General features: G+C 38.4%; 1 protein-coding gene across 13 annotated transcripts; it reads left to right on the top strand.

Annotated features, from left to right (window-relative positions):
- The first annotated feature begins 17,015 nt into the window (after positions 1-17,015).
- Positions 17,016-71,054, top strand: KYAT3 (kynurenine aminotransferase 3). Of its 13 annotated transcripts, none has more exons than XM_067726801.1 (17): positions 17,017-17,193; positions 23,030-23,109; positions 23,256-23,437; positions 24,369-24,468; positions 37,448-37,510; positions 40,530-40,588; positions 41,179-41,323; positions 41,965-42,114; positions 45,235-45,321; positions 46,106-46,231; positions 46,328-46,448; positions 52,566-52,642; positions 53,872-53,961; positions 57,937-58,123; positions 62,691-62,767; positions 63,182-63,268; positions 70,682-71,054. In XM_067726801.1, exons 4-17 carry the CDS (start codon positions 24,370-24,372, stop codon positions 70,742-70,744), a joined length of 1,431 nt encoding a protein of 476 aa, XP_067582902.1. In that variant the 5' UTR covers positions 17,017-17,193; positions 23,030-23,109; positions 23,256-23,437; position 24,369; the 3' UTR covers positions 70,745-71,054. The 13 variants fall into 13 exon arrangements, with proteins under 13 accessions (XP_067582904.1, XP_067582905.1, XP_067582902.1 ...); XM_067726802.1 differs by having other exon boundaries at positions 23,214-23,437; XM_067726798.1 differs by lacking the exon at positions 23,030-23,109 and adding an exon at positions 17,649-17,706.
- Positions 71,055-72,089: the final 1,035 nt, after the last annotated feature.

The raw sequence follows: 72,089 nt of genomic DNA, 5'->3' as shown, positions 1-72,089 counted from the left end.
AGGATCTTCTCTAGGCAAGAAACACAAGAGAAGGAAAAGACCTACAATAACAAACTCAAAACAATTAAGAAAATGGGAAAAGGAATATACATATCGATAATTACCTTAAATGCAAATGGACTAAATGCTCCCACCAAAAGACACAGACTGGCTGAATGGATACAAAAACAAGACCCATATATCTGCTGTCTACAAGAGACCCACTTCAGACCTAGAGACACATACAGACTGAAAGTGAGGAGATGGAAAAATATATTCCATGCAAGTGGAAATCAGAAGAAAGCTGGAGTAGCAATTCTCATACCAGACAAAATAGACTTTAAAATAAAGACTATTAGAAGAGACAAAGAAGAACACTACATAATGATCAAGGGATCAATCCAAGAAGAAGATATAACAATGGTAAATATTTATGCACCCAACATAGGACACCTCAATACATAAGGCAAATACTAACAGCCATAAAAGGGGAATCGACAGTAACACATTCATAATAGGGGACTTTAACACCCCACTTTCACCAATGGACAGATCATCCAAAATGAAAATAAATAAGGAAACACAAGCTTTAAATGATACATTAAACAAGATGGACTTAATTGATATTTATAGGACATTCCATCCAAAAACAACAGAATACACATTTTTCTCAAGTGCTCATGGAACATTCTCCAGGATAGATCATATCGTGGGTCACAAATCAAGCCTAGGTAAATTTAAGAAAATTGAAATTGTACCAAGTATCTTTTCCAACCACCATGCTATGAGACTAGATATCAATTACAGGAAAAGATCTATAAAAAATAAAAACACATGGAGGCTAAACAATACACTACTTAATAACGAAGTGATCACTGAAGAAATCAAAGAGGAAATCAAAAAATACCTAGAAACAAATGACAATGGAGACCCAAACCGATGACCCAAAACCTATGGGATGCAGCAAAAGCAGTTCTAAGGGGGAAGTTTATAGCAATACAATCCTACCTTAAGAAATAGGAAACATCTCGAATAAACAACCTAACTTTGCTCCTAAAGCAATTAGAGAAAGAAGAACAAAAAACCCCCCAAAGTTAGCAGAAGGAAAGAAATCATAAAGATCAGATCAGAAATAAATGAAAAAGAAATGAAGGAAACAATAGCAAAGATCAATAAAACTAAAAGCTGGTTCTTTGAGAAGATACATAAAATTGATAAACCATTAGCTAGACTCACCAAGAAAAAAAGGGAGAAGACTCAAATCAATAGAATTAGAAATGAAAAAGCAGAAGTAAAACCTGACACTGCAGAGATACAAAAGATCATGAGAGATTACTACAAGCAACTCTATGCCAATAAAATGGACAACCTGGAGAAAATGGACAAATCCTTAAAAATGCACAACCTGCCAAGACTGGAACAGGAAGAAATAGAAAATATGAACGGACCAATCACAAGCACTGAAATTGAAGCAGTGTTTAAAAATCTTCCAACAAAGAAAAGCCCAGGACCAGATGGCTTCACAGGCGTATTCTATCAAACATTTAGAGAAGAGCTAATACCTATCCTTCTCAAACTCTTCCAAAATATAGTAAAGGCAGGAACACTCCCAAACTCATTCTACGAGGCCACCATCACCTTGATACCAAAACCAGACAAGGATGTCACAAAGAAAGAAAGCTACAGGCCAATATCACTGATAAACATAGATGCAAAAATCCTCAACAAAATACTAGCAAACAGAATCCAACAGCACATTAAGAGGATCATACACCATGATCAAGTGGGGTTTATTCCAGGAATGCAAGGATCTTCAATATATGCAAATCAGTCAATGTGATACACCATATTAACAAATTGAAGGAGAAAAACCATATGGTCATCTCAATAGATGCAGAGAAAGCTATCAACAAAATTCAACACCCATCTATGATAAAAACCCTGCAGAAAGTAGGCATAGAGGGAACTTTCCTCAACATAATAAAGGCCATATATGATAAACCCACAGCCAACATCGTCCTCAATGGTGAAAAACTGAAAGCATTTCCACTAAGATCAGGAATGAGACAAGGTTGCCCACTCTCACCACTCTTATTCAACATAGTTTTGGAAGTTTTAGCCACAGCAATCAGAGAAGAAAAGGAAATAAAAGGAATCCAAATTGGAAAAGAAGAAGTAAAGCTGTCACTGTTTGCAGATGACATGATACTATACATAGAGAATCCTAAAGATGCTACCAGAAAACTACTAGAGCTAATCAATGAATTTGGTAAAGTAGCAGGATACAAAATTAATGCACAGAAATCTCTGGCATTCCTATACACTAATGATTAAAAATCTGAAAGTGGAATCAAGAAAACACTCCCATTTACCATTGCAACAAAAAGAATAAAATATCTAGGAATAAACCTACCTAAGGAGACAAAGGATCTGTATGCAGAAAATTATAAGACACTGATGAAAGAAATTAAAGATGATACAAAGAGATGGAGAGATATACCATGTTCTTGGATTGGAAGAATCAACATTGTGAAAATGACTCCACTACCCAAAGCAATCTACAGATTCAATGCAATCCCTATCAAACTACCACTGGCATTTTTCACAGAACTAGAACAAAAAATTTCACAGTTTGTATGGAAACACCAAAGACCCTGAATAGAAAAAGCAATCTTGATAACCTAAAACAGAGCTGGAGGAATCAGGCTCCCTGACCTCAGAATATACTACAAAGCTACAGTAATCAAGACAGTATGGTACTGGCACAAAAACAGAAATATAGATCAATGGAACAGGATAGAAAGCCCAGAGGTAAACCCACGCACATATGGTCACCTTATCTTTTATAAAGGAGGCAGGAATGTACAGCGGAGAAAGGACAGCCTCTTCAATAAGTGGTGCTGGGAAAACTGGACAGGTACAAGTAAAAGCATTAGATTAGAACACTCCCTAACACCATACACAAAAATAGGCTCAAAATGAATTAAAGACCTAAATGTAAGGCCAGAAACTATCAAACTCTTAGAGGAAAACATAGGCAGAACACTCTATGACATAAATCACAGCAAGATCCTTTTTGACACGCCTCCTGGAGAAATGGAAATAAAAACAAAAATAAACAAATGGGACCTAATGAAACTTCAAAGATTTTGCACAGCAAAGGAAACCATAAACAAGACCAAAAGACAACCCTCAGAATGGGAGAAAATATTTGCAAATGAAGCAACTGACAAAGGATGAATCTCCAATATTTACAAGCAGCTCATGCAGCTGAATAATAAAAAAACAAACAGCCCAATCCAAAAATGGGCAGAAGTCCTAAATAGACATTTCTCCAAAGAAGATATACAGACTGCCAACAAACACATGAAAGATTGCTCAACATCATTAATCATTAGAGAAATGCAAATCAAAACTACAATGAGATATCATCTCACACCGGTCGGAATGGCCATCATCAAAAAATCTAGAAACAATAAATGCTGGAGAGGGTGTGGAGAAAAGGGAACACTCTTGCACTGCTGGTGGGAATGTGAATTGGTACAGCCACTATGGAGAACAGTATGGAGGTTCCTTAAAAATCTACAAATAGAACTACCATATGACCCAGCAATCCCACTACTGGGCATATATCCTGAGAAAACCATAATTCAAAAAGAGTCATGTACCAAAATGTTCATTACAGCTCTATTTACAATAGCCAGGAGATGGAAACTACCTAAGTGTCCATCATCGGATGAATGGATAAAGAAGATGTGGCACATATATACAATGGAATATTACTCAGCCATGAAAAGAAACGAAATTGAGTTATTTGTAGTGAGGTGGATGGACCTAGAGTCTGTCATACAGAGTGAAGTAAGTCAGAAAGAGAAAGACAAATACCGTATGCTAACACATATATATGGAATGTAAGAAAGAAAAAAATGTCATGAAGAACCTAGGGGTAAGACAGGAATAAGGACACAGACCTACTAGAGAATGGACTTGAGGATATGGGGAGGGGGAAGGGTAAGCTGTGACAGAGTGAGAGAGTGGCATGGACATATATATATACACTACCAAACGTAAAATAGATAGCTAGTGGGAAGTAGTCGCATAGCACAGGGAGATCTGCTAGGTGGTTTGTGACCACCTAGAGGGGTGGGATAGGAAGGGTGGGAGGGAGGGAGACGCAAGAGGGAAGAGATATGGGAACATAGGTATATGTATAACTGATTCACTTTGTTATAAAGCAGAAACTAACATAACATTGTAAATTATACTCCAATAAAGATGTAAGAAAAAAAAAAGAAAAGAAAACTAAAGACTATTATCCTTATGAAAATATATGCAAAAATCCTCAACAAAATATTAGCAAGTCAAATCCAGAAATACATAAACATAATGCACCTCGACCAAGCGGGGTTCCTTCTGTGAATGCAAGAGTAGTTAAAAAATCAATTAATGCAATTCACCCTACTAAAAGTCTGAAGAAAGAAAACCACTTAGTTATATAAATAGGTGCAGAAAAACCTTGACAAAACACCTATCATGATAAAACTCCCAGCAAACTAGAGTAAAAATGAACTTCTACAAGCTGATAAAAGGCATCTACAGAAAACCTATAGGTGACATCATATTTAATGATCAAAAACTGAGTGCTTGGCCCCTACTAAAGGAAAAAGCAAGGATGTCTGCATTCACCAGTCCAGTTCAACGTTATACTGAAAGTCTTAGCATAATATAGGAAGAAAAAGAAACAAAAGGCACATAGATCAGAAAGGATAAAATAGAATGTCCTTATTCTCCAACAACAAGATCATCCATATAGAAGGTCCCAGGAAATCTACCTCTTAGAACTAATAAGTGAGTTTAACAAGGTTGTAACCCACAAGATCAACACACAAAAATCTACCTTCAATTATATTTCTATATACAAGCAATGAACCACAGTAGACCAAAACTGAAAAATGAATACCATTTACAATAGCTACCAAAAATGAATACTTACGGTGTAAATCTAACAAAACATGTATAGGTGTTGAAAACCAATCTAAGACCAAGAGATTATAGGATAGATTCCATCTCCCTAGTAGTTTTCACAATGACCCTTCCACTCTCTGAAGAGTAGAAGTTTTAAGACCCTTTTTCTAGAGTTAACCCTGACAAAAGCATGTGCCTAACATTGGTTAAGTTCAAATGAGCTTAACCAATGGACTAGAAATACATCCATTGTTGCATTGGGCTTTTATCCAAATAGAAAGAGGAAAAAATATGGGCAGGAACTCAGAATGCCAAATAATTTGCCTATCATATACAAACACACATATCCCACCCTTCCCATCTACTGGGAGGTCCTTGACAGAGGGTCAGTCATAGAACACAAGACAGGCAAACTCACCCAGTTTTTATTGTGGAGATTTTTTTCCAACCTAACTCCAAAACGATCCCCCTATAAAGTTAAATGAGACTACCTGGAAATCAGGAATTGTTCAGACTAAAGGAATTTATCCATTCAAAAGATTTGTACTCTGCCAAGGACTGAGAAACACAGTTGAAGTCCCTCTCTTAAGGAGCTAACAGTCTAATGGTGAATACAGATATTAAACAAATAAATGCAGGAAGTTAAATACCCAGGAAACTGAGGGGAGAGGATTTCTATGATTTAGGAAGGAGTTGATCTAATCCACCTATACCAAGATATCTGAGATGATGCCTTAATATGTCTTAAACATGTTTCCCCTTATCAATCAATTAGTAGAAAAAAAAAATCCAAATTGGGAGGGAGAAATAGGAAGAGAGACAAACTGAGGAAACAAAAGGTCTATCACCTGGCCCCAAAATATAACATGATAATAGTGTATCATGCACTCAGCTTCTTTTTCAGGCGATTGGTGAAAGAAATGAAGAGAGCAATGAGCTCCATCTAGTGGCCAATACAAGTATTTTAATTTTTCTTCATAGTATTTTATCACTACCTGATATCACCTAAATTTGTTTGTTCATATTTATTGCCTGTCTCCCTCAATAGAACATAAGCTCCATGTGGGCAGAAACTTTCTCTATTTTGTTCATCATGGAATCAGCAGGATCTAGAAGGCCGTCAGGCACATAGTAAGCCCTCCATTTTAAACACACGAATGACTATCTTATATACAACATTTATCATCCCAACCGCATTCCTGATGCTTTTCCCTGAAAGTTTACCATTTATCTAAAGTCATATTGAATGTTTCTAGAATTTGATAGTTATTTGTATTCTTGTACTATGTAGAAAGGAATCTTCTCCTTCTTTCTCCCCCCAAAGGATTTCGTCATTATCCCTTCTTTAGAGACCTAGAGAACCTGGTGTCAATTTATGTTCCTGCCACTGCTTTGGGGATCTACCTGGCATAAAGCATGCAGTACTGACTTTGGACCAGCAGCAGTGCCAAAAGGACACTGCACAGCACAACAAATTGAGGGAGCAAAGGTCAGTAGCCATAAACATCCTCCAGGAGCTGAGAACGTGCCTAGAGGGCTCTGAAAGCTGAAAAGCTCCAGTGTGAGCCACGAATTCCAGAGGCAAAGTCAGATTGAGAAAGGAACACAACACTTCCCCAAGAAGAGCAATTTCTACCAGGTTCTAAGGCAGTGATACTTACTTGTGTAGCAGCATTTTTAAACACACATTAGCCAGAAGCCACAACCTAATCCATGTTTTGGAGGGCACAGTACTTGACAGTGTTTCCACAGCACAATTTTTATTGTTATATGTTACATATGGAACCCATGTTTTGAATGAATTTTTTTTAACCAACTGAAATGTAAAGTCAAAATTCATTTTCTCTTTTAAAAAATTGTTCAAAGATTGTGAAGCCTTTCTCGTATTGAGTACCCAGTACTAACAATTGAATTGCTATAAATCCAGCCAAATGTGTATGTGAAAATATACACAGGCAGGCGAACAGATAGATAAATAGATACACAGTTATGCTGCGCAACATTTCTGTGGGCAAATGAACAATTTCTACTACAGTTTTTGAAATATTTAAGCTAATGTTTGTACAGCTATTATTACCTGGCTGAAAAGCATTAATTTACAGTAATAATACATATCCGTACTCAAAATATTCCATTTTAAATAGCTACATGAGGCTGAAAACTAAACATAACTTTTTCTTTTATACAGCAGGTTCTTATTAGTTACCTATTTTATACATATTAGTGCATATATGTCAATCCCAACCTCCCAATTCATCCCACCACAACCAACCCCAGCCCCACTTTCCCCCTTGGTGTCCACATATTTGTTCTCTACATCTATGTCTCTATTTCCACCTTGCAAACCGGTTCATCTGTACCATTTTTCTACATTCCACATATATGTGTTACTATATGATATTTGTTTTTCTCTTTCTGACCTACTTCACTCTGTATGACAGTCTCTAGGCCCATCCACGTCTCTACAAAAGACTCAGTTTTGTTCCCTTTTATGGCTGAGTAATATGCCATTGTATATGTATACCACATCTTCTTTATCCATTCTTCTGTTGATGGGGATTTAGGTTGATTCCATGACCTGGCTATTGTAAACAGTGCTGCAATGAACATTGGGGTGCATGTGTCTTTTTGAATTATGGTTTGCTCAGGGTATATGCCCAGTAGTGGGATTGCTGGGTCGTATGGTAGTTCTATTTTTAGTTTTTTAAGGAAGCTCCATATTGTTCTCCATAGTGGCTGTATCAATTTACATTCCCACCAGCAGTGCAAGGGGGTTCCCCTTCCTCCACACCCTCTCCAGCATTTGTTGTTTGTAGATTTTCTGATGATGACCATTCTAACTGGTGTGAGGCAATACCTCATTGTAGTTATTTTTTTCTTCTTTTTTTCTTTTTTTTTAATTTGCGGAACGCGGGCCTCTCACTGTTGTGGCCTCTCCCGTTGCGGAGCACAGGCTCCGGACGCACAGGCTCAGAGGCCATGGCTCACGGGCCCAGCTGCTCCGTGGCATGTGGGATCTCCCCGGACTGGGGCACGAACCCGTGTCCCCTGCATTGGCAGGCGGACTCTCAACCACTGTTCCACCAGGGAAGCCCCTCACTGTAGTTTTGATTTGCATTTCTCTAATAATTAGTGATGTTGAGCAGCTTTTCATGTGCTTCTTGGCCATCTGTACATCTTCTTTGGAGAAATGTCTATTTAGGTCTTCTGCTCATTTCTTGATTGGGTTGTTTGTTTTTTTAATATTGAGCTGCATGAGCTGTTTATATATTTGGGAGATTAATCCTTTGTCCATTGATTCATTTGCAAATATTTTCTCCCATTCTGAGGGTTGTCTTTTCATTTGTTTATAGTTTCCTTTGCTGTGCAAAAGCTTTGAAGTTTCATTAGGTCTCATTTGTTTATTTTTGTTTTTATTTCCATTACTCTAGGAGGTGGGTCAAAAAAAGATCTTGCTGTGATTTATGCCAAAGAGTGTTCTTCCTAAGTTTTCCTCTAAGAGTTTTATAGTGACCGGTCTTATAATTAGGTCTTTAATCCATTTTGAGTTTATTTTTGTGTAGGGTGCTAGGGAGTGTTCTAATTTCATTCTTTTACATGTAGCTGTCCAGTTTTCCCAGCACCACTTATTGAAGAGACTGTCTTTTCTCCATCGTATATCCTTGCCTCTTTGTCATAGATTAGTTGACCATAAGTGTGTGGGTTTATCTCTGGGCTGTCTATCCTGTTCCATTCATCTATATTTCTGTTTTTGTGCAAGTACCATGTTGTCTTGATTACTGTAGCTTTGTAGTATAATCTGAAGTCAGGGAATCTGATTCCTCCAGCTCCATTTTTTTCCCTCAAGACTGCTTTGGCTATTTGGGGTCTTTTGTGTCACCATACAAATTTTAAGATTTTTTGTTCTAGTTCTGTAAAAAATGCCATTGGTAATTTGATAGGGATTGCACTGAATCTGTAGATTGCTTTGGGTAGTATAGTCATTTTCACAATAATCATTCTTCCAATCCAAGAACATGTTATATCTCTCCATCTGTTTGTGTTGTCTTTGATTTCTTTCTTCAGTGTCTTATAGTTTTCTGTGTACAGGTCTTTTACCTCCTTAGCTTTATTTCTAGGTATTTCATTCTTTTTTTTGCAATGGTGAATGGGATTGTTTCCTTAATTTCTCTTTCTGATCTTTCATTGTTAGTTTATAGGAATGCAAGAGATTTCTGTGCATTAATTCTGTATCCTGCAACTTTACCAAATGCATAGATAAGCCCTAGTAGTTTTCTGGTGGCTTCTTTAGGATTATCTATGTATAGTATCATATCGTCTGCAAACAGTGACGTTTTTACTTCTTTTCCCATTTGAATTCCTTTTATTTCTTTTTCTTCCCTGATTGTTGTGGCTAGGACTTCCAAAACTATGTTGAATAATAGTGGCTAGAGTGGACTTGTCTTCTTCCTGATCTTAGAGGAAATGCTTTCAGTTTTTCACTATTGAGAATGATGTTCCCTGTGGGTTTGTCATATATGGCCTTTATTATGTTGAAGTATGTTCCCTCTATGCCTCTGGAGAGTTTTTATCATAAATGAGTGTTGAATTTTGTCAAAAGCATTTTCTGCCTCTATTGAGATGATCATATGGTTTTTATTCTTCAATTTGTTAATATGGTGTATCACACTGATTGATTTGCGTATATTGAAGAATCTTTGAATCCCTGGGATAAATCTCACTTGATCATGGTGTATGACCCTTTTAATGTGTTGTTGGATTCTGTTTGCTAGTATTTTGTTGAGGATTTTTGTATCCATATTCATCAGTGATATTGGTGTGTAATTTTCTTTTTTTGTAGTATCTTTGTCTTCTTTTGGTATCAGGGTGATGGTGGCCTCGTAGAATGAGTTTGGGAGTGTTCCTCCCTCTGCTGTATTTTGGAAGAGTTTGAGAAGGATGGGTGTTAACTCTTCTCTAAATGTTTGATAGAATTCACCTGTGAATCCATCTGGTCCTGGATTTTTGTTTGTTGGAAGATTTTTAATCAGTTTCAATTTCATTACTTGCGATTTGTCTGTTAATATTTTCTATTTCTTCCTGGTTCAGTCTTGGAAGTTTATATGTTTGTAAGGATTTGTCCATTTCTTCCAGGTTGTCCCTTTTATTGGCATAGAGTTGCTCGTAGTAGTCTTTATGATGCTTTGTATTTCTGCGGTGTCCGTTGTAACTTCTCCTTTTTCATTTCTAATTTTATTGATTTGAGTCCTCTCCCTCTTTTTCTTAATGAGTCTGGCTAAAGTTTTATCAATTTTTTAAATTTTCTCAAAGAATCAGCTTTTAGTTTTATTGATCTTTGCTATTGTTCTCCTCATTTCTATTTCATTTATTTCTGCTCTGATCTTTATGATTTCTTTCCTTCTACTAACTTGGGCTTTGTTTGTTCTTCTTTCTCTAGTTCCTTTACGTGTAAGGTTAGATTGTTTGAGATTTTTCTTATTTCTTGTGGTAGGATTGTATAGCTATAAACTTCGCTCTTAGAACTGCTTTTGCTGCATCCCATAGGTTTTGGATCATCTTTTTTCGTTGTCATTTCTCTCTAGGTATTTTTTGATTTCCTCTTTGATTTCTTCAGTGATCTCTTGGTTATTTAGTTACTTATTGTTTAGCCTCCATGTGTTTGTGTTTTTTTTAATTTTTCTTCCCAGTAATTGATTTCTAATCTCATAGCGTTGTGGTTGGAAAAGACACTTGATATGATTAAATTTTCTTAAATTTACCAAGGCTTGATTTGTGACCCAAGATGTGACCTATCTTGGAGAGTGTTCTGTTTGCACTTGAGAAGAAAGTGTAATCTGCTGTTTTCGGATGGAATGTCCTATAAATATCAATTAAATCTATCTGGTCTATTATGTCATTTAAATCTTGTGTTTCCTCATTAATTTTCTGTATGGATGATCTGTCCATTGGTGTAACTGAGGTGTTAAAGTCCCCCACTATTATGGTGTTACTGTCAATCTCTTCTTTTATAGCTGTTAGCAGCTGCCTTATGTATTAAGGTGCTATGTTGTGTGCATCTATATTTATAATTGTTATATCTTCTTCTTGGATTGATCCCTTGATCATTATGTAGTATCCTTCCTTGTCTCTTGTAACATTCTTTATTCTAAAGTCTATTTTATCTGATATGAGTGTAGGGCGCGGTCAGCTAACTGCCACGCAGCAGGAAGCTGAAGCAAGCTGAATCATCCTTCCTGTGGCCACTGCGCTTGCGCTAAGTATACTAATGAGGTTTTAAAGTAGCGACCTATCCGATGCTGGCTCACAAGTCGCACCATCAGCGAAAGCCAATCACAGAGCGACACATGTTCTTAATCCCTATATAAGCAGACTGCTATAGGATTGCGGGGTCTTCCTTCCATCTTTTCTTTAACCAAGCTGTGCTCCAATAAAGTGTGATACGAGAAGAATCTTGCGTGTGGCGACTCGTCATTCTGCTGGTCGGAGGCGGCTCGCCGCATATGAGTATTGCTACTCCAGCTTTCTTTTGATTCCCATTTGCATTGAATATGGTTTTCCATCCCCTCACTTTCAGTCTGTATGTGTCCCTAGATCTGAAGTGGGTCTCTTGTAGACAGCATATATATGGGTCTTGTTTTTGTATCCATTCAGCAAGCCTGTGTCTTTTGGTTGGAGCATTTAATCCATTCACTTTTAAGGTAATTATTCAGATGTATGTTCCTGTTACCATTTTCTTAATTGTTATGTGTTTGTTTTTTTAGGTCCTTTTCTTCTCTTGTGTTTTCCCCTCGAGAAATTTTTTTAGCATTTGTTTTAGAGCTGGTTTGGTGGTGCTGAATTCTCTTAGCTTTTGCTTGTCTGTAAAGCTTTTGATTTCTCCATTGAATTTGAATGAGATACTTGCTGGGTAGAGTAATCTTGGTTGTAGGTTCTTCCCTTTCATCATTTTATATATATCATGCCACTCCCTTCTGGTTTGTAGAGTTTCTGCTGAGAAATCATCTGTTAACCTTATGGGAGTTCCTTTGTATGTTATTTGTCCTTTTTCCCTTGGTGCTTTCAATACTTTTTCTTTGTCTTTAATTTTTTGTCAGTTTGATTACTATGTGTCTTGGCGTGTTTCTCCTTGGGTTTATCCTGCCTGGGACTCTGCGCTTCCTGGACTTGGATGGTTATTTCTTTTCCCATGTTAGAGAAGTTTTCAACTATAATCAATTCAAATATTTTCTTGGGTCCTTTCTCTCTCTCCTGTCCTTCTGGATCCCTATAATGTGAATGTTGTTGCATTTCATGTTGTCCCAGAGGTCTCTTAGGCTGTCTTCATTTCTTTTCTCTTTATTCTGTTCCACAGCAGTGAATTCCACCATTCAGTCTTCCAGGTCACTTATCCGTTCTTCTGCCTCAGTTATTCTGCTACTGATTCCTTCTAGTGTATTTTTCATTTCAGTTATTGTATTGTTCATTTCTGTGTGTTTAATTTTTCTATGTGTTTGTTCTTTAATTCTTCTAGGTCTTTGTTAAACATTTCTTGCATCTTCTCAATCTTTACCTCCATTCTTTTTCTGAGGTCCTGGGTCATCTTCATTATCATTATTCTGAATTCTTTTTCTGGAAGGTTGCCTATCTCCACTTCATTTAGTTGTTTTTCTGGGATTTTATCTTGTTCCTTCATCTGATGTATAGCCCTCTGCCTTTTCATTTTGTCTATCTTTTTGTGAATGCGATTTTCATTCCACAGGCTGCAGAATTGTAGTTCTTCTTGTTTCTGCTGTCTGTCCTCTAAACATAACTCTTTTGACAGATATAATCATATATATTTGAAGTAGACAACATGGTGATTCCATATATATATATATACATTGTAGAATGATTACAAAGATCAAGATAATTAACACATACATCCCCTCACACAATTAACATAGTTAACTCTTTTCTGTGTGGGTGTGTGTGTGTGCATGCGTATGTTGAAAACACTTAAGATTTACTCTCAGCAACTTTCAAGAACATAACTCTTTATAGCAAGAGTGTAAGATGGAAAACACTTTAGGAACTTACAAACCCAGACTTAATTGTCATTTTTTCCTGGAGCAGGTCCTTCCTAGTACTGCTTGAGTATTATGAGTAAAGGAAGAATGTAGTTCTGCCTGCCTGACCCTTAATACCTACAAGGGACAGATGCTGCTTGAGAAGTGGCCTTATTACTCCAGATAATAAGGCATTGCTTGTATCTTCCACTTTGTTCTCCTCTCTGCCATTCCATTGTTGCCTGCAAGGTCCATGTAAAGTGAGATGTCTTTGGTGAGCAAATGAGAGGAGTCAGTAAACCATCACAGCAGTACTATGACTGAATATCAGGAAACCTATACAAAAGATTTAAACAAAATTGAGGTTGATTTCTCTCTTATGTCAATACAGTAGGTCTGGAGCTAGAGTGGTAGCTTCATGATATCAGGTCTCAGGCTCCTTGTCTTCCATACTATTGTTCTACCATCTTCAACTTGAAGATTCTACCTGGTTGTGCAAGAGGGTAGTAGCCAACATGTCTGTACTCAAACTGTCAGGGAAACCACAAACAGAGGGAGCAATAAGGGCATATGATCCTTCAAGACATTTCCTGGAAGCAGCACATATAGCTTCCACTTATATCCCGTTGGCTAGAATTTAGTCATATGGCCCCCACCCAGCTAAAACAAAGACTGGAAATCCAGTCTTTATACCAAGCACTCATATACTCTGCTGAAATTTGGGGGTTGTATTACTATAGAAGAAAAGAATACTAAATATTGGGGCATAACTAGCAGCCCTATCCTAAAGATTCTCTTTCCCTTTTTCTTAAGGAAAAATTGTATAGTACTTAGTAAGAACCAAGCACAATTCTAAGGGTTTTTTTTTTTTTCAGTCTATGAAGTCATTTAATCCTTAAAATAGCACTATAAGTAATGTTCTATTACACACATTTTACCGATAAGGAAATTGAAATACAGAGAAATGAAGTAACTTGCCCAAGTTTACACCGCTAGAAAATTGCAGAGTTGAGAACTGAACCAGACAGGTTGGCTTGCCAACTAAGCTATACTGCCTTCTCTCTGCTGTATTTCAGAATATTTTTAGCCCTCTGTATGAGAAAGTGGAAAAGACTTTAAAAGGGACATACTATCTTTTTATTCAGAAAACAAATGAGCACAAGATATAAGAAAAGCACAGCCTTTAGTTATTAATTCCAAGGAGTCACTTACATTTCTGTTTTAAAAGCCAACATGAGTATAAAGAATAACACAGGGCTTCCATGGTGGCGCAGTGGTTGAGAGTCCGCCTGCTGATGCAGGGAACACAGGTTCGTGCCCCGGTCCGGAAAGATCCGACATGCCGCGGAGCGGCTGGGCCTGTGAGCCATGGCCGCTGCGCCTGCGCGTCCGGAGCCTGTGCTCCGCAATGGGAGAGGCCACAACAGTGAGAGGCCCGCGTACCGCAAAAAAAAAAAAACAATAACACAAACCTTGGCATATGAACAAAGTATTTGAATGCCCAGCATTTGGTCTTCCAATCATTGAATGAACGTGCATGTAAACCAATAACAACAATAAGAGATGGCAAATCAAACATATTTATACTCTCTCTCTCTACTTAAACCACACTGAAATAACAGTGAGGAGGTTCTTTTAAGCCATAACCCTATGAGAAAATGAACAAGGGGAAAGACAGTGACAACAAATTTATAGACCTTAGAAAGCAAACAGGCAGGTAGAAATTGACAGCAGATTCAAAAATGGTTAATCCCAGACTAGTCATAAAGAAAGGCAAAAAAGCAACTAGATCTACCCCCACAGAACTCTCCAAAGGTTCAGGACTAAAAACACAAGGGTCATTTAAAGGCCTTTCTAAGAAACAACTAGATCCTCAGATCCCCACTGCAAGTTTGCACATCCCCACCAAATTTCCTCCTTCACTTCAGTAAGAGATTGGAAGTTTATACTCTGAAGACGGTAAACAGAGAGTGTATGAATTAGGACAAACTAGGCAGAGGTGACTGTGGAGTGGTAGAGCTGAAAAAGAGGAATAAGTGAGTGTCGGCAGAATGAACGTTGTGACCCTAGCCCTCTTTTCTTCCTCTGCCACCACCATAGCCCAGACAACATCACATCTCCCACTAACAACCTCCTAACCTCCTCCTTCCTGCTTCTACTCTCGCCTACCTGCAAGTCTCTTCTCCAAAGTAACTAGAGTGACTTTTTAAAATGTAATTAAGATTATATTATTCCTCTGCTTAAGATCTTCCAATGGCTACATCAATATAAAATTGAAACTTTCTGTGGTCTTCAAGGCTCTGCGTGATCTGGTCCCTGCCTTTCTCTCCACCCTAATCTGGAAGCACTTTCCCCTGGATTACAGTGCATTAGACACACTGGTCTCTTTCTTATTCCTTGCATGCCAAGTTTATTCTCATATCAGAGCCTTTTCAACTGCTAGTTTCCTATCCAGAATAATTTTTTGCAAAGTTGTGTCTTTATCATTCAATTCTGGTTCAAATGTTACCTTCTCAAAAAAGCCTATCCTGATTATCGTATTTAAACTCTCTGCAGTCTCCACCCCTCATTGCTTCTTTCATAGCACTTATCACCATCTGAAGTCATTGTATATACTTACTTGTCTATTGCCTGTTTCTTCCTCTTTAAGGTTTGAGACACTCACTTTCTCTGCCTCATTTCCCCCAGAAGCCTCCACACCTATGTTTCCAATTCACGTATTTGTTAAATATGAGAAAAAGATAAGCAGTACTTGCCATCAGGAACTGAACTGACACCTCCCCTTAAGGCTTCGGTATTGTTAGGAACTAGCCTGGTATTCCCCTGTAAAATAGAAAAATCGGACAGAACACTAACATCAGTCACTCTCTGGTTATGATGAAATGAGACAACAGATAAGATCACTCAATAAACTTGCCTAAACTCAAATAAAAACAAGGTCACTGCAAACTACAAAAATAGCAAACCTCCTCTTCTCCCGGCTAGCAAAACCATTGCTTCTTTACCAACTACAGACTTAGCCTTGCAATTTTCCTCCCTTCTTCTACATAAGATGTATTATGATGCCCAATCTAATAATCACCCCCACTTCCAGACAGCATCCAAAACAGCATGAATCTCCATTTCCTTGAACCCTCCCCTCCAAATCACCCAATACATGCTCAACTACTTGTCCCTATTGTACACAAGCATCTCTCCATTCACCTGATAATCTTCTGAATCTCGCAGTACCTAGGTGCAGAGTAGATTCCTTCAACCAGAGATTATCTTTGTTCTTTCTTCTGCAGTTGAATAACAAGCTACTGCTCCCCAACTCCTTCTATCCTCTCATTTTCTTAAATTAGGAGATAAGGAAAATCTAGTTATGAAACCTAATTCTTACCAGAACCTCTCCTTTGGCTAACACTGCCCTCAATAAAGGAGTAATTTCTGATGTTCCTTTTTCTCTTAGCCGATTTTTCTTCTTCACGTTTCAAGTGTCACTTATTTTCCTTCTCAGTTTCATACCCTATTCCATTCCCGGTTCTCTGATCGAATTCGTTTTACTGTTCAGGAAAGTAAAGTTCCTTTTTTTCCCCCCTCACCACCATCACAGGTGATAAATACATCTACAAAACTTTTCGCACACTCTCTTTAGCCTTGCCATTTCTGGCACCTTCTAACATCGTTCAAACTACATGCTTCCCCTCACCTAAGCCCTGTGACCCCATAGCTTGCTTTTTCTTCCAAATCAATCCTTTGTCCTATAACCCGCCCCAAATCAATAGGTCACATACATCCAATTAGACCTCAACTTCATACCCAGTCCCGGCTATATACAAGCCTCCGCCCCATTCCATCCCTCACCTAGACCCGCGTCTATTGCAAGGCCCTGATCCGGCTCCGCACCTCCACCTGCCAAGTCCAGTCCCGGTTCCCGGCTGTCCTCACAGCACATCACGCCCGAGTCTAGACACCACAGCCAATCCCCGGCCACATCCCCGCGCACCTCCCTCCCGCCCCCTTACTCTCCTGTGCCCGGTGCCTTTCACCTACCCCTTCTCCACGCCCGCCCAGTTGCGTCCAGTCCGCTACCCCGGCCTGTCCCTCAACCAATCGGCGTTTGGAATCCCGACCCCACAGTCAATCCCTTCCAGGCTCCGCCCCCACGTCCGAGTCCCGGCCCATCAGGCTCTTGAGGCTTCGCGGGACTGGAACTCAGGGAGACAAGGAGTTCGCGTGACGGGTGTGAGTGGGGCGCAAGGTGGTCACTTGGTGGGGCTGAGGGCAGTGGTCTCGGGTGCGGAGACGCGCGGGGGGAGATTGGGAGGGAGGGAGGCCTAGCTGGGGTGCGCTCGCCCGGCCGCGCGCCTGGCGGGCTGGGAGGAAGAGCCGGGGCTGGATTTCCTTCAGCATTCGGACTCGCCGTTCGGAGCGGAGGCGGGAGCGCGGGCCTGGGCCGCTGACCCCCGGCCCTGGCGGCCCACGGGGCTGGTAGCAGAGGGTCAGCGCTGGAATTTCAGAGTTTGCTTGCTCTAGAGAGGGAATGGCCCTGAGGTGACTGGTCTTATAGGGTGGGGTCCCTTGGACCCCGGTCCTTGTCTCCTCCTTTTGCGCTTCATTTTTGCAATTTGGGCATTTTGTAAACGGTGTGGGAAGCTGACACCGACTCCAGTTCATCCGTAATCTGTATTCTTCCAGTTCATCCGTAATCGGTATAATCAATTTAAAAAAAGGAACAAGGCTGCTCACTTGCCACGTAAGTGACTCTTAGTGGAACCCATAGTTTTTAAGATAAAAGAAAAAAGAGGCCCAATCTGTTGCTTTTGGAGACCCCAGCCAGTACGGACATTCTTCCGTCTTGCTGGCGCGCGGCTCCCCCGCTGCTACCTGAGGGCGCAGCCGGGCAGCTGGCTCCTTCCACACTGGGCTGCACACCCACCATTACAAAGTTAACTCACGTGGGGCTGAAACCAAACTCGTGACAACTTAAACCGGACAGCCAGATTCCTTCCCTCTGCAGAAATTTGTAATTAATTACACGAATCCCATTTTCACAAAACAGCTTTTCAGCAATTTCAGGATCATGTCTCCTAACTTAAGTCTTGTGCCGGCTCCGTATGGCTGATTTTTCCCATTCGTGCTTCAGTGACATGGCTTTGAGGCTTATTCCCACTGTATTTCCCGCGCCAGTACCTTGTTCACCTCCTATATGCCCTATGTTGTATCAGTAAGCCTTATAAACATTCTAGAAGTGGACCAACAGGTACAGCGTGAGGTGGAAATAAACTTTCCTTGGGTCAGACTCTTAACCTGGGTTGTGCATTCATTAGCACTAGGCCTTTTTGCAGTCACCTCACATTAATCTTCCTTGAGCTTGCTGTTAACCTGAACATCTGTACTTTGTGAAATTCACTAAATCTTTTCCTACCTCTCCTCCACATATGCAAAGTGGTTATGAATTGATTATCTGGGTTTAAGTCCAGAGTTTCAAACTTTTTACAGTTCATCTTGACTGCTTTATTCATCTTTTAGCTCTGGATTCTCCAACAATCCATCAGCCTTCTCAGCTTCAGGTCCCCTCAAGCTGTGCCACACATATCTTCTGTATCTTCATTTTAAACAGCCTACACCAATGATAATAAATAGTTTAATTTTCTATTGATCATGTGTATATGACTGTGGAGTTTATCTTATGTATAGTATGCCATAATCAGGTTTACTAGATACCCTGATTCACAATTTCCTGATTTTCTTCACAGAACTCTGTTTTTAAGTATAAATGAAACAGTGAAAATATTGTTTAAAATGAAAAGCCATATACCTTTTGATTTTGTCCAACTTTTCAATGACATCCCAATCTATTCATTTAGCTTCTCGGTGAATATGCATATGAAATGTTAATTGCTTTAGAAAAGTGCTGCTCAAAAAATGTTTATTTAAAGTACAGAAGAAAAAAGCTTCAGGGGTTCTGAATTTGTATCTATCAGCCTGCTTAGATTTCTTTGGAGCCGATAATTCACTGGTGCCCTCACAGTTCCTTTTACAATGAAATTACCTAGTGAGAGAGTGATGAGTGAGAAGAAAAAAGATCTGGGCATTGAGGAATTCTGTCATTTAAGTTTGGGAAAATGAGAGATTGTCATAGGTCAAAAGCCAAGGGAAAATGGTGTTTCTGGGAGGAGACAGGGCTTGACCAGCTGATCTAAAGCTGCAGAGAGCTCAAGGAAAGTGAGAATTGCAAAATGTCCAGTGAATTTAACAATATGAATGTCAAAATTGACTTGCGCAAGAGCTGCCTCTATGGAATGATGGGTACAAAAATCAGATTGCACTGGGTTAGGGAGTATAGATTGAGGAAAGTGGACAGTTAATAAAATGATATGTTTTCATTGGGTTGGCCAAAAAGTTCGGTTTTTTTCAATAAGATGGCTCTAGTAGCACTTGGTTGTCTTTAACTTCATTCGAAACAATTTTATTAGATTGTATTGTGACAGCTTTCAAATCAGCGTGCATTTTTAAAAAACTTATCAAAATTGGTGAATTTTTGTATAGCCATTTTAATATTGACGATGGAAGAAAAAAGCAATATTTTCGGCATATTATGCTTTATTATTTCAAGAAAGGTAAAAACGCAACCTAAGCGCAAAAAAAGATTTCTGCAGTGTATGGAGAAGGTGCTGTGAGTGACTGAACGTGTCAAAAGTGTTTTGTGAAGTTTTGTGCTGGAGATTTCTCGCTGGGTGACGCTCCATGGTTGGGTAGACCAGTTGAAGTTGATAGTGATCAAATCGAGACATTGATTGACAACAATCAACGTTATACCACTTGGGAGATAGCTGACATACTCAAAATATCCAAATCAAGCATTGAAAATCATTTGCATTGGCTTGGTTATGTGAATCACTTTGATGTTTGGGTTCCACATAAGTTAAGCGAAGAAAACCTTCTTGACCGTACTTCCGCATGCAATTCTCTACTTAAACGTAATGAAAACGTTACGTTTTTAAAACAAATTGGGACAGGCGATGAAAAGTGGATACTGTACAATAATGTGGAATGGAGGAGATCATGGGGCAAGGGAAATGAACCACCAGCAACCACATCAAAGGCCAGTCTTCGCCTAAAGAAGGTGATCTTGTGTTTATGGTGGGATTGGAAGGGAGTCCTCTATTATGAGGTCCTTCCAGAAAACCAAACGATTAATTCCAACAAGTACTGCTCCCAATTAGACCAACTGAAAGCAACAGTTGACAAAAAGCGTCCAGAATTAGTCAACAGAAAACGCATGATCTTCCATCAGGATAATGCAAGACCACATGTTTCTTTGATGACCAGACAAAAACAGCTTGGCTGGGAAGTTCTGATTCATCTGCCGTATTTACCAGACATTGTACCTTTGGATTTCCATTTATTTCGGGCTTTATAAAATTCTCTTAATGGAAAAAATTTTAATTCCCTCGAAGACTGTAAAAGGCACCTGGAACAATTCTTTGCTCAAAAAGATAAAAAGTTTTGGGAAGATGGAATTATGAAGTTGCCTGAAAAATGGCAGAAGGTCGTGGAACAAAACAGTGAATTCGTTGTTCAATGAAGTTCTTGGTGAAAATGAATAATGTGTCTTTTATTTTTACCTTAAACTTTTTGGCCAACCCAATAACTAGAGGAGACTTTAGCAAGGAAAGCTGAATATGCCGAGGAGAGGGGTAATAATCAATGGAGCAAAGTCTCTGTGGAGGGGAGAGGAATGACATCTAAGTCATGGGAGGAGGGACTGTCCTTTTGTAGCAGGGTCACTTCCTTTATTATAGTAGGAAGAAAAAAGGAATATTTTTAGGTTTGTTTTTTTACATGTGGGTAGGTTGAAAGAATTCGCGTCTGATGGCTTCTGTTTTCTCTGTGATAGAGAGCAAGGTCATCTGCTTAGACTAAGGAGGGTTTTATGTTAGAGGAGTGTGGGAAAAATTTAATCATTTTGTACTATGGGAGAGAAATATTGCCTATTCTCTTATGGCTTTTGGGTGGGCCCAAGAATTAAACTGACATAATACAGATTAACAGGAGAAAAGCACACATTTAATAAAAGTTCTGTGTGACACAGGAACTGTCACAAGGAAATGAAGACCCAAAGAAGTAGCAAAACCAAGTGCTTTTATGCTAGATTGAACAAAGAGAGGCCATTGTGGAAAAGTAACCAAAAAATATAGGGAGACTAAAGGAAGATAAGAATTATTTTAACAAGGTCTGTTTGTACAGAATTCTCTCAGCTTTAACTCCCTGTCTAAGAGTGTTTCTTTTTTCCCAGTATAGGGCAGGTATCTTTCACATGGGAATTTTATCTCCTGTTTTCAGGAAGAAAGGGGGAGATCAGATCACTCTTCTTGCCTCGGCTGTTTTTCCAGTGCCTTTAGCTCACAATAATCCTTAGGCCAAAGTGGCAATTTTTTGGGGAGTATATTCTGCCATCCTGTACCTATAAAATATAGTAGAAATGCTGGAGAGTGTTGGGGGTCAATTTGAGATTAATGACCGTAATTTGTGGTGAAACCGATCCTATCCTTTGTGATTTTCTCCAGCAGTCCACAGCTTCATGGGCCACAGGAAAAACAGACACTGTAATTGAGTTCATCCAGGGCCAGGGTTTTATAGATACCTATCTATAAAAGACAGACGGAGAGCTAGGGCATTGTAAAGAACATTATTGAAGCAGTGGAACTGGCGTCTAAATTGGAAAATAAAGGAAGGTGAGGTCTGATTGAGAAAAGGAGAGGCAGCCTCCTAGAGATCTTGATGATATTTAAGAATAGTAATCATTGGAATAAGTAAGCAAATTGGAAGGATAGGTAGTTTATGGTCAAAGATCAGAATACTTCAATTAATTGTTTTGGAATTAGACCAGATTGAGGTAATGGCAAGGTGCAGGGTGTGACTATAGGAGAGAGTGCCTAGGGTGGGATGGAAGAGAATAGTGATGGGCACAGGGATGTCAGTTGTTGGATGGACCATCTCTGAAGACATGGGAATTACCTGGGATGATCACAGTACTTAGAGTTGAGAAGAAAACTGTGTGCCTAATGACAAAATCTCTAATGAATGACAAGGAGTTATCAGCAGGCCAGAAGATGATATCATTGAAGCAGATGACGGAAGTAGTAGTCTGGTAATGGTAAAATAGACGGTAAGAAAGAGGTAAGTGAGGCATATACAAGCAAAAGCTGACACTGAGGCATATAGGAGTGGTATCTTCAGGGAGCAATAAGGTTTCAGTTCAAGCTAGGAGGTACAAGGAACACTCTGAAAACATAAAGATGTAATGGGATTCGCTGAGAATGGTGCAGCTGTTCCGAAAGACACAGTAGAAAGTTTGGCAAGTGGAAGAGAAATGAAGGGCTGGGTCAGTTTCCAGGCAATACTTTGCATTATGGTGGTAATGTGCTGCAGAAAACGGAAGAAGAGGTGGGAATTAGGCTTTGGGATTTCCAGATGAAAACAGGTAGATTTAGTGTCAACTTCCAAAGGGGAATGGGTATTGAGGTGTGGTGGCCAGAGGGTGTGGCTCACCCAACCTGGGGGGAATCTCCCAAGACCTGCAGCCTGAGGTCACACACAACCAGCCACTGACGTACAGTACTTTCTGAGATTACCTTGAAACCAAGGATTCATTTATTCATCTGTTTTGAAGTATGGGGAAACTAAGGCCCACCAAAGGTCAGGGAATTGTCCCAGGATAGAAACCTTTTTTTAATATCAAAAATAAGGGTTAGAATCCAGGTATCCTGACTCCTAGTCCTGTTTGCTCCCCTCCCAGCTCCCCAACCCCATTTGTCTGAAGAAGGTAGAAGAGGTTTCTCTCACTTTTCTACTTGCAAGGAAGAATTTTACTTATACTTTCCTTAATAACAAATAAATTAGGTTGAATTTAAATAAATGGGCATTTTTTTTCTGAAAAATATATTGTCCTAAATCAAATAACTCTATGATACTGAATGAAGATTGTTCAACATAGTCACTGTTGCTTGGTAATACCTTTCCTCAGAACTAGCCCTACTGCCTAATCCAATTAATATTTTATTCCTGAACAGAACTATTAATGACCAAAGAATAGGCATTTCTTGATTTAAGAAAACCTGGTCTTTGACTTGAAAGACGTAAAACATAAGAGGTAATTATTTACTTTACAAAGGAATCAATATTTCATAAAAGGACTCATCATAAATAGTTCACTTAAATCATTAATTTATAATGTGATTTTATGTATTCATTCAGTCATTTGACACATTTATTTATCACGTGCCTCCTATGTGCCAGAGAAGACAGTGGTGAACTAAACGCACCAGGTCCACCTGTTCATGGCGCTTACATTAAATTATCAAATGAATGAGTGAGTGGTCAGCCAAACAAACAGAAAGTGCTTTGCAGAGAATTAACCTAAGCTGATGTGATGTAGAATGGCTAAGAGGCTGTCATTTAAGCTGAATTTTATTGACAAGGTAAGGAATTTCTATTTCACTTTTTAAGAAACATCCAATATATTATTTTTCACATCTGTAGCCTTCACATTTTGGTAACTTAGAGATTCATAGCTATTGATAGTTTCAGTGATCCCTTTGAATCAATAAAGTGTGTCTTTTTTTCTAAAAGTTTGATTATTAGAGATGAAGGAAATGCCATCCACTGATAGAACATTGTCAGAGTAAAACCTTATGGGAAGTTTCTGCTTTCCTGAATGCTTTCACTTCTAAATGGCAGTATAATAAGAATTCCATTTTGCTTTGATCTCCCTACTTTGACCCATGATTGATAATGATTTCCTTACAAGTAGAGAAGTAATCTAGATTCATGCCTCTTAGCAAGCCATTTCAATAGATTTCCAGCTACCTAGCTATCTTCTGGAATTGTTGAAGGCAGTACCGCCTGAGAAAATAAGGGAAGATTCATTCGTATATTCTTCATATTTATCAAGGACCTACTATAATCCTTTTCAAACAACTTTCTAAATAACCTGTTTCTAACAACTTTAATTTACTGTTACAAATTGCGTTTTTACTAGTGACTTCTCCAGACGATTCTGAAATTTAAGTAGTTCTTAGACTGAAATATTCTGGATTTTATGCCTACTAGGAATGGAACTTTTACTTCCTGTAGTTTAATGCTCTTGACTAAATTACAACCTTGTTTTTTAAATTCACCATATCCTTACAGATCTCTACTTTAAAACGACACATGCATAAATTTTTATAAGGAGGATTCTATTAGAATGATTCTAGTGATGAGAGATTATATCATAGAAAGAAAACTCAGCTATCAATAAATTTTATTTTTATTTTATACAAGTTTATGGTCTATCACCTAGCTATAAATGTTTAATAGTGATATAAGTATATATTTACTCCCTTTAAAATTTTTTCTTTTGTCCTGTAGCATGTTTTTGGCCCGGGGGAGACTGTGTACCCTTGGCAGTAGACCTAAATTCCTGAAGACAATTTGTGCTTCAAAAATCCTTGGACTCTCTACTTCTGCTGTAAGTATTGCTTAATCACTTACAGAAATAATAGTGCACATATTCTGCAATGTCCAAAAAACATAATTTTTTAGATACTTTATAATTATTTTATTAGAATGGGTATTTCTGTTATATAAACTGAAATTATCTCTTGTCATCAGCTAGACCTGACCTTCACTGGGCAGCTGCTTGCCTGTCTATGTATCAGGCATATTGCTGGACATTTTATTCAATATCTCACTTTATTTTATTTTTTTAATTGAAGTATAGTTAATTTATATTATTATGTTAGTTTCAGGTGTACAGCTTAGTGAATCCATTTTTTTGCAGATTATATTTCATCATAGGTTATTATAAGATATTGGGTATAATTCCTTGTGTTACACAGTAAATCTTTGTTGCTTATCTATTTTATGTATAGTAGTTTGTATCTGTTAATCACATACTCCTAATTCCCTCCCCCTGCACACTCTTTGATAATCATAAGTTTGTTTTCTATGTCTGTAAGCCTGTTTCTGTTTTGTATATACATTCATTTGTATTTTTAGATTCCACATATAAGTGCTGTCATATAGTATTTGCTTTTCTCTGTATGACTTACTTTACTAAGCATAATATTCTCTAGGTCCATCCACATTGCTGCAAATGGCAATATTTCATTCTTTTTTATGGCTGAGTAATATTCCATTGTATATATACCGCATCTTCTTATGCCAGTCATCTGTTGATGCTTGGGTTCCTTCCATTGTAAATGGAATTTTCTCCCATTCTGTAGGTTGTCTTTTTGTTTCATTGATGGTTTCCTTTGCTGTGCAAAAACTTAAGTTTAATTAGGTCCCATTTGTTTATTTTTTCCTTTATTTCTTTTGCCTTTGGAGGCTAATTAAGAAAATATTGCTACAATTTATGTCAAAGACTGTTTCACATATGTTCTTTTCTAGGTGTTTTATGATGTTATATCTTACATTTAGGTCTTCAAGCTATTTTGAGTTTATTTTTGTATATGGTGTGAGGGAATGTTCTAACCTTATTGTTTTACATGTGTCTGTCCAGTTCTCCCAGCACCACTTATTGAGGAGATTATCTTTTCTCCATGTATATTCTTGCTTACTTTGTCATAGATTAGTTGACCGTAGCTGGGTGGGTTTATTCCTGGTCTCTCTAGTCTGTTCCATTAATGTGGGTGTCTGTTTTTGTGCCAAAACCATGCTATTTTGATTACTGTAGCTTTGTAGTATTGTCTGAAGTCTGGGAGTGTTGTGCCTACTGCTTTGTTCTTTGTCGTCAGGATTGCTTTGGCAATTGTGGATCTCTTATGGTTCCTATAAATTTTTTTTTAACATCTTTATTGGAGTATAATTGCTTTACAATGGTGTGTTAGTTTCTGCTGTATAACAAAGTGAATCAGCTATATGTATACATATATCCCCATATGCCCTCCCTCTTGTGTCTCCCTCCCACCCTCCCTATCCCTATAAATTTTAGGATTATTTATTCTAGTTCTGTGAAAAATTTCATGGGCAATTTGATAGGGATCACATTAAATTTGTAGGTTGCTTTGGGTAGTATGGCCATTTTAACAATATTAATTCTTCCAACTCGAGCACAGGTTATCTTTTCATTTCATTGAATCATCTTCAATTTCCTGTATCAGTGTTTTATAGTTTTCAGTGTATAAATCTTTCACCTCCTTCATTAAGTTTCTTCCTAAGTTTTTTGTTTTGTTTTGTTTTTAGGTGATTTTAAATAGGATTTTTTTTTTACATTCACTTTCTGATATTTTATTACTTGGGAATAGAAAAGCAATAGATTTCTGTATCTTAATCTTGTATTCTACAACTTTGCTGAATTCATTTATTGGTTCTAATGGGTTTTGTGTGAGACTTTATGGTTCTCTACATAGAGTATCATGTCATCTGCAAATAGTGACAGTTTGACCTCTTCCCTTTCAATTTGGATACCTTTTATTTCTTCTTCTTGTCCTATTGCTGTGTCTAGGACTTCCAATACTATGTTAAATAAAAGCAGCAAAAGACAAGGCATCCTTGTCTTGTTCCTGAATTTAGTGGGAAGGCTTTCAGCTTTTAACCATTGAATATTATGTTACCTGTGGGTTTGTCATAAATGGTCTTTATTATGTTGAAATATGTTCCCTGTATACCCACTTTGACAAGAGTTTTTACCATGAATGGTTGTTGAATTCTGTCAAATGCTTTTTCTGCATCTATTGAGAATACATGTAGTTTTTGTGTTTCCTTTTGTTGATATGGTGTATCACATTGATTGATTTGTGTATGTTGAACCATGCATGTGACACTGGAATAAATCCAACTTGATCATGGTATATGATCCTCTTTAAGTATTGTTGGATTCAGTTTGCTAATCTTTTGTTGAGGATTTTTGCCTCTATATTCATCAAAGATATTGGCCTGTAATAATTTTCTTTTTTTGTAGTGTCTTTGTCTGGTTTTGTATCAGGGTAATGGTGGCCTTGTAGAGTGAATTTGGGAGTTTTCCCTCTTCTTCAGTTTTTTGGAATACTTTGAGAAGAATAAGTTCTTTTTTTGTTTGTTTGGTAGAATTCCCCATTGAAGCCATTGAGTCCTGATCTTTTGTTTGCGAGGAATTTTTATTTTTTATTTTTTTTTTGCGGTACGCGGGCCTCACTGTTGTGGCCTCTCCCGTTGCGGAGCACAGGCTCCGGACGCGCAGGCTTAGCAGCCATGGCTCACGGGCCCAGCCACTCCGCGGCATGTGGGATCTTCCCGAACCGGGGCACGAACCCATGTCCCCTGCATCGGCAGGCAGACTCTCAACCACTGCGCCATCAGGGAAGCCTGCGAGGAATTTTTTAAATTACAGATTCTGTTTTGCTTCTAGTGATTGGTCTGTTTAAATTGTTTCTTCTTTTTTTTTTTTCTCTTTGTGGTACGTGGGCCTCTCACTGCTGCGGCCTCTCCCATCGTGGAGCACAGGCTCCGGACGCGCAGGCTCCCGACGCGCAGGCTCCGGACGCGCAGGCTCAGCGTCCATGGCTCACGGGCCCAGGCGCTCCGCGGCATGTGGGATCTTCCCGGACCGGGGCACAAACCCGTGTCCCCCGCATCGGCAGGCGGACTCTCAACCACTGTGCCGCCAGGGAAGCCCCTAAATTGTTTCTTCTTGACTTATTCTTGGCAAGCTGTATGTGTAGAAATTTGTCCATTTTTGCTAGGTTGTCCAGTTTGTTGGCACATAATTGTTCACAGTATTATCTTTTGTTTTTGTTTTTTTTTTAAATCTCTGTGGTAGTGCAATTTCCCCTCTTTCATTGTGTGTTTTGTTTTTCTGGGTCCTCTATCAGTTGATAGTTTCATGGGTGTTCCCTTGTAAATGATTCTTTGATTTTCCCTTGCTGCCTTTTGAATTCTCTCTTTTACTTTTGCTATTTTAATTATGTCTTACTGTAGATCTGTTTGAGTTCCTCTTGTTGGGGACTCTCTGTGATTCCTATACGTAGATACCTGTTTCCTTCTTTAGGTTTGGGGATATTTCAGCCATAATTTCTTTAAATACATTTTCAATCCCCTCTCTCTCTTCACCTTCTGGAACCCCTATTATACATAGATTGGCACACTTTATATTATCCCATTGATCTCATATGTTGCTTTCTTTTTTTTTTTTTATTTGTTTTTCTGTCTGTTGTTCTGATTGGGTGATTTATTTTATCTTCCAGATTATTTCTTGTGTCATTAAGATGGCTATTCATTATTCCTAGAGTGCTTTTTGTCTCAGAAATTCAATTACCTGTTTTCAGCTGGGTCTTTATAGTTTCTAGTTCCTTGTTGAAACAATCTGTGTTTAGATCAGTTCTCTTTCTTAATCCAGTCAGCATTTTTATTAATAACTCTTTGAACTCAGTGTCTGGTAGACTGATTATATGTTTCATTATTTAGTTTTTTCAGGGGCTTTCTCTTGCTCTTTTAATTGGGAGAATTTCCTCTGCCTTTTCATTTGACTTAACTTTCTCTTTCTCTGTGAACTAGGGAGAAATTGTTATCTATTGTGGTCTTGTAGGGGTGCTTTCATGTTGGAGCATCCCTGTGCAGACTGTGCATATCCTTCAAAGACACAAACCAGTGTCTTTGGTGCAAAGGCTGGTTTTGATATGGATGCCAGCCAGCTCTTCCCTTAGGGTGTGCTGACTGTTATCACCTTGTTAGGGGTTGTGGTTGGTGTTGGAGGATCTAGAGCCTGTGCAGGGTATGAAGCAGGACTTCCTGTCTGCTCTGTGGCTGTCGCCACCCTGTCAGTGGTAGGGTCTGCTCACCAGTTTTTGGAGCAGAAGCACTGAGGCTCTGGATTGATCAGGCTTCATTCCCCTTGAGTGTTTGGCTTGTGAACTCACAGAGGTCTGATGCACCACCTGAGTAGGTGTCTGTGGCTCCACTCAGACACAACCTAAAGTCACATCCCTAACCCTGTTGTGGTTATCCCTGATCTAGTGCAAGGCTGTGGTGTGGAGTAGGCAGGCCAAGCACTCACTAGGCTGGGGCTGGGGCCGGGACATAGTGGCTGTAGGAAATGAGGCGACTATGCTGCCGCCAGAGATCTGGGCTGCCTCTGTGGCAGTCTTCTCCTAGGACCTGTCTGCCCAAGATCCAGTGCCAAGTTCTGGCGTGGAGTGGGTGGAGCTGGTACACTCATGTGTCTGTGAAAGGGACCTCATCATGTTGGTCGCGGTGGTTCCCAGGCATTGCAGGAGTAAGTGCTAACAATGGCCACCACTCCAGCTGGACCACAACCCAGGCCACTAGGCCATCTCTGTGTCCCTAGATCGAGTCTTCTCCCAGGACGTGTCTGCCCCAGATTTAGTGCCAAGCTGTGATGTGGAGTGGGTGAGGCTGGGGTATTCTTTCTGCTTGGATTGGGAAATGTAGCGAGCCAGCAGCCACCAATGCAGAGCTCTCTCTGCCCTGTTTATTGGCAGGCCAGACCCCATGTACTCTTCACAGGTAAAGTCTAGGCTTCTCCAGTTCTCTCTGTTCCAGCAATTCTCCCAGCAGCCAGAGGGCTTGTCTCCTCCATGTAGGACCCTGGGACTAGGACACCCTGTCTGTGGCTCAACCCGCTTGCTCCCCAGGGGGAGGATTCTCTCAGACCTTTCAGCTCCCTCACTGTGGCGGAGCTCCCTACCCTAAGCCTTTTTTCCATTCTGCCCAGTTAGTGGAAATCTTTCTTGCAGCTTTGGTTGTAGAGGCGTTCTGTCAGTTTCCAGTTAGTCTTCCATGCGAATCGTTCCACATGTAGATGTTTTTTTTTTTTTAAACATCTTACTATGCTATATTCAGTCTGTGCATTCTTTTTTTTTTTTTTTTTGCAAATTTATTTATTTTTATTTATCTGTTTTTTTGGCTGTGTTGGGTCTTTGTTGTTGCGCATGGGCTTTCTCTAGCTGCGGTGAGTGGGGGCTACTCTTTGTTGTGGTGCACAGGCTTCTCATTGCGGTGGCTTCTCTTGTTGTGGAGCACGGGCTCTAGGCGCACGGGATTCAGTAGTTGTGGCACGTGGGCTCAGTAGTTGTGGCTCACGGGCTCTAGGGCTCAGGCTCAGTAGTCATGGCATGCAGGCTTAGTTGCTCCGTGGGATGTGGGATCTTCCCGGACCAAGGCTCGAACCCGTGTCCCTGCATTGGCAGGTGGATTCTTAACCACTGCGCCACCAGGGAAGCCCCCTGTAGATGTATTTCTGATGTGTTTGTTAGGGCAGGTGATCTCCATGTCCTCCTACTCTGCCATATTGATCTAATCCCCTTATTATGTCACTTTATATTTACAAAATTCTTCAAGTTATGATTTGTTATAATCCTGTTTTACAAATGAAACAGTGGAGGCTTAAATAGGTTTAGTAACTTGCCCAAGGTCACACAGCTTATAAGTGGCATAACTAAAATACCATTCTCACCTGTATCTAGCTCTGGTATTCTAAGTCTGGCTCTGTCTACTCAAGAAAGGATATTATATAGTGACTCTAAGTGCAGACCAGTTATAGGAGATATGGCAGATTGAGGACTAAGTTATGTAACGAATTAGAAAAGCAAACAAATCCAGAATGTGGGTCATAACCACAGGATAGATTCCTGACTTGGTTTCTTCAACAAGTCAGCACAGGAGAAAAGTGGTGGTGGGTAGTATTTCAGAGGGACTGCTCTGGGGTGGAAAGAGGCTTAACCACCAGTATGATATATGGACCTTGTTTAGGAACTTGACCCAATCAACAGAAATGTAAAGAGATATTTTTAAAGACACTTAGAGAAATATGACTGTAGATTGGGTATTAGATGATATCAAGGAATCATTGTTAGTGAGCTGTGATGATGACATTGAAGTTATATAAGAGAATATCAATGTTTTTTAGAGATATATACCAAGTATATAGTGGCAAATGACTTAAGGTCTAGGATTTGCTTTAAAATTACTCAGCAATTAAAAAAAAAAAGAAAGAAAAGGAAAAGCAGAAGAGATGAAGCAAATGAGGCAAAATCTTGATATCATTACTGAATCTGGGTAACATGTATGTGAGTGTTTTATATTTTGTTGAGTCTTTTAAGTCTACATCCCTACTTTGCATTTCCACTTTCAGTTTTTTCATTACAGGAACATTCTGTTATTTTCCCGTGCCATCTAGTGGCAAAAGAATGTAATTTGTCTGCTTTTTTGAATGGAGAGCCATACCTTAGAACTAACATCTATTACCTGTGAGATAATTCTGTCAGTGTCTGCTTGCTTGAACAGCATTTTGTCCAAAGGGAGAAAGAGAACATGATTTCACAATACCCCGGCAGCTCTTTTTTTTTTTAAGTTTTTAAAATTTTAATAAACTTTTTTTTAAAAGAGCGTTATAGCTTCAGAGCAAAATTGAGCAGAACCTACAGAGTTCCCATGTATCCCCTGGCCCTCACATGCATAGCCTCTCTCATTATCAACATTCCTCACCTGAGTGGTGTAACTATTACAAACATTGAACCTACCTCGATACATCATTGTCACCCAGAGTCCCCCCCAGAGGCTCTAGAGACAATCCAGTCCAGCCTCTTCCAGCTTCTGATAGCTGCTGGTATTCTTTGGCTTACGGCCACATCACTCTAATCTTCATTGCCAGCATCTTCAAGCCACTCTCTGCTCCATCTTCACATAGCCTTCTCTGTGTGTGTATAATCTCTCTCTGCCTCCCTCTTATATGGATACCTGTGATTAAATTTAGGGCCCACCTGGATATTCCAAAATTATCTCCTCATCTCAAGTTCCTTAATTTAATCACATCTGCAAGGATATAAGGATATATATTGCCCTATAAGGTAACATTCACAGGTTTCAGGGATAAGATGCAGATGTTTTTGGGGAGGTCATTTCTGAGCCAACCACAGTGGGGATTATGGAGAAGATGATCTCAAACAGAGGGAAGAACTTGAAGAGAAGCATCGGAAACAGAAAACGCACTGAAGGTAATTAGAGAGTGGCAAGTGGTCCTATGCTGTTGAGTCACTGTATATGAGGCAGCAGCACAGAGTGAGAGAAGGCTGAAAGGAGATTAAGAGCCTTGAGTGCCAGGTTCGAATTTGAGTTACGTTTCATGGACTGAGGAGAGTCTTTGGAGAGTTTAGAGCAAGCTAGTAGCATCACCCAGGCTGTGTTTTAAGTGTTTAGCTCTGGAGCACTGCAAATGATGGATTAGAGGCAGAATGCCATTGAAATAATTCAACGTGAGGATAATTAAAGAGGTAGGATTTCATTCATATGTTCAAAAAATACTTTTGAACACATTACCTTTCATACACGATTTTAGATACTGGAGATACAGCAATGAGCAACACAAGTCTTGTTTTCTGAATTTTTCATTTTAGTGAGAGACATCATTTACAAGTTAAAATAATTTTAGGTAGTTGCGAATGTCATAAGAAGATGAAATAGAGAAAACTGCTAGAACCATTGGTGGCACTAGTGGGAGAGAGGGGGTGAGTAACGTTAGGGCATATAGTTTCGGCAGCCCTCTCTGAGGAGGTTCTATTTGAATAGAGAGCATATCGAATAGAAGGACATAAGGAACCAGCCACATGAAGACCTAAGAGAGGGCATTCTAGGCAGAGGACGCAGCAATTGCAAAAGCTTTTATATCAGTCAGCTCTGCTGCTGTAACAAAAGCCACCAAATCTTACCTTCTTGTAACATTAGCCGTCCCATTCTCACTCAGGTTTTATGTAGGCTATAAGTCAGCTGTAGCTTTGCTGCAGGTTGCAGCTGCACTCTATGTGTTTTTTTAAATTTCAGGATCTAAGGTAAAAATGTAACCCCTACCTGAGTCATGGTCTTCGCACAGTAGAGGAGAGAAGAACCAGAGGCTGAGCCAAACCATGCAACAGCTTTTAATGTTTCTCCTGGACCTAGTATATGTCACATTCACTCACATTCCATTGACCAGAGCAAGTCACAGGTCCAATCTCAAAGTCACTCCTTCCGAAAAGGAGGGGTGAATAATTATACAGAGTAATATAATCCGTGACAGATGGGAACAAACCTGGAGTGTTTAAGGCATAGAAAGAAGAAAGGCTCAATGAGAATAGAGAATTTTAGTCTGTTTTGCTCACTGATATATCCCACGAAGAAAAGTGCCTTGTATAAAATAAGTATTCAAGAAATATTTGTTCCATGAGTGAATGAAAGCCAATGTAGTTCGAATATAAGGGAGATATGAGATTGCAATCAACGCATTGGTATATAGGAGGAAACTTAATTTCACCCCTGCCTTAGAATTTGGTTCTCCATTCACCTCTTCCCCGGTTCTCTGTTCCAGACATAGACATTTACACTGCATACCTTCAGCTCTGCCATAGAAGTAGGGTGTCTGTACCCCTCTCCCTATCAGCCTTCCCTTCTAGATGGACTTTCATAGACTGCTGTGACCTGGGACCCCCTCCCATTCTCTAAGGACAGCAGTTCCTCCTATCTTTCTGGAAAATGCTCTTTTCCCCATTCCAAACATATGTTTTGTTAGGTGCTGGTATATTTGTAAAGATACTACCAGGGGCAGTGACAGGTTCTAGCTTAGGGAGCACATCCAGAGGGGCTGGAGATGGGGAGTCAGGTCTATACCGTTTTTTGATTGGGTAGTAAGTACATTTGAAAAAAAAAAAAGCATCCAAAAAAATGGCATCCTTGGTTGGCTACATCTCTATTTCTCTCATGATCTTGCTTCACACTGCTCTGATATCTTTTCATTATAGTCTTAACAGGCATATTAATATAGTACTTTTTAAATTGGGGAGGGGGGGAGGAGCCATTCAGAGCCCTTCTCTAGAATTTTTGAAATTGGCACCAGAGAAGGCAGCTCTCAGGCCCTCTGTGGTGGTGAAATCGGCAGGTATAACTGTGTTTTGTCTCGTGGAGAAAAGCAGACAGAGATTGCATAGAAAAGTAGATGAAGCAGAGCCCTGATGAGGTTTACGTTTCTGGTTTCACTGTTACCCTTGATGCTGGCTGCACCTTTTACCTTCTCATGGTGACATGAGCTTTCTAATAAATTCCTTTTTTCCCTAAGCTGTTGAGATTGAGTTTCTGCCTGTGCAACTAAGAGATCTGATTCATATAGTTTTGGAGCTTCAAAGGCATCTATGCACTGGTCTGTTTCTCACTCTCCAAGCTAGGAAAGAGTATAACAAAGTTTCTTTTTAGTCAGTTTGGGGAACTATCAAATTTCTAGCAGACTCTCAAACTGGTAATGTGTCAATACATCATCTTTCCAAAGTGAAAGAGGCACAACGTTTCTTTTTGAAACAGATCTGTTTAAACATTCACTTTCCACATCAAACTAAAACTGAAGGAAACAAAGCAGGGACCATATATTATGCAGAAGAAACATACTACCTAAAATTGCCAAACACTTGAATAATAAATGCACAAACTAGGGGAATGAAGGAGTAAGGTGTGATTCATAACCTGAAATATTACCTACTAATTAAAATTGAAAATTTTATGATGACTAAGAAAATTCATAAAATGTTTAAGATACTCCGTCAAGAGAAAAGGCAAAAAAAAAAACTTTAAAACTCACATGTGATCACAACTATAAATGCCTAATTCATAGCTCTAAAAGATAATATATGTTTAGGCTACCCCAGCAGCCTGGCACCACATTAAAGTCATGCCCATTATACGGGTTCTCCCTTTCTGCTCCAGCCTAGTCTTGAAGTACTTCAGTCCATCTGCTTCTCATGCCTGGTTATTGTCTTCACCTCTCAAAAAATTAGCTTTGTAATTTCTGTTTCTGGCCTTTTCTTGCATTCTTTTTTTCTAAATATTTTTTTTCGGCACGTGGGCATCTCACTGCTGTGGCCTCTCCCGTTGCGGAGCACAGACTCCGGATGCGCAGGCTCAGCGGCCGTGGCTCATGGGCCCTGCCGCTCCGCGGCATGTGGAATCTTCCCGGACCGGGGCACGAACCCGTGTCCCCTGCATCGGCAGGCAGACTCTCAACCACTGCGCCACCAGGGAAGCCCTCTTGCATTCTTTATCTTTTTTATACTTGACTCATACCCTGTGATTCACAGATATTGACAGCCTTGATTTCCCCAGCTTCAGCTCACCATTTGGGTTTTTTCTACACTTGTCCTATCCCATCTAAATGCATCAGGTCAAACAGGTAGGGCCCTCAAATTACATACAACTGAAACTTGAGTATGTTTGAGTCTTAGGATAACGGGTAATATTTTTTTCTTCTTTCCAGACTTTCCTGTTCCAGTACCATTGCAGTAAACATTTTTTTTTAAGTCGAAATGTATTTGACATACAATATTATGTTAGTTTCAAGTGTATTACATAATGTTTTGACGTTGTATACATTATGAAATGATCACAACAATAAGTCTAGTAACCATCTGTCCCCATACAAAGTTATTACAATATTATTGACCATATTCCTTATGCTGTACATTACATCCTTATGTTTTATATTTTACATAACTGGAGGTTTGTTCCTCTTAATCCCCGTTCACCTATTTCACGCCCCCTCCCTTCTGGCAACCACTCATTTGTTCTCTGTATCTGTGAATCTGTTTTCATTTGTTTTTTCTGTTTGTTTTGTTTTTTGGAGTCCACATATAAGTGAGATCATACAGTATTTGTCTTTCTCTGTCTGACTTACTTCGTTTAGCATAAGGCCCTCTAGATCCATCCATGTTGTTAAAAATGGTAAGATTTTATTTATTTTTTTATGGCTGAGTATATTCTGTGTGTGTATGTGTATGTGTGTGTGTGTATATATATATAGACACACACCATGTTTAATATATACATATATATATATATATACACACACACACACACACACCCCACATCTTCTTTATCCATTTGTCTATCCATGGGCACTTATCTTGGCTGTTTGTAAATAATGAGGCAGTGAACATTGGAGTGTATATATCTTTTCAAATCAGCGTCTTTGTTTTCTTCGGGTAAATACTCAGAGGTGAAATTACTGGATCATATGGTGGTTCTATTTTTAATTTTCTTAAAGAACCTCCATACTATTTTCCATAGTGGCTGCACCAATTTACAATCCCACCAATAGTGCACGAAGGTTCCTGATGATAGCTATTCTGACAGGTACAGTAAACATTTTAAAGACAATAACAATAAGCTTTTTCTTATCTCTGCCAAGAGTGGAACTTAATGGTGATTCTGTAGAACTGCATTTTTTCAGCTTCACATTAACAACAAAAGATGCTGCTTATTAGTACCCTAGCAGTTTTGCATTTATAACATAGCAGGTCAGTATATGTATGCCAGGTATTAATCTCCCTGGGAACAGAAGCCACCTCATGGAGTTAGCTGCCCAGAAATTATACAGGTCCTATAGATGTTCCATTGTACACTTGGGGCTCATGTTTAATTCCCCATAGGATTTTAGGTTTATTTTCTTTTCCTAATACCGGATCTACTCTGGACAATAGTTCTTAGACAGTGAGCATTTGCACCTACTGCTGAATCTTGATGTCTTTGGGCATTGTAGCATGTCTTATACATTTCACTGCTATCTTCGTTTCCTTGGGCTGCCTTAACAAAGTAGCACAAACTGAGTGGTTTCAACAACAAAAATGTATTACCACACAGTTTAGGAGGCTGGAAGTCCAGGATCAAGGTGTTGGCAGGATTGGTTCCTTCTGATGGCTGTGAGGAGGAATCTGTCCCATGTTTGTCTCCCAGCTTCTGGTGATTAGCTGACAAACTTTGGTGTTTCTTGACTTCTAAAAGCATCACCCTGATTTCGGCCTTCATCTTCATATGGCACTCTCCCTGTATGCCAGTCTATCTCCAAATTTCCCCTTTTTATATGAACACCATTCACATTGGATTAGGGCCCACCCTAATGACCTCAACTTAACTAATTACATCTGCAATGAACCTATTACCAAATAACATCACATTCTGAAGTACTGGATGTTAAAACTTCAATGTAAGAATGGGCAGCGGGGGGAGCACAATTCAACCCATAATAACTACGTATCTCATTATAACTCCAGACTTCATTTCTGCCATGTTGGTGTCAGGCTTAGCCATGAAATTGCTTTGGCCAATAAAATGTGAGTAGAAGTGATGTGTCTGCATCTAAGCAGAAACTTGTTAAGAATTTTTTCCTTCTGCCATGAAACTAGCCATATTCCAGATAGAGGCTATTTCATCAGCCTGTGTCTCAAGAGTTAGAGTGACATGGAACAGAGCAACAGCTAACTTTCAGTGAATATGTAGCACAAGAAGGAAATAACCCCTTATGATTTTAAGCAACCAAGACTTTGGGGTCATGTGTTACTGAAGCATTAACTTAAGGTAGCTGACACCATAAGTTCACTCCTAATGTGTGGGTTTTTTTCATTCATTCATCAGATATTTATTAAAAGCTTGCTATGTGCTAGGCATAGCACTGTGTGTTGGACACTCTGATGGTTAATTTTATCTGTCAACTTGCCTAGGCCACACTACCCAGATATTTGGTCAAACACCAGTCTAGATTGTTCTGTGAAGATATTTTTCAGGTAAGATAACGTTTCAATCAGTAGACTTTAAGTAAAGCAAATTACCCTCCATAATGTAATTTGGCCTTGATTCAGTCAGCTAAAGGCTGTAAGAGAAAAAAAAGACTGAGGTTCCCCCAGGAAGAGGGAATTCTGCCTCCACACTGCCTTCAGACTCAAGCTGCAACATGAGCTCTTCCTTGGGTCTCCAGCCTGCTGGAGCTCTGCAGATTTTGAACTTGCTAGCTCCCACAAATCTCATGAGCCAATTCCTAGAAATAAATCGCTATATATATATACACACACATCCTATTGGTTCAGTTTCTCTGGAGAAATCCGATTAATACACAGTCAGTGAACAGTGAACAACCTAGAAATAGTCCTCATAGAGCTTATAGTCTAAGGAAGAATACAGACAAATAAACAGAAAAAAAGACAATGTTATGTAGTAAATGCTGGGAATGCTTCATGTCATAGGAACACATAGCAGGAGCATCTAACCATGACTTGAGGAATCAGAGAAGGCTCTCTGGAGGAAATGAAGTCTAACTTGAGAACTGAAGGTGGCAGGTGGAATAGGAGTTAGCCAAGTGAAGGGACGAGGTTGTGGAGAGCAGGGCTTAGATCGAATGCAGAACATGCATTCTTAACAGGGGCATTATTGCCCCCAAGAGGGAGAAACTGGTGCTTGGCAGGTGAAATAAATCTTGGTTATTACAATGTTTTGTGATCATCCAAAGCTCAATTCTATCCGACAAAATCTTATTCCTTAATATTTAATGAGGGAGCGGGGGAGACATGATTAGAAAAAATGTCTAAAAAGTCTCCATGGTTGGGGGAGGGGGGTGCACGGTGGTGACAAAAAGAAAAGGCTGAGAAACATTGGTGTAGAAAGACCTTTTGGGTAAGGGAAGGATCACATACGGAGCTTGTGAGAGAAGACTATAGCATATTTAACAGGTCAGAATGGTTGAGGTATACAGTGGGAAGGAACAGAGGCACAGAGAGTCGTGGGAGAAGAGGCTCATCTAGATACAAATGTTAAAGAAAATTAAATCTGAAAAATGCATTTTGACTGCAATTATCCAAATATTTTAGGTGAAATTGGACTTTGTCTAAATTATCTACTGTAGACTATGCTCACTTTTATATATGAATTTCTACTTTGTGTTTGTAGTCATAGATTAAATGAATCATTAACTTTAAACATGTTTTAGAGATGACAAAGAACAACTGTTAGAATACCTTTTCTATCTTTCTCAGAGTTTTAGTTTTATAATTGTAGTCTCTATAACAGCATCATGTTCAGGTGGGCATTTAATCATTAGGCTGTTCTGGAAGACACATTAACCTCTGGAGAATTTGCGTGTGATTTACTTCACTGGAGTTTCAAAGATTAAAAATATGAGAGTAAAAAGATATTTTTCTTGGTTCCATTATTGGGAATAGATGAGAACAATGGTCTGTTTAATAACCATTATCATTATCTCCCTCCCAGATGGAATTAAAATTACTTTAATATTCTATTAGGAAAATCTTTGCAAAAATGCTGCCAATCTTTTTTTTTTTTTTAATTTCCAGCAGCTTGGCAACAATGAACTCAAAACTAATTCAGTGCTTTTGAGAGATAATATAAACTTAATTTTAGACTCTAAAGGACTAAAAAATTGCATGCTCTTCCATAATTTTAGCTTTTAATATTTTTATACCCCAGCCCTAACTTGCTTGATGTGAGTAGACCTGACCTAAATGTCTAATATGTATATATATATATACTTTTTTGCGGTACGCGGGCCTCTCACTGTTGTGGCCTCTTCCGTTGCGGAGCACAGGCTCCGGACGCGCAGGCTCCGGACGCGCAGGCTCAGCGGCCATGGCTCACGGGCCTAGCCGCTCCACGGCATGTGGGATCTTCCCAGACCGGGGCACGAACCTGTGTCCCCTGCATCGTCAGGCGGACTCTCAACCACTTCGCCACCAGGGAAGCCCTCTAATATACTTTTTTAAGAGACAGCATTCTAGTAATCAAAGGTCTTGTTAAGTAAAAGACAGTATGCGGAAACAGTACTGAATATGTGTTCTGAAGTCACACTACCTGGGTTCACATCCTGAGTTGAATCTGTTTGGGTTTAAATGCTACTAGGTTTCGTGAATTGGGCAGATGTAAAGTTACATGATCTTATCCTCTGTGTACCTCACTTTCCTCATGTGTAAATTATGGCTCATAATAGAACCACTACATAGAGTTGTTGTAAATATTAAATGAGTTAATTATTTAAGACACTTAGAGCAGTGCCTCGTACATACTTAGTACCCAATAATGTTACCTACTATTATTATTATTTAGAACTCCTTATTAAGTAGTTTTAAAACCATTTGTTTTGGTGCTTCCTGTATACCATACAAGGAACTTAATTGTGAAACTGTTAGTACACCTGGCCTAAAATGATCTTCACAGCATGACTCAAGTATTTATTTATTTATTTATATGTTTTGTTGCACCGGGTCTTGGTTGTGGCTCACAGCCTCCTTAGTTGCAGCTCACTGGCTCCTTAGTTGTGGCATGTGAACTCTTAGCTGCGGTATGCGGGATTTTTAGTTGCAGCATGCATGTGGGATCTACTTCCCTGACCAGGGATCAAACCTGGGCCCCCTGCATTGGGAGTGCGGAGTCTTATCCACTGCACCACCAGGGAAGTCCCCTCAAGATATTTCTTTAAACTGACTTTTTTTAGTATCATTATTGTTCTCTTCAGTATAGTTCAGGCCTTTAAATTGATTTATTTTTTAGGCTAGGGTGATATTTTTGTTCTTAGGTGAGAAGATAAACATCTAAGGTTCATAAGGAAAAACACTCCTTAGAGCAGTAGGTGGGAGATGAATTCCTCTTCGGAACTTTGTATTGGCGTCTAGAATTTATCTCTACAGTACTGCTTTTTCCATGGTGCCAATAGGGAAAAGCAAGAGTTACCCATGATTTTCTGGCATTTTTGTTTTGATTAAAGAAATTTTAAAACCTTTCAATATTTATATCTTTCAGAAAATGTCTTTGAAATTCAAAAATGCAAAACGAATTGAAGGCCTTGATAGCAATGTGTGGTGAGTACATTAGAATAAACAATAATCATTGGGTGAAGTTTTTTTCCTCCACATGTTTATATCCTTATTTGGGAATTTTTAGCTTTATCTATAGTCTATAAATAAAACCACTTATTTTAATTCATCCATTCAGTGGAAATGGAAGGAAATAATGATTCATACACTGATTTATTCACTTAGCAAATGTGCCAGGTCCTGAGCTAGGCACTGGAAATGGACAGAGAAAATGACAGATTGGGTGGATGCCCTTGTGGAACTTACCTTCTAATCCATCAACTTTTCCTATTAGCCCTCCTTTCTAATGGTTGATAAGAGAACCTAGCAGCAGATGGTTGAGAAAAATATTTATATGATTAAAATATGGGCATCGTGGAACTGAGATTTGTAAGAAACATTAAGTTCATCAGTTCAGCCATAATTTTTCCGGGTAAAGTCATTTTGTAGACGGTAAAATTTTTGTCGTGAACTCATTAATTTTGTTTGATCTGTAAGACTAAACTAAGTCTTATTTTTCAGTTTCTAAAGACTATGAGGTATAAACAGCTAACTTTGTAATTTTAGTACTTACTAATATTAGTGTTTTACCTTAGGATTGAATTTACCAAGTTGGCTGCAGACCCCTCTGTTGTGAATCTTGGCCAAGGCCTTCCAGATATATCCCCTCCTGTATATGTAAAGGAAGAATTATCAAGGATTGCAGCAATTGATAGTCTGAATCAGTACACACGGGGCTTTGTAAGTATATGAGGACTATGTGGGGTGTGAGCTTGTATTTTATATTGTATTGTGCGTGAATGTACTTCTACCACTTCTCCGTAATTGGCTTTCTGGAACCAACTGTCCCAACTTGATAACCAGAGGAACACTCACCCTTACCCTTATCTCCTAGGATGAGCTGTCCCCTACTTCCAGCTTCTCCACAGTCCTGTCTTGGCTCTTCGTTTACCGTTGTTCCAGGATGAGGTCCTACGACAAGCAGGGAAGGAGAATATTCACTTTAGACATATTTTCTCTCCCTTTCAAACTTACGCAGCCTCAGCACTGGCTTCTTACTTAATATCCTCTATTTCCAACTAGTTACTTTCTTTCTTTCTACCTCAGCACAACCTCCATCTTTCTGTGGTGGAATGCCTAGGATATCCAGAGATTTCATAGATTCTACTAAAAAACAATTACCACAAGTCTTCATGACCATTCATGCAGGAACCCTCTGAAAATAGGAAAAAAGATATTTTAATTTATTGCCATTTAAAAATACAAATTGGAAAATTATAAAACCCAGATGTTAAAAATTCTTACATTTTAGAGCCAAACTATCTCAAAGAAGTAGGTCCCATAATTAAATTTAAGGTTTTATTCTTCCTTTTACTCAACAGGGTCATCCATCACTTGTGAAAGCTCTGTCCTGCCTATATGAAAAGTTTTATCAAAATCAAATAAATCCAAATAAAGAAATCCTTGTGACAGTAGGAGCATACGGATCTCTTTTTAATGCCATTCAAGGATTAATTGATGAGGGAGATGAAGTAAGTACATTAACATTATCATGTTGCCTATATTAATCACTATCATTTGTCCTGCTTTTATTTTTACTTATTTTATACTCTTTTTTATTTGAATCATTTTTAAAGTATAATTTATGTGCAGTCAAGTTCACAAATGTTAAGTACAGCTTAGTAAATGTTTACATGTATATGTGTATGTATGTCTCCATGTAACCACAAACCAAATGAAGATATAGTACATTTCCAGCAACCCAGAAGGTTCCCTTTTGCCCCTCCGTAGTCTATATTCTTCCAGAGGTAACCGCTCTTCTGTGTTCTGTCACCATAGGTTCATTTTGCCAGCTCTTTAACTTGATATAATAGAATCATACAGTATGTACTCTTGAGTCTGGCTTCTCTCATTTATCATTTTGTCTGTGAGATTCATCCATTTTGTTGCATGTCATTTATTCTTATATTTACAGCCTATTTAGATAAGAGAAGGTAAAAGGGGCTAGCAGTGATGCGGGAAAATGAATCTTAGTTTTCACTGCTAAAATAACCTTTAATCCGAACTCAATCAACAAGTATTTGGTCCCTGTCTTTTTGTACCCTGTATTGTTAGCAGCACTGTGTGAGGGATGTATAACAAGAAGGCTGAGTGATTTCTTTATTTAGTGACGTGATATAAAACCCACTTTGGCACTGACCTCAGTCATCTCTGCCCCTAATTCCCCATTATCATTCCAATACCCCTGCTTCAGTATTTCCTCACCTGTTTCATTTATAAAGAATTTATTGAGGATATGCTAGACATTGTGGGAGAGATTTTTAAAAGACGGTTTCTGCGTGGAAGGGGTTCCCTGTTTAGTAGAGGAGATAGACTTGTAAACAGATGAGGAGGAATGCAATGCTATAGGCGGTCGTGGGGAATGTATAAGTTACCATGGTGACAAGAGGAAGAAGTGATCAACTCTGCTAATATAGGTCTGGAAAGCTCTAGAGAGGTGTTGGTTAAGCTGGGTGTGAAGAATGAATATGTGCCGTGATCTGTATTGTTAATTCCTTTCTTTGAATTCTCCCCGCACTTTATCTGTACCTTCTTTATGAAAGATACCTGTTACTTTGTGTTACATTATCCTTTTACATCTCAATTCACTCTACTACAGCCAAACAGTAAGCTACTTAAGGAGACATGGTAAGGAAGTACAGTCATACTTTCATATACGTAATCTCCTTTATTCCTATAAAGTAGTTGAAAGTTTTATCTGAGACTTTGGTGTTGTTACTCCTTTGTTGCTTCTTCCTACTCTGCACTTTATTGGTGTGTCCTAGGGCTCAGCCCTTGGCCTTCTTTCCTCTATTCTTTCTTCCCTGATCATCTTATCTAATATTTTGAAACCACACACACCACTTTCCATCATACTGACCTATTATTTTCCTTATAGTATTTATTACTATGTGAAATTAGCTGATTTACTTCCTTGTTTTCTTATTTATTATAAATGTCTTGCAGGAGAATGTAAGTTCCAGGAAAACTAGTTTATCGCTATAGAGCTAGCACCTGAAATAGTGAGTGCTCAGTAAATATTCTTCAAAAAGAGAGGGGAATTATTTCCATTGTAAAAATAAGGAAATTTCAGGGAAGCATGTTTAAGTATATTCTTCAGCTCCACCTCGCTGCCTTCCCAATTTACTTTCCTTCATTGAGCTCTCACTTCGTACCAGGCACTGTTTCTCACCAGGGCTACAAAGATGGGTCATCTTAGTCCCCAAGAATTTCATAGTCTAATTAAGAACTTGAGGAAAAGATTCATTCCTGGCTCATTTCTTTGTCCTCCACAGTACCCAACACATAGCACATTGTATAGGAACTACTCAGTGTGAGTTGGATGACTAGTACAAACAAAGGGGCTTTAGAATATAAGGGCCTCCTATGACTCCAATGAGAAAGGCCTTGAAAAAGAAGTACAAGCAGTAAGAAGTGCAAGTTTAGGGTGATAATTAGGTACCATGAATTTAACCAACACAAACTTAAATGCGGCAGTTTAGTGTAGACTTGTAAAATTATAAATTGTTGCCAGATTTTTCACAAGCAGTTTGACTATATGTATAAAGTACCATAAAACATGTTTATACCCTTTAGTCTAGCAGTAGCAATCATGTGAATTTATTCAGCAAATGATTTTAAAAAGATACTGTGCATAGTCACAAGTGAACATTGCACTGTTATTTATACAAGAAAACTATAACAAAATTGTTCTAGAATTCAATAGACTCTCAAATAGCCTTTAAAATAATAAGTGCTAAAACTAAATAATATTAAAATTTTTGTGAAATACTTCTAAGTTTAAAAAAGATAGAAAAATCAAATGTGTACAATGGATATAAATTATGTGTTCAAACCCTCCTTACAGAAAAGCAAAAAGTTAGGGATGCTAGGTCCAGGCTGGCATACTGCAGAAGGAATACCAACTGGACAGGTTAGTCTGGCCCACTGACCTGAAAGCCAGGCCATGAGTGATTGAGAGAGAGCCTGTAGGAGAAAAGGAACAGGAAGTATATCTCAAGGGGCTAGGAAAAAAGGATCCAGATATAAGTCATCTGGAGGGAAATTGTGGTTATCAGACATTAGCAGTAGCATCCTGTCTACCTGCATACGCTTTTTGTTTAGGGATGCTTTTGAGAAACGACAAACGTCTTTATTCTCAGGATAATACTTATAAATTAGTACTCCACAGCGGAGAGCATCAGTTGCAGGGCTCTCTTTCCTTATGATCTTGCTCTGCCACTGATCATTTATTTTCTAATTTGAAATTTAAACTCAATGTTTTTGGCTGGAACATCCCTTTGAGAATGTGATGAGAGCTATGACCCCTTTCCCCAGAAAAATATACCTATGCATGTAAAAAATTTTACATACAATTCCAAGGGTCCCACTGCAAGCCTGTCCACAGATCTCCCTAAGAGATCAAGGGCTCCAATTAAGGATCCCGACAAGTTTATCCCCAAGGTCTTTTTCACTCAGATATGAGAAGACAAAGCCTGCTTTCTACACTGCTGCATCTCAGCATGTAGTATAGTGCCTTGCACATAGTATGTACACAATATTTGTTAAATGGATTAATGATTAATATGTTGTGTTATTTGGTTTTATTCCAGGTCATAGTGATAGTGCCTTTCTATGACTGCTATGAGCCCATGGTGAGAATGGCTGGAGCAATACCTGTTTTTATTCCCCTGAGATCTGTAAGTTTGCCCCTATGATTCACATGTTTTAAGAAGTTTTGTAAATACCATGACTTTGTTGCCAGTAAAGTTCCTACTTTGATTACATTTTGGGATTTACTATATATCTCTACTATGACTGAAGGTAACAACTTTAAAGGGGGATCTTTTATTACTTTATCTTGTGTTTGCACGTCTGTCTGTTGTATCAGCGTCTACATTGTGTGTAATACTATTTTTTGTGGTTATGTGTCTCCCCTACTGACTGAGCACCACCAGGTCAGAAACCATTTCTGAGTCACTTTTATAGCTCTGGTCCCCAGTGACTAACAGTGTAGGGTATATGCTGGGTGCTCAATAAATGCTTATTGAATTCTGAATGAAGTAATTTTTTTTAATTCTGCTTTTATCTTTAGGAATACAGTATAGATCCATTGTCTTTTTAAAATTTTCATCAAAGTAAGTGATACAAGGTGAATTACAGAATCTTCTATTAGTCTTATAGTATCAGATGTGTTAACCATAGTTAGAGCTGGCTCCTTTGAAGGAATATAGGCTTTCACAGCCGTTAATGTTGACAGAGTTCATGTTTCCAATTAACAGGTATGAGCATGGAACTCACATCGTATTGGGCTCTTAAGGCAGAGTAAAGCTTAGTTATTTCTATTTCTTTTCTTTGTTTGTCATCTATTCAGTTACCTTTGCCATGCCTTTCTCTACTTTTTTTCCTTGTTAGGTTACATTTTTGTAGGACAGCAAACATAAATTAACTGAATTAAATCACATCTTCATTCTTCATGCTTAGAAACTTGTTGATGGGAAAAAATGGTCTAGTTCTGACTGGACCTTAGATCCTCAAGAACTGGCAAGCAAATTTAATTCCAAAACCAAAGCTATAATACTAAATACTCCGCATAACCCCCTTGGCAAGGTGAGTCTTTGATATCTTTATACTGTCTTCTGGTCCATCATTTTCTCACATGTTGAATAATTGGCTCTGCTCCTTTGTTTCCTTTCATATGTGTAGGTGTATACCAAAGAGGAACTCCAAGTAATTGCTGACCTTTGCATCAAATATGACACACTCTGCATCAGTGATGAGGTTTATGAATGGCTTGTGTATACTGGAAACAAGCATTTTAAAATAGGTACCAATTATTACATAGAATCACAAATCTAAATGTGTTTGGGCACGTGTGGAACATCTGATTGGAAAGGATCCCAGAAGAGCTTTAACATAGTCTTTGTAATGGGTAAATGTCTGTGAGTGCTTAAAAATGGGCCTTGAATGAATGATGCTTGAGTGAATTTAGGAGCAGGTTGAAGGACAAGCAGTACAAACTTAGGAGACAAGATTTTGGATCACACTATAAAACTATGAAACCAGAGAAGTAGTACTTTTGCCTTTATTTTTAGTTTTTTTCAAGAATCTAGCTATTACTTGGCATATAAGACATAGGGAACTTAATTGTTCCTGAACTGGTCTGTCCCTGCTGAGCAGGTTGCCAAAATGCCAGGTCAACAGGAAAAAATTGTCATGACAGTAAGGTATTGCTGCGTGGCCCTTGCCTGGAATTTCACCATTACTACTGGGCCATCTCACAAAAGCCACAGTGTCTTCTGAGGTAATCCAAACTTATATCAACTATAGGGTTATAAACTGGGCTGCAACCTTTGGGTCTTTGCACTTGCCCTACCTATACCTGGAAACACTTTTTGCCAGATATCCACATGGCTCAGTCTGTCACCTCTCTGGGGTCTTTGTTCAGATGTCAAATTTTTTTTTTTTTTTTTTTTTTTGCGGTACGCGGGCCTCTCACTGTTGTAGCCTCTCCTGTTGCGGAGTACAGGCTCCAACACGCAGGCTCAGCGGCCATGGCTCATGGGCCCAGCCGCTCTGCGGCACGTGGGATCTTCCTGGACCGGGGCACGAACCTGTGTCCCCTGCATCGGCAGGCGGACTCTCAACCACTGCACCACCAGGGAAGCCCCAGATGTCAAATTTGATGACCACAACATTTAAGATAGTTACACCTCTCCTTCCAGCATTTTCTTTGTCCTTTTTCCATTCTGTTTTTGTTTTTTCCTCTATAACAAATATCAGCATCTATATATTTTACTTCGAACCTGCAAGAAGGTAGGAATTTTTAAATGTTTTGGTCTCTTCTGACTCCTCAGTTCCCGGAAAGTGTCTTGTGCATGGTAGACAGTCAGAAAGTAATTGTTGAATAAAATGAATAGGAAGTATGAAAAGGGTGAGGGAAGGATAACTAAAATCACTGGCAGGAACCAGTAAATTTTAAAATTAGTGCACTTATATATAAATAGTTTTTGCACATATCATAATTATCCGCGGCAAATTACAAATTGTTGTAGAGACACAGAGGAGAAAGCATCTGCTTCAGGTGATCAACAAAGGAGTGGGCAAAAGACGGGACTAGTTAGGCAGAGAAATAGAAAGCAAATTCCTATCAGATAAAGTTTTATGCACTGAGGCAAGGAGGCATGAAAGATCAAGATATACTTAAGTGGTAGAAGGGTGTGTTGCAGTAACTGGCACAGATGAGAGTGGAAAAGTAGGGTGATTCTGAAGGACTTTATATATGAGGATAAAGAGTTTAAACTTCATTGAGGGGGTCAGTGGTTCTGAAACTTACTTTAGTGATGGAGCATCTTAAAGTCATGATGTTCACATCATGAAATAGTGACAATACATACTTATTTCATCATGAAACTTGAGGCAATTTTCTTAACAGAAATTCAGTAATTAGAAGTCAGTGTAAAAACTACAAGTCTGTGTGTATTTACCTGTAACAAAGTGCTATTGAAATAAATACATCTGAGTTTTTCTGATTTTTGCCATTAATGTTCATTTTCTAATGCTCATTTGTTTCACTGTTGGTAGCATTCACTATCAGATAAGTGGTAGCACTTAACCTTAAGTGCTTAAAATTTTGTGGCTTAAGAAAATTTTGTGGAAAACTTAATATTGATTTTTTTAAGTTCTATTTAAAAAGTCAATAATTAATTTGATCATCAGGGTACCAGTGAGCATACTTTGAGAACTACTGCAACAGGTAGTGACGAGGCAGGGTAATTAGTTCCATATTGGATTTGTTTTATAAAGGTAAGAACCAGCTACAGGTGAGGATCTTAAGTCAGATGCCCTGGCGGTGGAGATGATACATGAGGGCTGCTTAGAAGTAAAAACTATAGGGCACAGAATATAGCCTTTGAAGGTGGGAAAGCAAGCAAGTGTGATTCTGAGATCTCTAGCCTGGACCACTAGGCAGTGATGAGGCCCTTACCCAGGGACGGAGATGTGGGAGGAGGAACAGATCTATGGGGAAGAGCTGAGCAAAGGAAATTCCTGCTTCTCATACTCTAGTCTTGCTAAGTTTCAGTGTCTTTGAGACATAGAGGAGGAGATGTCTAGAAACAAGTAGAATTATAGGCCTGATCGTCAGGATCAAATTGTGAAGGGATTTATTTTTGGCAGTCATCAAAATGTTGTTGATAGTGGAACCCATGGAAGAGAATGAATCTTCTAAGGAAGAATGTATAAACAGAGAAGAGGGTCAGAGATTTGCAAGATATGGTGCCTTAGCGCAGCAGACTTTTGTTATTTGTCAAAATTGCATCACAGCTCACCTTCTCACATCTTGTTGATGATCTCTGTCTCAGGTCACTAACTTCTTCCCAGTTGAAAATCAGACCAACATGGACAATTAATGTTTGGGTAATTTTTTTAGATTAAGCAGAGAGAGGAAGAGGTATCTGTCTAATGAATAAATACAATTTTATACTTAACATTTTACATGTTTTACAAATGTTCATGCCTATGCAATGACTCAAAGCTTTAAAAAATTTAGTTAACTCAGTTTAGCAATATTCTTTCCAAAATATTACTGTAAATGATCTTGAAATTTATTGTTTAAACCTTATATTATAAGCCCTTCATGGTAAAAGTGTAAATGATGATGTTATTTCCTAAAGATATATATTTTCAACTCAGATTTTTTAGTTGTTTTAACAACTCATAAAGTTAAAACAAGAAAAAAATGAATTCACTATTTCATTATTTAGAGAGTACAAATGTGTGAAAACTTATTCTATTAAATACAGTGGCCTTTGTTACATGAAAGATGCTAAATGGCTCTTCCATCAATTTACAGAGTGCAATAGTAGCTCTTTAATATAATACAGTAAGGCTTGCTGGCCATACATCATGAAATTAGCATCATCTTCATGTTGTCACAGAGGCAGTTTTCCTGGTGTAGTTTTCACTCTTCATCATATCTCTCATCTTTATCTGACTTCTAATGAAGCCTAAGTCACCTGTGAATAACTGTTATAGCTGCTGTGGCTGATTTAAGGATCATAAATGAGAAGTACAAAGACCAGCTGCCTTTCAGGTATAACTGCAAGCTAAACTTACCAATACTGGAACTGGATACGTTTTCTTAAAATCATCAGACCTGCAAAGATTTTTTTTATTTCTTTAGGTTACTATATTCACATGCAGTGCTGTGGTCATCTGCTCTGCTTATGTGTTTACATTAACTTCTGTAGCTCCCCAGATCTCTGAGATGGAGAGGACATGGACATTCAGATGTTTTAAATTACTTAGGGCCCTTTTTATTGAAATAGTAGAACTTGTTCTTACTGAATCAGATTCTTGGCTCAAATGATTTCTGCAGGTTTCAGTAAAATGACATTACAGTCGACAAATGAAACCTCTCTTCTGGAAGAGATTATACTAATACACTGATATTTATATACTAATCTATTGATATTTGGAAAATTAGTATAAAATTCCTTGTAAATTATTTAGCTGATCAGCTTACTCCTTGAAAAAAGACATCCTCTTTTATATGGTCAAAATAGCCATCAAGAAATTACTTAGCTCTCCTTTTAAATTTATGCTATAGTCAGATTTGATATTTTGTGAATGAAACCTACATTTGATGTGTGCATAGTTTTTATTTCCTTCATGTATAACTTATTGTTAAAACATATTAGTATTATATTAGTTTGGGTAATTTTTATTTTCAAAGAATTTATTTCTAAATATTGTTTTTACTAATAGGCCTTCCTGATTTTGGATATATATTATTATTTTAAAAGAAGTGATAATCTGCATTATACATAGTTTGGATTTTTCTGTGATCAAGTAGGAAAGTGCGACATCTGTCGTGTCCTTTGGAATATTTTAGAAGACTAAATAGAAGACTAGAAATGTCTCAAAACTTGAAAGGATATGGTTATTTACATCAAATGTTAGAATATTCCTTCTTCGAATGGACCCTCTAAATATTTTCTTCATTTGTCTTTTTGGGTTTTCTTATACTTCACAGAGAATACAGTGGTAACTTCTCTGATTTATATTGTTTTCCTGCCTTTACAAATGTTGACAGGTATTTCGTGATAGGCTAAAATTGCATATGTATCCATTTTGGAACTTTCTTTAGCTATCTTACATTTTAGTAGGCACTTAACTTGCTTATGAGAAGATTACTTCAAGAAGACAGTAACTTAGCCTCCCAGAAATGGGTATTTATTTTCCCTTTGTGCATACCAACACTCTTAGAACAATGTAAGAGCATCTATTGTACCTCTAAAAAAAAAAGGTGAAAAACTTGTGGAATTGCACGTGAAGAATTTCACAACTAAATTACTTGAGGAATCCAAAAAACAGTTTTGTAGGTAGCATTCTCAGATTAACAGAGGAATAATTTACTGATGTCCAACGGAATTCACCAACTCTTGTATTTTATACCTCCATGACTTTGATACCTGCATCCCCTTTGTCCAAAACACCTTTTTTTCCCCTTCTCTACCCAGCAAAGCCCTATGTGGTCATCCAAGTCTCACCTCAAGCATTACTGACTGCAGAGAACTACCCCTAACACCATCTCCTATCCTTGCAGAATATTCCATGCCTGTTGCTATTATAGCACTTATCACACTGTAATATAATTGTTCTTCTTGTCTCCAACCCCCACTAGACATTAAGCTCCTTGAAGATAGGAACTGCATCTTTCTTGTCATTGTTTCCTCTAGACCTAGCTTAGTACCTGGCACCTGATCATTGCTAATAAATGTTTGATGAGTGTGTGAATAAGTGAATGAATGATTTTACTAAAGGTATCAATCAACTTGAAAATTTTTATATAGTCATTTGCCATTTTCATGGAATCTGTATTTGTGAATTCATCTACTCACTAAAATACATTTGTAACCCCCAAATCACTAGAGTGCTTCATCTGCAGACATGTCCAGAGGGGTGAAAAATTTGAGTTGCCTGACATGGATGTTTCCAGTTAAGGTCAACAAGGCAACACTCTGCCTTCTTATTACAGCTTGTTCTATAAGCAAGTGTTCTTTTCACAGTGATTTTGCTATTTTAAATGGCCCCCAAATATAGTGCTGAAGTGCTGTCTAATGCTTCTAAGAGCAGGAAAGCTGTGTTGTGCATTACAGAGAAAATACATGTGTTAGACAAGCTCCATTCAGGCATAAGTGCTAAAATTACTGGCCATGGGAATATTAGTGGTTGATACCTAATAGGTATAGGGCTTCTTTTGGGGTGAAAAAAAATGTTCTAAAATTGATTGTAGTAATTGTTGCTTAACTTTGTGGATATGGTACATTTAAACGAGTGAACTATATGTCATGGGATTTATATCTCAGTAAGTTATTTATAAAACACATACACACACTCACACACATGCATGCAGATTGTTGGCCCTTCCCCAGAGTTTCTGAGGATCCAAGAATTTGCTTTTCTTACAAGTTCCCCGGTGATACTGCTATTGCTGTGTGGGGACTGTATTTTAAGAACCATTGCCCTAGGAATCCTGTAGAAATAGACTCAGAAAATGGGCAGAGTAGAGGTGAGCTAAACACTAGCCAGAACCACAAGCAAAACTGTGCCACAGAATGATTATGCTGGGCACCCAGTTACTACTAACGCTGAGCACTGAGTGCTGTTGCTCCTGTGACCACAGCACTGAACCGGCCTGGAGCGCTGCCTGCTGGCACCTCTGCCATTCCTGCCCTGGGAGATAATTTTGCCACTTAAATGTTTTCAAGCATGGTAACATTTTCAACTGTGTTTGGGTTAAAGTTAAATTATCTCTAAAAAAACCTATTGAAATAACTATACTGACTATAAGGCATTTATGTTTTTAGATTATACTGAGTGTAGACTGACTATAAAGCAATTATCTAACCTTTTTTTTTTTTTTCTTTTTTCTGTTCAGCCACTTTTCCAGGTATGTGGGAGAGAACAATAACGATAGGAAGTGCTGGAAAGACTTTCAGTGTCACTGGCTGGAAGGTAAGATGAAGAAGAATTTAACTGTTTGAAAACAGGCCTGTATTTTACTTCTTGTAGAGTTTTTTGTGTTTTAAATGCATAGATATTCAGTTTACCCAGGGTTTTATACTTACTGATCTGCTTATTTACTCATTCAGTTTTCATATTGGCCTTTATCCTTTTTGAGACTGAATCATTCCTTTAAAAGTAAGAAAAATTAGGTAATTTTTAAATTTTATAAGTAACCAACTAATGGTACTCTTTTCTTTGCAAAGAATGTTCAGATTACTGTATATTAATATAAAACGAGAAAAAGTAATAGATAACATTTTGGCACTTAGTATGTGTCAGGTTCTAAGAGCTTTCCACATACTGATTCCTTTCATTCTCATAACCACATTATGAGGTGGGTATAATTTATTATTCCCATTTACAGACAATAAAACTAAAGTACAGAGAAGCTAAGTAACTTGCCTAAGGTTACCTTGCTAATGAATTCGAATTCAAGCCAGGACAGGAAGTCTAGGTTCAGAATCCACACATTTAACCACTGCACTATGTAGTACAATCACAATTGATCCAATTGAAACTTGGTTATCTTCCAACTTCACCTCTTCTAAACTTGGCTAAGAAGCAGACAGTATCAAAAATGAGGGCTGGAGAACCAAATTATGGAAGACTCCCTTACGGCCCTCATTCAGAGTTACTTTTACCTATATTGAAGTCAAACAAGTTTGTTTTTTTTTTGGTGGTATGTGGGCCTCTCACTGTTGTGGCCTCTCCCATTGCGGAGCACAGGCTCCAGACGCGCAGGCCCAGTGGCCATGGCTCACGGGCCCAGCCGTTCTGTGGCATGTGGGATCTTCCCGGACCGGGGCACGAACCCGCGTCCCCTGCATCGGCAGGCGGACCCTCAACCACTGCGCCACCAGGGAAGCCCAAAGTCAAACAAGCTTTTTACTGGTTATTAGACCTCCAGAATATTAGAAGTAGCAAATCAAAGAGGGGGGAAGATAATAATGATTGCAGGCACTGTTTACCTTCTGAAGGCAGAATTTAGTGACTCCAGTTGGAAACTATTCCACAAAATGATCAGGGTTGAAATGTTTCTAACTACTAAGACTACACTACTTTCATAGTGTGAGCATTCTAGAAATGCATATATCTAATAATTACATTAAGCTTACCTATTCTATCAAATTTGGTACTTACAATTAGATTCATTTTTCAAATCTAATTTTCTTTTCCAGCTTGGCTGGTCCATTGGTCCTAAACATTTGATAAAACATTTACAGACAGTTCAACAAAATACCGTTTATACTTGTGCGACTCCTTTACAGGTAGGCCTTATAGTAATTTGGGGCTGATGCATGGTCTTTGGGTGGAGGTGTCAGTTTTATGTTGTGTACTTGAATTGGCTTCATTCCTCCCTTCATGTCCTTTTTGAGCAGGGCTTCTAGTATACTTTGGAAATTTAGGAGCAAACACAAACTCACTGCTATCAAGAATAGTTTTGTTTTTAATACATGATGTTTTAACTTTAAACACTCATACATTGCTGGTGGGATTACAAAGTACTGCAAACTCTCTGGAGGACAGTGACAGCCCCAAGCAAAATTAGAGATATATGTGGTCTGTGAAGCAGCAATCTATCCTCTGGGAATTTACCTTTTAGCTATTATCTGCACACTTAAGCTCTATGTATATGACCATTCATTGAGGAAGATAGGGGATAGTCCATCTATAGACAATTGGTTAAATAAACTATCGTCTGTCTAAACGTTTAAATGTTATATGACTGTTATTAGTTTCCTATTTCTTGGTGCTGAATTACCACAAACTTAGTGGCTTAAAACAACACAAATTTTTTATTTTACAGTTCTGGAGGTCAGAAGTCCAAAAGGGTCTTATGGGGCTAAAAGCAAGGTGTTGGCCTTGCTGCATTCCCTCTAGAGGCTTTAAGGGAGAATCTGCTCCTTGTCTTTTGCAGCTTCTTGGGGCTGCTCACATTCCTTGGCTTGTGGCTACATCACTGCAACCTCTGCCTCTGTCAATACAAGTCCCTCTGTGACACTAACTCTCTTGCCACCTTCTTTCCCTTATAAGCGTGCTTGTGATTACATTAGGCCCACAGATAATCCAAGATAACCTCTCCATCTCAAGATCTTAACTTAAATCACATTTGCAAAGTTAATTTTACCATGCAAGGTGACATATTTACAGATTCTGGATTTTAAGACATGGACATCTTTGGGGACCATTACTGTATCACCATGGCTGTTTAAAAGTGAAAAGAAAAGAAAGGAAAGGGAAAGAAAGAAAGAAAAAAAAAAATGAATGAGGAAGCTCTATAATTACTGACATGGAAAGATTTCCAGGATATATTATAAAGTAAAAAAAGCAAGATACAGAGCAGTATATATTTATGCTATATTCTGTATAAGAAAGGGGGGAAACGATTTGCTTCTATTTTCTTAAAGGATCTCTGGAAGAATCCGTAAGAAACTAGTAAACGTGGCTATTTGTAGGGGTAAGGGGGGAATAGATGAAATTAGTAGATAGGGTCAGGGGTGGGTTGCAAGACTTTTTATATTTTCTATTTTTTTAATATCTGTAAAACAGGGATCTGTGTACTATTACTTTGTGAATAATCAGAACACTGAGAAAAAATTTATTTTTTTGGAAGGCAGTTAAAAGGTCAAAACAGTAAAATATCTTGGCTACGATAAACTTTTTTCCTCCCGTCAAAAATACCTACTAAAGGAGAAAAAAAATCCTAATTTAAAATTCTTTTTCCAGTGACTCTCTGAAGTGATATATGATGATAAAGCCTAGTCGGACATTGGTTTTATTATATTTTAAACATATTTCATCCTCTCAAAATAGATCCATTCACCTATTCAGTAAATATTTACTGAGCATTAGAGATACAGCAGTCAAAAATTCCTGCCCTTCTGGAGCTGACAGCCTTGTGGGGGAGTGCAGATCAAAAACAAGTAAATGTCCTAATAACATAATATGTCAGATGTTGGTAGAAGAAATGGAGAAAAATAAAATACAGATGAAGAAGAATATAAAATGCTAATGGGGAAAATACACAATGTTAAAAGGAGTAGTCTTTGAAAGCCTCACTGAGAAGGTGACATCTGAGCTGAGAACTGAAGGAGGTTAAGTAGTCACATGATTAACTAGAGAAGAGCCTTACAGACTGAGAAAACCAGTACAAGGCCCTAGGGCTGGCAGTTTCTACCAGTGAAAAGCACAAAGGCTGGGACGGGATGATCAAGGGAGAAGAATAGGAGGGAATAAATCAGCGAGGTAGCTGGGAGCCAGATAGAGTAGGGATATGTTTGTCACCGTAAATCCTGGGTGAGATAGGAAGCCACTGGAGAGTTTTGAGCACAGGAGTGACATGATCTAACTTGTGTTATCAAAGGGACTCTAGCCGCTTTGTTGAGTTAGCAGACTATTGAAATGATCCAGGAGAGAGACAGCAATGGACTGAACCCATATGGGGATGGTAGGAGTGGTAGGTAGTGGTTGGGTTCTGCATATACTTTGAAGGTAGAGCTGACAGTATTGGCCAGTGGATCACACGTGGGGTGTGAGACGAGAGGAGTCCGGTATAATTTTACAGTGAGGACAGATGTTTATGTCTCCTGGGCTTTGAATTTTCTAGTCAATATCTCTTACTATAGGGAATAATAAGTTACTGAGGAAAAGAAAGATTCATCTAAGAACCTAGAACATGTTTTTCTGAACTATCTTATTCTCCATTTCAGCTAAGTGCTTGTTTTTTTCCCATGCCCTCAGACAACCATGTTTGGAAACTGGAAACATAGATTCCAATGGTGAACCACAGATTCTGAGGCTGAAGCAACTGATCCTTATTTATCCAAGATTTTTTTTTAGTTCTGGGGAGTTATTATTATTGCTCTTTTCCGGTTGAATGTTGTTGACATGCAGTCTTCTCTGTGATTTTGCCCTTCTCCATCTCAGTGTCTTCTCTTGCCATGCTATCTCTCTTGCTACCCTTCAACCACACCAGACTTCTCAGTTCTTCCAGCAGAACAAATAATATCCTGATCTTTTTATCTGTTTGTTTTCTTTCTCATTCCTCTCACATGTCCCTGCCAATACACACTAATTGGAATCTCCATAAAGGCAAGGACCATGTTTATCTTGTTTATCATTATATTCCCAGTATTTATCACAATGCCAAGTTTAACATAGATACTCAACATATATTGACTGAGTAAATGAATTTATCCTTTAGTTCTTGCTGTCTCTTGGTTCTGATCAATTTCCTTAAAATTTGGCAATTTTGTTCTGCCCCTCTGTCTCTTAACTGTCCCGGGTTCTTGATTATTTGTTTGGATCTCCTTGTTTGCTCTGAGAACCAGTATTTCTAAGTTCACCTACCAAATTTCTGCCCTCCTTCTTGTACACATCCTTGTTTTCTATGCATGCCCTGATTTGGACTTCTTTATCTGTTCCTGACCTGTTGCCTTCTAAGACACCTGCCTGATCTAAACAACACAGGCTTTTTTGTTTGGCCTTTCTCTTCTGACTTTCCTGAAGAATGGTAGAGAAGTAACTCCACATGCCCCAGAAACTCATTTCTAACCCCTGTGGGACTTAGACCTCCTTCCTGGGATGTGAATGATTAGAGCAGGGATGTGCACACTTACGAGGAATGACACAGTGGGTCAACTTTCATTTACGCTACCTCGTCCTGCAAGGTGATGGGGAAATGCTGGCTGGTTCATCATTTCTCTGGTCATCTTTCAGACTTAGATCTAGCAAGTAACTCTAAAGCTAACCTCAATAGAAAACAACAATGTCTTTTCATTGCCAAGTAAGCCATCTTTATACACTACAGTCAGCCCTCCCTATCCATGGGTTCTATATCCATGGATTCAACCAAAGACTGTGGATCCACAGTTGGTTGAAATTCACAGATGCAGAACCCGGGGATACAGAGAGCTGAGTGTATTATGGATACTTGAGCATCCATGGATTTTGGTATCTGCAGGAATCCTGGAACCAATCCCCCGTGAATACGAAGGGACAACTGTACCTCTGTTTCAGTTTGGATATTCATGGTTCATTCTCAGCTCTTCACATTAGATTTAATCATTTCCATGTAACTGATTCCTCCATTAATCTGTAGAAATTCACATAGGTTCACAGGAATTCAACTGTAATTCCCTGAATGACTTTTTGCCAACAATCTTTATTTATTATACCAATAAATTCTGCAGTAAATAACATTACCATATTTCCTTTCCACATTTTTCAATCTTAATATACAGGAAGCTTTGGCTCAAGCTCTTTGGATTGACATCAAGCGCATGGATGACCCAGAATGCTACTTTAATTCTTTGCCAAAAGAGTTAGAAGTGAAAAGAAATCGCATGGTACATTTACTTGAAAGTGTTGGCCTAAAACCCATAGTTCCTGATGGGGGATACTTCATCATTGCTGATGTGTCTTTGCTAGGTTTGTAAAGGTTTTTATTATTTCAAACATACAGAAACTTAAGAGTGAAATTATATCAGAATTATGAAGAAAAGATTGGTGTCAAAGCCATATCAGCATTTCATTTATGGAAAAATGGATTTCTACAGTGTCAGTCATCTACAGTCATCTTGATGATTAGGTTCTTAACCTTAAATATGACTGTTGTTACATGGTTTGGAGTCGTTTGTTCTAGATATTCTATTAAGCATAGAATTTGCTGTCATCTTGTTCTGGTATGTAATTTAAAACACAGGTACATGAAATAATATATGTTCCTTGTGTTCCTTTTAGTAAAATTTTAGTTTCCTTTTTACTTAAAAAAATATGATTTCTGGAATATTGATGCTATTGAGGAATACTTGTCATTTTAGAGTATACTGAAATGAAGTTAAGAAGGAACGTAACATTTATTGAAGGTCTACTACATGCCAAGCACTTTCAGACACTCTTTTGGAAAAAAGCATTGTTTGCTCCATTTTTAAGGTCATGAAGACTTAGAAAATATTAAATAACTTGCCTGAAGTCAGACAGCTAGATTCCAAATAGTTCTGTCTCCAAAAAGCAATGGCCTTTATATTACCTGAAGCTGTTATATGTAATTCTGACATGCCACACAAATCTAAAGTTAGAAGCATGATAATGTTTTATGTATAACATCTTTCTTCCCCCAAATTCTAGTGTTAGTCATAGTAAATTTAAGAGCATAATTTATTTTGACAGAAATTATATAAATTACAGCCATTCTTAACAGTTTTAAATATTTTAAGGTTTTATTATAATGAAGTGATATGCCACCAAACTTGAAAAGTCTTTTAAATATACCAAATTTTATAAAGCTAGAAACTTTCAATTTTATAACAAAACAGTGATTGTTATTTCCTCATTTGTCGTGAGAGAAGCAGAGGCCATGGTGACCAGAGGTTCTTGTTCTGCTGTTGCCGGAGAGCTATATTTGTCAGGCTCCCAAGCTCCATTCTTATATAAAACCCTTTATAATGTTCTATATTCTAAGATTTGGAAATCACCTTCCCTGTACTGGGCCTAAACGTGCAGCTTATTTCATGCAGTGATAAAAAGAAATAGCAGTTTTCGTCTGTTTAGGAGAAAATTATTTTATCGGCTTCCAACAAGAATTTGAGTTAATTCATATTTAAAGTCTCCTATGCAATAATATGTAAGTAGAAATATTCATATATCAATGTAACATGGAGTGGGAGAAGCAAATAGTTTAGTCACCTAGGTTCATATGGTAGTTGACCCTAGAATAATGCAGGGTTAGTGGTGCCAACTCTCTGTACAGTTGAAAATCCGTGTATAACTTATAGTTGGTCTTCCGTATCTGAGGGCCCTCTGTACATGCAGTCCCTCCTTATCCAAGGTTCTACATAAGTGTAGAACCAACTCTGGATTGTATAGTACCATGATATTTACTATTGAAAAAAACATCTGTGTATAAGTGGATTTATGCAGTTCAAACCTGTGTTGTTCAAGGGTCAGCTGTATTGTAATTAGCATTAACTTGAGTCCAAACTTCATGGCAGCAAAGGCAAATAGAAAAATGGAATTAGTTACATAATTCTTGGATAAAAGTAAACTTAACAGCTTTTTAGATAAGAATAAGTCTTTTCTAGAACCAAACTAAAAGGCACTTAGCACATTTTGACATTAAACATCAAAAGGACAGTAATGCAACCTTTGCTTGCATTAAGCTCTTAAACAGTTTCTCATTCTATCCTTAGTTGATCCAGCCTGCATGTAATACTGATTTAGGTCCTAGATCTTGAACTAGTGTGGTTGTAATAGGAGCAGAAAGGATTTGGGCTAGAAAACCTTTAATGATGATGGGGAAAAAAGATGTGTGTTATTTATGGTCCTCCTTCACCTGTGTGAGAAAAATGTTAGTATCTATAGGACCCTTCTACATATGAAGATGAAGTTCATTTTATTTTACTCTTTCATCTTCTCAGATTGATTTGAGTGTAGAAATTCTTCCATATACTAGAGGTTGGTCCCACAATTTGCTAAAGACAGAAGCAAGAAACAACACTTGCACTTGATGGTAGCTTAAAAATAAAAATGAGCCATAAAATTCATGGACATAGTAATTCTCTTTAAAACTATAGCAATGGCTAACTGGTTAATATTTTTTGAGCATTTATGATCTAGTAGGTATTATGCTAAGAGCTTTACAAATATCACAATTCTCACAAAAGCCCTATGAGATTGGTGCTATTATATCCCCATTGATAGTTGAGAAAGACGAGATAGAAAATCAAGAAATTTACTGAAGTTAATCAACTAATAAGTAGCAGAGCTGGGCTCTGAATCCAGAGATGCATGTCCTAACCAGTGAACTTATCTTTTTTCTGCTATACTAGGCAACTTTCCTGACAGGTGAGCATCATCCTAGAACTAAAAAGGGAAACATTTGATTAGAAGACAAGATTACAAATAAGAAGATTATTACAGTAGTTCTAGTGAGATAAGGTCCAAAATTAGGGAGGAGATAGTGTGAATGCAACAACCTATTTTGATTCTCATAGGTTACTTAAATAAGCTAGTGCTATTATAATATGGTTCAAATTCCTACCTTCAATAAAGAAATATTTTGTTTAGTTTTTTTGAGAATCTCTGACTCAAGCATTCAAAAGAAGTAGATTCCAACTTTCTCCTAACTATAGTCTTTAGAATTGTATTTATTCCCTTATTTTTCTTTGAGCACCATGGCAATAAATTTCTCTTTTCTAAGCATTACAAGAATGAGTAGTTGTCATACTGAGTGAAGTAAGTCAGACAGAGAAAGACAAATATATGATATCGCTCATATGTGGATTCTAAAGAATGGTACAAATGAACTTATTTACAAAGAGAAATAGAGTCACAGATGTAGAAAACAAACGTACGGTTACCAAGGGGGAAAGCAGGCGTGGAGGTGGGGGGGATAAGTTGGAAGAATTGGGATTGACATATACACACTACTATATATAAAATAGATAACTAATAAGGACCTGTTGTATAGCACAGGGAACTCTTCTCAATATTCCATAATGACCTATATGGGAAAAGAACCTAAAAAAGAGTGGATATATGTATACATATAACTGATTCACTTTGCTATACAGCAGAAAGTAATACAACATTGTAAATCAACTATACCCCAATAAAAATTTTTTTAAAAAAAGAATAAATGAGTAGTACAGCCTGTGTCAATTACAGTTAGTAAGTACCCTCCTGTTCTTACTTCTACTGCTGTAATCACTCCTTTCTCCAGGTTACCTTTGAGTATGCTACTATTGTGTACTTGTCACTTGGAGTTTTCACATAATTTACAGTTAGACTCTATTTTAAGTTGTCACTTTGTTAGAGCCAAATCTGAGTTAAACACACATACATACTTATGACTTGAAATAGTAATTTAACTTCTTCATTTGTAAAATGAGGATTGTTGCTTCTATCAGAATTGTAGGACAAATAAATGAGAGAATCATGTAACATGCTTAACAAATAGTAATAAATGGTAGAGTATTATTAGCATTATTATATGGAAATTTTACATTCTTAAAGCACAGGAGAAAACTGAAATACAATCATTAAGGAAAACCATATTAAGTCATTTAAAAAAAATACAGGTGAAACTTTCTTCAATGTCAAGGTTTTTACACTGTTAATTTGAAGGGACCCAGGAGTATTTAGTGAATAAAAGAAAAAAGGTAAAGGTAACTGCCTCAATTTATTTTGAGTAATAAATTGTAAAATTTCATTGATTACAGTAGCCATCAATGTTTGTTGCTTTGGGGCATTCAAAAAGATCTTGAGTACAAGTCAATAAAATCGAAACAATATGAAATATAGATTGCTGAATCTGAATGCCAGAGAAATATCTTGCCCAGACCTTAAAGCAAGATTGGAACAAGAGATAAGTATAAGAATACATATTTGAAGTTTTTCATCAAATTTAAAAGAAAATTTTTTTAAGCATAATGTTTGGAAGAGGAAACAATAAAGGTATCACTTGGGAGAACTACATAGGCATTTTCCCTTCATAAATAATGAATAATATTAACTTATTTATTCTACAAATATGCTTTTCATTACTTATATGCTAGACTCTGACCTAGGAGATGGGGATAGTGATAGATTGCAATACCCCCGTGGAGCTTACAATTTAATAATGAATTACCATTTGGAGACATAATTATTACAGATGAGTACTCTAAATTTAGGTGTTATTTCCTTAATAATGATCATAGAAGCTTATATTATTTTTAAACGGAAAGGCAACACTCTTCTTTGTCCTTCCCTTTTCCTACTCTCTTCCAATGCTAAAAGCTATATACACAAGCATGATCAATCAGATGTATATGTGAGTACTGCCTTAGAGTATCAGTAAAGCTTCTCTGTGAATTCCTTACTTCCCACCACACCATGCAGTATGAATCCAGCATGAGAACATTTTGAGAGAAAATTTTGAATCTTGATAGACAGATGAAATACACATTGCCTCAGATGTAATACATAGGCCATCCAATTTTTATTGTTGTTTTAGATACAGACCTTTCTGATATGAAGAACAGCAATGAACCTTATGACTATAAATTTGTAAAATGGATGACTAAAAATAAGGTAATGTTTATTGGCCTTTGCAATATTGTGCTAAATGTTATAATTTATGAAGGAAACCTGCTGACATGCTTTGAAAACTGTTAACTGTAGTTTTGTTACATGATATTCTACTCATAGCTATTTGGAAGATTTTATTTTATTTTATTTTATTTTTGGCTGCGCTGCATGGCTTACGGGATCTTAGTTACCTAACTAGGGATTGAACCTGGGCGCTCGGCGGTGAAAGTGTGGAGTCCTAACCACTGGACCACTAGGGAATTCCCTGGAGGATTTTTAAAACATTTTTCTTTTGGAAATTATTGTGAATATTTAGAAATATCTATTTGTTTTTAATGTTTATGCTCCAAAAATTAATATTTAAAGTGTAAGTAGTTTTCCTGTTTTTCCTATTTTATATTCCTATTTGTTTTTCAGAAATTGTCAGCCATCCCAGTTTCAGCATTCTGTAATGCAGAGACCAAATTACAGTTTGAGAAATTTGTGCGATTTTGCTTCATTAAAGTAAGTTCCCTATTCTACTCAAAAACACATTTATAATGTCCTTCCTTCTGATTTATAAATCACCATTTTTTTTCTGTTGCTAGACATGATGTACTCATATGCAGTTTTTAATTTTTGGCTTGCTGCCATAAAATTAATCTACCAGAACAAAACTCAGCACTTTTTGAAGTTGAGCTTACTGGATTACAATGTAATCAGACTCCTTACCTGTAACATTACAATGTCCAGCATGCAACCAAACATTAATACACATGTGAAGACACAAGAAAATGTGACCCTTAATGAAAAGAAATGTGACTTCTATGCAGTCAATAGAAATAGATCTTAAGGTGACCCAGATGTAGGAATTATCAGACAAGGACTTTAAAGCAGATATTATAAATGTGTTCAAGAAATTAAAGGAAAATATGGTCATAATGAGTGGCTAGATTAATTAATTTTAAATTCTTAAAAAAGAACCAAATGGAACTTTAAGAATTTTAAAAAGTAATATCTGGGGCTTCCCTGGTGGCACAGTGGTTGAGAGTCTGCCTGCTAGTGCAGGGGACACGGGTTCGAGCCCTGGTCTGGGAGGATCCCACGTGCCGCGGAGCAGCTGGGCCCGTGAGCCACAACTACTGAGCGTCTGGAGCCTGTGCTCCACAGCGGGAGAGGCCGCGATAGTGGGAGGCCTGCGCACCGCGATGAAGAGTGGCCCCCGCTTGCCGCAACTGGGGAAAGCCCTCACACAGAAACGAAGACCCAACACAGCAAAAATAAATAAATTAATTAATAAACTCCTACCCCCAACATCTTAAAAAAAAAGTAATATCTGATATGAAAAATATATGGGGCTAAACACAGAGGATCGAGGTTGTGGAAAAAAAATGGGTCCACCTGAATACAGATCCACAGAAATCATCCAATCAGAAAAAAGAGGGAAAAATTATTTTTGAAAAATAAGGAGAGTCTCAGATCTATGAGTCAGTGTCAAGTAATAATATACATGTAACTGGAGTATCAAAAAAAGAGAGAGAGAATGTGGCAGAAAAAATATTTTAAGAAATAATGGCCAAATTTTCCCCATATTTGGTGAAAAGCCACTTAGAGATCTAAAAATTCAGTGAGCCACACAGGATACAAATAAAAATCACATCTTGACACATCATAATCAAACTGCTGAAAACCAAAGATAATGATAAGATCTTGAAAGCAGCTGGAGAAAAACTATACCTCACATGCATGGGAGCAAAGGTACAAATGTTAACTAACTTCTTATCAGAAACAGCGGAGACCAGATTACAATGAAATGACACCTTTAAAGTGCTGAAATAAAAAATATGTCAGCCTAGAATTCTGTATCCAGGAAAATATCCTTTAAAACTGAAAACAGTATACATCCCTAGTAAATGAAAGCTAAGAGAATTCAGTACCATCAGATCTGTGCTAAAAATAATCTGAATGTATTATTGCTGTTTTTAACAATTTAGTGATAAGATGTTATCACTACTGAAAACAATCTTATGAAGCTTAAGGCACTCTCTATACCTGCACACTCATGTATAAGTCTAGACAGAATGATGTAAACACTGTTTTCAACTTTTAGAGCCATCCTATAGATGAACTATGGGAGACTTATCCAGAATAGAATATAAATCTTACCAGCATAACAATGTCAACATTTAATTGTCTGAAATGTAGAAGGAAGGGTAAGACCATTAACACTCGCATCTTATAGTGGACCTAGAAACAGAGGTATATTATTTGAAGTTATAAACAGAACTAACAGAAGAAAAAAGTAGCATAAGACTTCCAGTTTTAGAATGGTAAACACGGCCCTTCCCCATTCTCTTCTTGGAAATTATTAAGGAAACAACTAGGAGAGTGGAAAACAAATTCACAAATCCCCCAGGAAGTGAGAAAGAGTTGCCAAATCAGTGAAGGTAATGGTAGAGGGAAGACACGAAGAAAGGCTTCTGCTTCTACATCTTCAGATTATAGACAGAGCCAACAGGTAGCCTACTCATTATCCAGAACAGCAGGAACAGTAAATGCACTGGTAGTGGGAACTTCTCCAGACCCATTTGGCCCCATGGAAGAGGCAGAGTAGAAACATACAGTCATGTCATCTAGCACCTGTGCAAACCAGGTGGAAAGAAAGGGCTGTATAGATTTGCTCTTCACCTCTGTCAGTTTTGCTAAAGCTGTGTTGAGGCAGTGTGGATACGTTAAATTGGAGGGAGCCAATTAAATTAGTTGGAAAGAAATAAAGTCTAAAAGAACTCCCTCTCTCTGAACTCTACATTAATCATATTTAACCTTGTGAGCCAGGGATAATTTCTACTCCCTTCTAGTGGTTCCCTGGATCTTCCTTTATACAAACCTGCAAATACGTCTTCAGATCATAGACAGAGCCAGCAGGTAGCTTACTCATTACCCAGAACAATAGGAGCCATACGTAGGTGTGCTGGCAGTGGGAGCTTACAAAGAGAATTCAATCAAAGATGAGTAATTAAAAGGAACCAGCTATGAATCTAAAAAGATACTGTAAGGGGAAAAGGAGAAAGGTACAGTGAAAAACAATATCAGGCAGAGAATATTCAACCAAAAAAAGAAAAAAACGTTTACATAGAGCAAACCAAAAGTGTGATATTTCAAATTCAAAACATGTAAAACGAATTACAGCAGAGATTTTTAAAAGTTCAGGGAAGATAGAGTAAGATAATGTAAGAAGATGAAATGGCAGCTGTCAGAGCTCAGGTAAGAAATTGAAGGGAAAAAATAAAGCTATTGGTAATTGTAGTGACATTGGAAACAGCACAGAGAACACTAAATACTTCTGTAAGCACACTGAGGATTGAGAAGAGTGAGCAAAAAGAAGTAGAAAGGAACAAAGAATTTTTTTTTGGCCGCACCATGTGGCTTGTGGGATCTTAATTCCCCAACCAGGGATTGAATCCGGGCCATGGCAGTGAGAGCGCAGAGTCTTAACCACTGGACCACCAGGGAACTCCCAGGAACAAAGAATTTTAAAATGTTAGAAAAATTACAGACGTGGAAGACAAATGAAATACCTAGAGTTCCTGGAGGGAGTGGTGAGGGGAGCCAGACCAATGGAACTGGGAAAGAATTGTATAGCTTTAGTTTGAGAATGCTTTCCATTGAAAACAAACAAATCTAAAAATGGGAAGGGAATGGCTTGTCTCAGGGAACATTGTCACAGAATAACACTGAGATATGCCTTGTTTTAATCTATTGGACTTTATAAATGATCCGTTGGCATCTAGACAAGATGATCAAGGCCTCCATGGAGACAGGAGAGGAGGATCAGCGTGGACTCACCTCCTTTGCATCAGCATTCAATATTGGAAGATAGTGGGGCAACACCAAGAAGTCCCTATAGGGAAAGCTGACACACCTCATCCAACCTCTTGGAAAAGCGAAAAATAAAAGGGTGGTAAAACGTGCCAAGAAAGTGGAAATTGAAAGAAAGCAGGTTGAATTTAGAGCAAAACAAACCAAAAGCAGCAGCACTTTACAATGATCATGGCTAAAGTCCTCAGTGGTTGTCAAATATATGAAAGGATGCTATACCTCACTCATAATAAGAGCAAAGAAAATAAAACTGCAGTGAAATTTTATTTTTTCTGATAATTTGGAAACAACCAAAACAACTGAAAAGTTTCGTAAGATACTCTCATGCATTGATTGAGAGTACGAGTATAATGTGTAAAATCTCTGCAGTGGTTAGTATGAAAACGTATCATCCAAATATAAATGCACATATCTTCTGACCCAGCAGTTCTGCTTATAGGATTTTTTCCTGTGGATTTACTTGTACATTGAATGTCTTGTGTTCGAGGATTGTCAGTGAAACACTGTTTATAATATCAAAGGATTATAAACAAAATATTCACCAATGAAGGCTGTTTGAATAAATTATGTTACATTCACATCCATAGAAGTGTGAAGCAGCTCCATGGAGTGATAGAGCATAAGCTAAAAGCAAGGAGCAGACCAGTTTGTGAGGAATACTATCATCTATATAAAAAGAAAAAGGGAGGGAGGGAGATAGAAGCTTTTAAGTGCCTAGACTGTCCCTGGGAGGAGACGTAATAAAATCCCAGCGTTGCCTCTGGGGAGAACTGAGTGGTTGAGGGAGATGGGTGGGAGGCTGGGTTACTTAGAAATATATTTTGAAATATTCTTAATAAATAAGTTTGAAGAACTGTTTTTCCAAAGAATTTTATGTAAGTTCCTAACTTAATTATTGATGCCTCTATCACTCCCAAATACCTTATTATGTATTCCCCATTATACAACATTCTTCTACAGTATAACCATCAAAATCATGAACTTAACATTGCTATATCATTCTATCTAATCTCAGATCCAGTTCAGGTTTCACTAATTGCCCCAATAATGTCCTTTTTATAACAAACAACCAAGTAAATAAATAAATCCAGGCCATAATCATGTCAGTCAGACAGACATCAGTCAGTCAATCCAGGCCAGAATTGTGCATTGTATTTAGCTGTCATGTCTCCTTCAAGCTAGAATGGTTCCTCAGTTTTCCTTGACTTTCATGACCTTGATACTTCTGAAAATTGTTGACCAATTATTTTGAAGAAGGTCCCTCAACATTTGTTTGACATTTACTCGTGAATAGACTCAGATTATGCACCTTTGGCGGGAAACCGTGGAAGTGATGCTTTATTCACTGTCTTGCATCCTATCAGCACATGATTTTAGTTTTTCCTACTGCTTGTAATGTTAAATTTAATTACTTTATTGAGGTGGTGTCTGCCAGCCTTCTCTACTGTAAAGTTTCACTTTTTCCCTTGATAAATAATGAATGTTTTGTGGTGAGGTACTTTGAAACTATGAAAATATTCCATCTCTCATCAAGCAATTTATTTATCTATTCATTCATATATGTAAGGACTCATGGATTCCTGTTTCATTCAGTGGGTTATAAGTTATCATTATTATTCCTTATGTTGATGCTCAAATTTCCCCAGATTTGGCCATTAGCAGCCCCTTTAAGCTGGCCTCTGTTTCCTTTGACATGTCCCCATCATTTTTTGAGCATTTCCTTACTTTCTGGCATAGCAGGATGCACCAGGTTCATTTTGTCATTATCTAGCCCAACTTGGAATCACCTTTTAGTGGAGAATGGTATTAAGAAACCAAGATCTGGGCATTAGGAGTGCTCATTGCTGTTGGGGTATTAGTATTCCCAGGCCCTCCCAGGGGACAGACGTAGGGAATATGTAAATGTATATACATACATTCTATGTCTGTGTCTATTCTACTTATTTCGATGTCTATCTAAATATATTGAAGCCACCACAGAGTTTATTCTAGCTTTCTCCCTATCCATATTTGTCCCTCCCTTCTTTGATAGTAAAACACCTGGCTCATCATGTAACCGCTTCTTTAATCAGTACTTCTGTATGTGACCAGTCTCCTGTCAGTGCCACTGCCCCTCCACCCAGCACCCCTGACAGGCAGCTTTTACCCTACTCAGGCTTTGACACCTCTACCAGGCTGCTGCCCCTGTCCCCTGTATGGCCACCATCCTCACCTCACCTGAGCTTCAGCACCCTGTGCTGACCTGCTGCTGTCACTCTCCTGTAGAGATACCCTCCTCTAAGTCTCCAAGGCCACCACTGTCACCCACTGCATAGAAGCCCTCCTCTTCCCTTACGGGCTGTGACACTCCATGCCTGTCTGCGTTGGCAGATACCTGCCTCATCCCCTCCAGGCTCCAAGCTGCTTGGAACCTCCCTGCCATACAGAGGCCTTGCTTACTTACCCCCCTCGACTCTGACACCCTGTTCCTGGTCAGTGCCACCACTGCCATCACCACCACATCATGCCACCAACATTGGAAAGTCTACTCACTCCACTGTGGCTGCAGCACCCTGCACCAGGCTGCCAAGGCTCCCCCTGCCCCCATACATGATCTCCTATTTCACTCAGCCCCACGTAATGGCTTTTGGACTAAACCACTCTGCAGAGATGGAACAGAAAGGAAAAGGAGAAGTAGAGAAAGCAGAAGAGGAAGTTTATCCATCAATTTAATGTTTTACCATGTGTAGATATTACCTATTCAAAAAACAAATGAATTTTATCAATACAGTTGACCCTCAAACAGTGTGGGAGCTAGGGGCTTATAACTGTGAGACTTAGATGGGAGGGGGCAGAATAGTGTGAATGAACCAATTTTTCCTCATTCAGAGCAGAGAATGGTGAACATTGTCTGAAGTTGATAAATAAAAAATTAGAAACACATTATTTAGATTTTATTGACAACCACTAGAACTAAAACCAGAAATTGCCATAAATTGTTGTGTTGGGGGATGGTGGGAGTAGTAGGAAGGGGTGGGGAGGGAAGAAGCAGATGATTATTTTTCAATGTAAACTCTTCTGTACTCTTTGACTTTTTTCTGTAATTGTGTATTAATTTATTCCTCCATTCTTGCTCCGCCTGGCATCCTCTGTGTGTTGGGAGCTAAGGGAGGGATTTTCTTCTGTTGTCTAGAAGCCTCTTTGAAAGAGGTCTGTGATTTTGTATACTTCCTACCCAAATGGACGAAACAGTGAATATGGATCCCATCAGCACATCCTTCAGACTCTCCTCCTGCATCGGTGTTATTTAGGAGTCTGGGTCTTTGGTGCTGCAGGCCACTTGGGCTGCCACAAGTGGTTATAAGTGAGGGTGTTCACACTGACGGACATGGTTTTGGCTGGGATCAGGTTAAACTGTTTTCAGTCTGAGCTGTATATACAGTTTGTCAATCTTTTTTTTTTTTTTGGTGATGCTCTTTGGCCCTATACTGGTTAATTTGTAGATTTCTTTGGTGTCAGGAAAGTAGTAATAAAGTGCCCTGAATTGGCAGCCAGCATCACAAAACAGCATAATGTAGTGATTGCTGTGATGCTTCTCTAGCTCCCCTAACATTGAATTCTTGTGAGGTTCATTCACTTTTCTAGCCTGACAGCAATGGGATATAGAATTATAAATAATTGGTTTGTTTGATTTGCTACTGGGCTCCTTAAAGAGCTCGGGACTTGTGTATTTGGCCACCAAGGCAAGGGATGTTGCTGTGTGTTCCTGCTCTGTGTTCCTGCTGAGATTAAGTGGCTTAATATGGGGCAGAGCTTCCAGTGACACAACTCAAGGTGTCCCCCGCCCCTACCCCCACCCCATGAATGCTCTTGGGCTCTGTCTTAGCTGCAGAGGCCAAGGACTGGCTGGAGCCCATCTGGGCCCAGCTCAAGTTATCAGGGGTTGAGAAGCACTAGGTTCCCAAATCACTACATGACTGTTATGGATGGACGGATTTTGGTATATTTTTTATACTTAAATCTTTATTTCATCTTGAATTTATTTTGATATGTAATGATGATTATTTCATTAATTTACAGAAAGACAGTACGCTGGATGCTGCTGAAGAAATCATCAAGGCATGGAGTAGACAGAAGTTTTGATACATGCAAACTGCACTGTTTCTATTAAATGACCTAGTATGGAATTATTTAGTACTGCTACTTGCTGGGTGTTGGAAAAAAAATTTCAGTACAAATGAAATTTAAAGGACTATTTCCATTGTTAATCCCACTCCTGACAATATTCAGGAGATCTGATTTTTTTTTCAGCTGAAATGTATTAAAACACCTTTTAGACCATTTTATGAGTCAGTATAGTGCAGTGGTAAGAACTGTGAGATGCTGGTTGATGCTTAACCTCTCTGCGCTTCAGTTTCCTCATAAAAGGGGAATAAAAATAGCACCTACTTTATATGAAGTTTGTGAGTTGTTGTTTGTGAGGATGAAATGGTCTGATGTATGTAAAGCCTGGCAAACAATAAGCACTCAGCTACTCTTGGCCAGTTTCACTTCTCTGCCATTGCGTGAAAACCCTTAACCAGTTACATCCCCCTCAACTCTGTATCTTTGCTTTGTCTCTACCCACCTGTAGTTCTCTCCCCTTCACTTACTAACGGCTTTGAACTTTGCTCATAGTTTTGCCTCTCTGTTGCAAGTACTGCCATCATCTGGGGTGGCTCCAAGGTCCCCATGGATTACCTAGGCTTTTGGTACTTTGACCTCCTCACCTCTGGTGATACTCACCTCCACTCCACTCTCCACTTCAGCCACCCACTCCCTTGGGCATACCCTAAACCTTTCATCATTTCAGCCTGTTCCATCTTTGAGATAATAAGTTAGTCATTTCACACTGTAACCACCTATTCTTACACTAAGTTTCCCCTTGGCCAATATTTCCCTCTCTCTCCATCTCTCTCTCTCTCTGTCTCTCTCTCTCTCTCTCTCACTCAGCTCCTCTCAAAATATTACTTTAAACTATCATTTCAAATTATTCTCTATCCACTATTTCTCAAAAATTGGTCCATGGCCCTCTTACATCAGAATCAACTAGGATCTTTGTTGAAAATAGATTTTGGTCTTCACCCCAGACTTACTGAATAATAATTTCAGAATCTGGCCCTTTCCAGGTGATTCTTATTCCCACTAGACTTTGAAAATCATTGGTGTAGTCTGTAGAACCTTCTATCAGTCTCTTTGTATCTTCACTCCCTTCCATATCCAGGTTAGATTTCATCATCCGTAACTTCAGCCAAGATACTTTGGCTGCCTTGAATAACGTACTCATTGTTCTATCTCACCTACCTGGTCAAAATAAATAAATAACTAAATAAATAAACAACAACTCATCCCTGGGGTTGAAGCTCCATGCTTGCAGCTGGGCTGCTGAGCGCTGCTGTAGCAAAATGCATAATTGGGCAGGTTCTAACACCCATGAATGCACGTCACT

The sequence above is a fragment of the Pseudorca crassidens genome, chromosome 2, assembly GCF_039906515.1.
Source record: "Pseudorca crassidens isolate mPseCra1 chromosome 2, mPseCra1.hap1, whole genome shotgun sequence".
In the NCBI taxonomy this organism is placed as follows: Eukaryota; Metazoa; Chordata; class Mammalia; order Artiodactyla; family Delphinidae; genus Pseudorca; species Pseudorca crassidens.
The sequence above is the reverse complement of the archived record's forward strand: the minus strand, read 5'-3'. Positions and strand labels throughout refer to the sequence as shown.

Coding starts and splice junctions, on each gene's coding strand:
- KYAT3 (XM_067726803.1), top strand. CDS start 24,370: ATGTTTTTGGCCCGGGGGAGACTGTGTACCCTTGGCAGTAGACCTAAA. Junction 24,469..37,447: donor TTGGACTCTCTACTTCTGCT/GTAAGTATTGCT, acceptor CAACTTGCCTAG/GCCACACTACCCAGATATTT. Junction 46,449..52,565: donor AAACAAGCATTTTAAAATAG/GTACCAATTATT, acceptor TTTTCTGTTCAG/CCACTTTTCCAGGTATGTGG.